Below are 72,089 nucleotides of genomic sequence, written 5' to 3'. Positions count from 1 at the left end.
CTGCTTTTCCCCACACCTCCCTTAGCAAATTTCAATGGATAATATTTATTACTCTATCACCCTATTATACCCCAACAGCCTGTTGTCTTCCCTGAGCTAGGCTACCTGCTTCTCTGCTGCTCAGTGAACAACTCACCTGAATCACTTTGCTGCTGGTTGGTAGGCAATAAATATGTAGGTTAATGAGTTTTAAATGATTTGAAAGGTCCAGCCAGCCCTGATCCTCTTCCAAATAAATGAGAATTTAAACTGACTGTGAAAAGCTACATTGTGTGGCAGCTCTTATTATTTTCTTAGATATTTCCTGTAGCTTCGTACTGCACCAGCATCCCAAAGGTTCTCCTACCAATCTCTTTTCTAACCAGGATGGAAAGCACTCTGTTGGTAGCCACCAAGCTATTGAAAAAATAGTCTGCAGTCCTCAAATGCTGACAAGGCATTATGGGAGAACTAATTTACATTTCAATGGTTCCTTTCTCTGTAAAGCAATGAGGCCTCAAAAAAAAAAATAAGAACTATGATGCACATAGGTATATTTCACCACATGATGTCAGAATTTACTTGCAGTATTCAGCACAGTAAATAATTCTTCTGGGCACCCTCACTGCCAGCTTTAAACTAGCTTTCAGTTTAAACTATTTAAACTGAATGCTTCAAATGACACCAACTTTAAATGGACAATTTGGGTTCTAGCCTTTCAGTTCTCCTAGTAAAACTTACAATAATTTTTTGTTGAGACCAAAACCAAGCTTTATACCTTTAATGAGATAGGCTCTGTTGTTGGGCAGGTTGATTGGGCAGCAAGGCACACAAGCATCTACTCTCAAACTATTATCTTGCTGATTGTGCTGGTTGTAATACCAGGACCAAGACAGAAAGAACGACCAAGTTCAGGTGTTACCAGTGACAGCTGATTACATTCACTCTTGCAGGACTGTCCTGTGAAAAAAGGGATCCTACAAAACAAGAGATTGAAATACCTTGGTTCTAGTGGGAAATGTGAGGCATGATTGCAACCAAGGTACTTCTGCTTTTGTGTCTGTGGAAAAGATCTTTTTACAAAATTGTATCCCACTCTATGGGCAGGATAGGGAATATCAGTTCTCAGCTGCCAGATCTATTAACTCCCAAACAGATATTTTCATAGCATCTCTTTTATTCTCCAATAACAGAACATCTGAAATTGTTGTAAAAGATGTACAGTGCCATCAGTGCTATATCCATCACATTTCTTTTTGATTTTGATCACAGCTTACAGAGCTCCTATAGAAACCAAACCAAGAGGCCCATAAATTCTGAGGACCCACAGTCCAGCATAACCCTTTCATATAAGAACATATAAGAATCCCAAGTATGGGACTGTGTCCAGAGCCTGCTTCCAGGAATGGCTGAGTGAACTGGAAAAGGCCCATGAGGAATCACCCACCACCTGGAACATGCCTGAGATACTTTCCAAGTTCATTTCCATGTATGATGCCTTCCCTGGAGAAGGGCCCATGCGACCTCCAGGAACTTGGCCCACAGTAAGGACTACTCTCAAAGCCTCTTGAACAAAATGTTCCTTGAGTGGTAGGGGTGGTATAAAAGAAGTTGGTGGATTTAAAATCTGACCTTTTAAATTTTTCAATTCCTACTGCGTACATAGATTTGCAACCTTTAGGTATTTATGGTGTAAATCAATTCACATAAGCTTGTATAATATCTGCACAAATTAATATACAGCCCTTAGCTCACATTCAAATAAATAAACACTGGCTTAATATAAATTGTTCTCTCACAATTTTAGAATACTGGGTAATTAAATCATCTCACTGGTAGTGTGTACAGATGGCTTAATTTTCTGTAATACCGACTAAAGCTCAATTGACTTAAAGGGGACTACTAATCTATTTAAAGTTAAATCCAGAATGGATAAATTTGTAGCATGAAAGTTCAGAAAGGATTTGTGCCTTTAGTAGACCACTACTTCCATATGACTGGTTTGATGAGAAGAAAAAAAAGTTCAAGTCTCAAAAAAGCTCCTCATTTCTCAAGGAAAAAAAAATTGTGGTCATTAACAAAAGCATAAGGCTATTTGTCTATCTCCCTATCTATAACCTTTCTCTGTGCAGAATTTCCATCAGTTTGGAACTCAGCAATGAGAGTGAGAGGAAAGGCTTAGCCTTCTTTCAGATACTGCTGCGTGTTTCTACACTTCCATGTCACAGTAGAAGAAAAAAAAAAAGGAAAAATAAGATGTTTTAAACATTATAACTGACTGAAGTGAATTACTAGCCAACACCTTCCATGAAGGTTTACAGCTTTTTCCTGAAGTGAAATTTAACAACTCCAGAACCTGTGCACTGAGTTCATTTTCTATTTTTATTGTGTTGCAGCTTTAAAAAATTGCCAATTAAGTCAAATTAAGCTGTTGTGCAGTCGGCTTTTATAATTACTCGCAATAGTTTATGGTAGGTTCAAGCAAATAGAGGGTGTTTGGGTTTGTGTGTGTGAGTGTGTGTGGGTTTTTTTTTTTTTTTTTTTTGCCAGAGTAGTAGTTTCTTTTTGTAGAAACAATTATCATGGTTGTGCTTCCCAGCAAAGAAAAGCATAGCCTGCAGCCATCCTATATTTCATTTTCAGTCCAGCAGTTTTAGAGAGGCTTTCTGCTTTTCTAGCGTATGTACAATAAGAAGAAAACAATCGAAGGTGACAAATAAAATGTGGGGCACCATAAAGCAGCAGAGAGGCAAGCAAGGCAGACAGGAAAGGAAGCCGTGCTATTCTGGACATATACATTTCTTTCATGTGCAGACTTGCAGCAGTGATAACTATTATTTCCAGGTTCTAACACCAGCAGCAGAATGTCATTAATTCTAATATACCCTCCACCAGAGTAACAATGTTATTTTCACACCTGAAATAATTGCACTGCAAACCCATGGTCAAAGTCCTGCAGAGCACAAACCAAAAGTATCAGTACACTACTTTATAAATACAAAATGTGCTGCTCCCTTGCATATTGTTTGCAGTCCATGCCCCCTCCATTGCTGAAACAGTATAGTGGAACTGGAAAGGTAGATGAAAAAGTGGCAAATATGGTCAAGAATAGGACATAATTTTTATGTGACGTAGTGTTGTAAGGAAAATGACTAAATAGATTAGGTCTCTTCCACCTTGACATAACATTAGTGCAGGTATCTGAAGAAATCATTAGAACCATGAGTTACAGAATTACAGAATGTTTGAGGCTGAAAGGAAGCCCTAGAGATCATCTCATGCACCCTCCCTGCTCCAGCAGGAAATGGACAGCTCTGAGATACAGAGACTGACCACCTGCACCCTATTTATTCAGTCGGGAATACTGAATAAAATTAGCAATGGCAGGTTCAAAGTTAACAGAAATAGGTTTTCACACAAAACTGAGCGTTGACCCTTGTGCCACAAAATTATGCAGTTCCTGCAAGTCTGTGTGAGGTCCAAAAAGGACTGGAAGAATTTAGGGAGAAAAAGAAAACAGTCAGACCCAGTCATCTGTACTACTTAGATGTAGATGAAAAGGTGGAATGGCTGCTCCAGCTTTCTCTCTACAGTCCTGGCATTGCTATTTATGTCCAGCCTCCCACATAAGCCAGCCCTTGTCAAGCCTACCTTGTCAAGGTGAAATAGTTTCTACACAGCACAGAAAACGCAACAAGCCTCCACACTTGCTCATCAACGCAGAGAAGAGTATAAAGCAAAGCAGCAATTAACGTACGACGCAAGTCAAATGTAAACACTCAGGAAGCAAGGCGTTAGTAACGTGTAACACCTCGCCCATCACAAGCTTGCCGTGCTTTACAAACATTCACAGAGTCTCCCAACACCTTCCGTGTTTGCATTAAGGTATCACACAGGCAGGTGCCAGGGAAAACTCTGACATACCTGAGCAGGGAGATTAGCTTGCTTTCCATGAAGGTGAAAGCAAAATACACAGATGTTAAGTATCTAGCCCAAAGTGCTCTGTCACTAGAGGGGAGGCTAGACCTGATCTGCTCTCCTGCAGGTGCCTCTCTGCAGATCTCCACACCCGCGGCCTACTGGTGCCTGAGAAGTGGCGTATCTATCACCCCCAAGTAGATGCTGAGAGGAAACGCAAGGCCAGAGTCATCAGCTGCCTGGATGCTTGCTCCAAGCAGTCCATCCATCACCACCTTACAGGTTTTCTCCACTATGAGCAATGAATAATTCGTTAAAGGACTGAACACAAAAACCAGTGCCAGACCAGCCTGTGCCAATTCAGGGGATTTTGAATGAATAGAAATAATCCGAGTGTTCCTCAGCATGCAGGGTGCTCTGAGGAGCTGCAGAACAACTCCTTCCTGTGTTTTCTTGGGAGGTGAGCTAAGGGAAATAGCTTCTGCCCAACAGTCCCACTGCTGGCCAGGGGATGCTTTGGCTTGCACCTCTACACAACATCTGCCAGAATTTGGCTTTTATGCATTAAGAGATTTACTGAATGATCAGCAGGGGGTTTTCCTTGCCCCCAGGATTGTTTTTTGAAATATCCTAAGAAATGCATAACTCTAGATTAATTGCAAGGGAAAGGGAGAGGAACAACAAAAAGTCCATTTTATTCTCCTCGAATTAGAAACATGAATTTTCTTCCCCTCCCACTGATTCACCGCTCAGCTAAGATGATCACCGAAAAAGGAAAAGCAAATGAGCAGTGCTGTTTCTTAGGGTATGAAATACTTTACAATTAAATAAGGTGCTGTGGAGTATTGCACTGATCACCAGTGATTGGTGGCTCTCTGCTAAGCTGCAAATGAATTCAGCGCAGGACAGCATTCCAAATTGCTCTTACAAGCTTTCCTTTATTATTTTTATTTGGTTATGCTCTGACTCTCATCCAGAATTGTACTTAATGCCCTCGTCTGAAGTTGTTGAAATGGCACCCCATGGCATAGTGTGACAGTGAAAGGATATTGCCTTTGGAAGCTGCTAATGGTCCATGAAAAGAAAACAGCAGAAAACAGGAGAGCAGTTGTTCCAAAATAATAAGAACAAAAATCTTTACATTTTTAGCTCATCGTCTTCCCATTGTCAGAGCACTGGGAATGGGCAGAACACAGTTTGCAGCTAGTGAAGAGTTTCAGATCCAGATGGGCTGCAAGTCAAAACTATAACTAATGAAAAAAAATATTGCAGGACACATGGTAAAATGATTTAAGATTTTTTACCTGCCACTTGATACTCAAAATCAATATTTGTTATGTATTTTATCCAAAAGGTATTGTTAATCCCTGAGTTAAAAGAAATGAGTCTGTAAAGAATCATTATATTGATCCTTAGAAATGATCAATAAAAGTCACGAAGGTCAGGCTGATGAGAAGCTTCCATCCAGGTAACTGAGTCTTAGATACACTTCAGTAGTGCTTAAGCACAACGTCTCACTGAAGCCAAAAAGAGCTTTCTTCCTCAAAGTTACTAAAGTAAAGAGTATGAAACACAATTATGAAGGTCTAATATATTTTTTTCAGATTTATATGCACATTCCTCCACTGCAAATATTTTAGACCAGCAGTTCTGCAGACACAAAGCAAATAGCATTAATCAGCCGAGCAAAACAATGCCACCAGGCAAGCATGTTTGTCCTCATTTCCCCCCAATAATACATTTCTCCTGCAGCTCAACACATTTGTATGGGTAAAAACAGAGACTAGAATAAAGGTAATAAAGGTGATAGTTCATCCCTCTAAAAACATCTCCAGATTAAGAAACCCACACTCCTTTATATCAATACTCATAAGGACTTCCCTTCCATTCTTGACCATAGGGATAGACACAATCTCTTTAGCACAAACTTTGGCACCTACCTCTTCGTCTCAAATCTCTAAAACCACAGGAGAACTAAGGCAGACCCTTCTATGGCCCCTACTAGTCCACAATTTACTCTGTTCCCGTAGGAAGAACAAGTAGATACTGATCTCTCTGCGCATGCACAGTAACACCAAAGTGAAGAATATGAATTCAGAGTTGTTAGTTCTCTAGCTTGCAATATATTTCACCCTAAAGTAAAGCAGTGTGTTGTTTTCAATATAACTGTTACTTAACTTATTCACAACCATAAACTTTACTGTTTTTTCTTCCCCTCTCTAAACAACAATATGATAAAATAATAATAATAATAATTAGAAGGGAAAAATATTGCCCTAAGAGACAGTTATGTTTACTGTGTAGTGATTTCCCAACAGAAATTAATTCAAAACAAATTTACATTCTACATTTAAAGAAGATATAAATAATTCATGTTCTCATATCATGAGCGCTTTGCATGTCATACACCGGGGTACCTGCAATTTTTCAGTTTATCTATTTAAAATTTTCATTCAGGAACTCATTATCATGTTTTTTGTGCTTCTATTCCACTGTGGTAATTTAATAGTCTTCAATAGAATTATGTTCAATTAAAATGTATTCAGTTTTACCATTCCAAATCTTTTTAGCTTTTAATTTAATTGCTGTAGGCTTCAATTTTACTTATGTACTATTAACTCACCTTGTTCACTGATTCTGCTGTCAAAAGTATGAAAAAAATCTGACTGGTAAAGGCTGAAAACCAGGGTTTCATTCCTCCTGTGGCAGTTCTGCATGAATGTCACTCCAGTTACATCAGGCAACTGACTCCTATAATGGTGTGAGAAAAGAGGCAGGCCCCATAGCTTTATTTTTAGCAGCATCCCTCTTCCATGTAAAGATGGTAAAGTCAGAGGACTTATAAAGCTTGGAAGTCTCCTACAAGCAGCCTTGACCTACCTAGGAGACTGCCTTTCTTTTAGGCCTGATCCACAATGATGGAAAAACATAAAAATTCCCATTGATATGAGTGGGTTTGGACTAGACACTGCATCAGCATTCCCAAGCCCTTTCTCCATGTCCTTCTTTCCCTGTGACCTATCCCACTCCTTGCTCCTCAATCCTGACACTGGGATATATATCACCAGACTGCATCTTGTGTATCCCCATACTTACCCACTTACCCAAAAAACATTCCAGGTGGAAGGTGTCATTGTATCTGCTCATCAAGAGCAATGAAGAGCTGTACTGCTCCCATCCTTGGAAGCTTATGGAGACATTTGTCTGTCTCCATTCTTTAGCAGACTTGGGATAAGGAATCCTATGACCTGGAAAACCTACCTTGGGATGCCACAGATTATTTCTAGGCTTTAGAAACAATCAATGTAAAAATCAATGCCTAACTGATTTCATCCCATTGGGTCTACAGTGCCCACATGTGGTTGGAAGGCTTTCTGTCTCCCAGAACATGGTGTTGCTGGGAAGAGAGCTAAGCATCATATTAGGAGCTGGATTTATCCTGATAAATTTGGCACTACTTCAAGGAGCTCCTCTTCTAAGCTCCTGCCTCCAGGTAGCTATGAAGAAGACAACTCTTTGTAAACTTCCCTTGCCTCCTAGTGCACTTTGTTGTCCTCTGAAGGGCCACTCCCAGGCCAAAACAAGCTTCTCCTTGCCTGGCTCGTGCCAGGCATGTGACCATTATGCATGTGAATTCCAGGGAGCGCCTATCAACAGCTGATGGGCTTCAAGTGGAGCATGCAGTCACATACTTAGTGACATGACATGGAAATGGATCTCTTTCTAATCACTGAAGATTTAATACCCCAAAACAGAAAGAGAAAAGCAATATGCGATCCAGGGAAAGGCAGAAAACTATAATTCAACTATAGATTACAACTGTGTATTGAGTATATATATTGAATATACAACTATACATATATATATTCAGTATATAACTGACACTACAATTGCGGGAATGATTGGTCCAAGAAAATCTACATCATTTTCTGGGATTCTGATTACAGAAGCAGATTTCCTAGACTGTTGTGACATATAATTACTGGACTATGAGAAATGTATTAGAAATACAAGACTTGTCTGAAAGGAGAAAATTAGCCCTGAATCATCTGTGCTGTCTTCAGTGAGGCCATGCTGTAGGTGACAACACACTTCTAATCTTTACAGTAGTGTAATCACACTTATAATGTTTTAGATCTACAACTGATTGATATAGTTTTATAGTTCAACTTTTATAGATGCTAATATTTTGTCTATTTTTGAATTATTTTTATAGACTGACTGATTCTTACAGACATATCTTCAGTGATATTTTGAAGTTTTCCTGAGCTTCTTTGGCTATTTCTCCCTTCAAGTATGCATGAACTTTCATAATCCACATTTAGTTTCTTATATCATTGTGCTGGGTCCTACAGTGTCCTTCTGAATTTGCTTACTTGTCATGAATCTTGACTGGATTAAATGATGGCAAATAAACTCTGAGGTAGAAGTATTTCCCCTTTCTCAAATGTCAGTTGGTGCTTCTCCAACTGCAAAAGCCTTTAATGTTCATTTTCTTTCATATGGAAAGAATTCTTTCCTTATTTCTATGAAAACAAACCTTTTATCATAGACATCTCATAGATACAGATATTTTTGTCTAATACATGCTGTGTTTTTCAGTTTTTATGTGCAAAAGATATTTCAAAGGGGGACTATACACAAACAAAACAAAAAAAAAGGAGAAAAATGTCATCAGAAAACACTTCCCAGTGATCTATAATTATTACATTTCTGTCAAAGATCTAGGAAAAAATGTTACAAAAATGGCTTGAAATAAATTAGTACCACAAGCAACTAGAAATGTTAGGCATAAATGTATAGTCCAACCCTAAAATCCTTTTGCACAGATCATTGTTGGTCCCGGGCATGAAAGACATGCCAAATTCAATTGCTTTGTATCCTCAAATTGCAGTGGCTTTGACTCTCTCTTCCTGTATACACATGTATATTGTTCAGCAAAATAACATAAAAAAAAAAATTATCCAAATCTAAGTGGCTCATCAGATTATTGCTACTTATCCCTTCAGTCAGTGGCATGGAAATACGCATTGTGGTCAGTAATATATTTGGCCTGCTCCAAGTCAATGTGAATCTCATGTATACATAACTATGCTTTATGGATAACTATGGATTAACTAGTGGTTAACGTTTAGCACAGTGTCTGAATTCCCACCCTTGGCACCATATCAAGATACTTCAGTCATCAAATTCACTCTGACGGTGGGAAGACAGTTCTACTTTGGATCAAACCAAGTATCTGTTTAACTCAGGCTCCTGCCTCAACAAGAGTCAGCCACAGTGGCTGTGCCACAGCTCCTCCACAAATGATGAGATATTTCCATATAAGCAGAGAAACAGGCAAAAACTGCCAGAAAAAAAAAATCTTCATGCACAGTGATATATGTATGTCTATCCAGGTTTTACTTGGCCTGTTATACAGTTTTTTACTTCAGTCAGCAGTAACAAATTCTCAGTAACAATTAATGCCTGGAACACTTCATTTTTAATTGTAGAAAGACACTGAGCTCTTCAATCACTCCTCAAAAAAGACATAAGGAACTACAGGTGCAGTGTCCCAAAGCAACTTGTGCATGGGAAAGCAAAGTTTTGTGGTTTAAGTTTCAAGCAGCACTGAAGTTTAGCTGAGATTTTGTGTGCCAAGTTTCAGCTTAAAGGGAATATTTTTGGCTACGGCATAAGCCCTGGAGAATAGGAAACATTCTAGAGGAAGCATCAAATCACACTTAACTACTGTATGGCAGAGCAAGTGGCTGTGTTACAACACAATCACTCAATAAGATAATTTCTTATGTTAGCATTTTAATTAAAATAAAGAACACTTGCCTCCATCTTACACTCTACAATTCTCTTCAAATTACACAGACAGACAAAATGTAAAAACCAAACAGAAAATAGGATCACAAATCCTAGCAGACTTGAAGGCATGGCTCAAAATCTTTGCAAGAAATACGGCCAATAAAACCAGAGTTAATGATTCCATAAACATTTATTTCTAGGATATATTAACAACGGTCCCTAAAATGTTTCGGGGCAATAAAGGATAAATAACACCTATTATTAATGTAATGGTAAAAAATGTCATCTACCACACATTTGCTGTACACTAGTTAAATACATTATTAAACGGCATCCCAGTATGGATTAACACTGAACAGAAGCTCCAGATGTAGGGATGTTTCCCTGTGGTTTTATCAGCACCAACATGGTTTTTGCTAGCCCAGTCCTGATTCCAGTGTAGACAGGGCCTTTGGCTTGCAGTGTTTGGTTTTTGGATGAATAACAACACTTGTGCAGACTTTGCGCTGGGCTCGGTGCTTTGATCAAAGCACTTTCCAGTGGGCACAAAATCTGCCTCTAATGTTTGCACCCAAGCTTTTATTTTAAAGTAAATTGCTGAGGTAAGACCTTGTCAATCCAGCCTTGAATACCACTCTCCTTAGCCAAACCATTGCACAGATTGTCCCCTACAGGGTCTGCCACTCACACAGGAAGAAATCTTCTCCTGCCCATGCCAGGGGGTGGTTCCGTAGCCTTCCCAGCACCTTTCTTCCTCATTGTCTTTCCTCGAGGATCCTATTTATCCAGCCCAGAGAGAGTAGCAGAGAAATCAATGGTTATTGGGCACCATGCCAGCAGAAGTGACTGATATATAACATATTATTCATACCATTAGCATATACCAATATATTTTGACATTATAAAAGCTAATAGAGAATGGCACGTCTTTCTGTGATGTCCTTCCCCTTGCCTCCACCATCCGCTCAGCCTATTTTTCTAGGTTTAGAAACAATGTCTACCATTATCTTTAGAGAGACAAGCAATGCTGCACAGAGCAGCAATGGCTGAAGATGCAGTAAAAGCCTTTTCCACTCATGTTAGCTAAGGTGGTATCACCAGGATTAGTGCCAATTTGTTTTACAGAAAGGCATAGCCTATTCTATCCTTAAGGACAAGGCTGGTCCATGAAGGCTTCTTTCACTCTCTGCACACCCTGACCACAAGATGTTCAGCAAATGAACAGCCTTCTACCTGGGTAAAAACACCCAGCTTGGGTGGCACCTGCCTTCCCTCCAAGGGGATTTTTATTGCCCAACTTTGTGCAGAGGGAGACTTGCTCTAGGTTATATGAGATCATGTCTCCCTCTAGTGACTAAATGTCTCTATGTTTGAAAGTCATGACCTCCAACTTTAGGGGAATCACTTTTTGAGACTATAAAGCACGCACCTGCCTATGTATCTGTATATGAAATACTCCTTTCTTTGAATCTTGAGTGTGTGCCAAGGTATGAATTGATTTTCGCTTAATACTGCCCAATTATTAACCATAGTACCTCTCATCAGGCACTGTGCCTGCATTATATTGGCCATTATAAGAAAAAAAACAGTGTCTGACCAGAAGGAATGATAAAACTTGATTAAACATTCATGCTATTTACTGTGCACTGGTAGCTAATCTTTGTCCAAACATTTTAATCCAGACAGTGATATTTAACTTCAATAAAACTATCACTTTACTACAGATAGGATGATTCCTCTTCCTTATTTGACAGCTAGAAGCTTTCTATGTGTATTTACCAAGGAAACTGTAGCCAAAATTGTTTTTGGAAGAGGTAGAAAACTAAGGAAAATAACATGCAAAATATCATCAACTAGCAACAAGAGCTAAGAGAGGATGAGCAGAAAAGAGACTGTACCCTTAGAGTTTCACAAAGACCTGGCATATTTTTTTTTCTCTGGTTTATCCCAAACGGAATAATTCACCTGCCACCAATAATAAAGACAAGCATGAAAGACAAGCAACACACAAAGAATCAGACAGAGAGGATATCCTAAGGTTTATAATAATAAAGTGTTTTTACAGCTGGTAACATGAAACGTAGTATGAAGCACAGAATACACATACCAGCAAATGAAAATGAGCAAAAGAGCATCAAAAAACAGTGTTCTGAGACATACCAAGGAGGAGCGCTAGGAAGTAAGGGAAGGCAGCACCAGATGCCACAGGAAGGTGCATCACATCACCTATACAGGAACAGGAGGAAATGATAAAGAATGACATTATACCTAAGCGAGGATTCAGAGAGGTAAGCTAGAAGAAAACCATTGCAAATCAACTTTTAAAGTACTGCTGGAAGCTGCTAAAATTTAAAGCAATTTAAAACCAAGCCATCTTCAGATTTATGCTGCCCATTTTTAAGTGATTATTATTATAAATTGTAGTGAAAGGGACATGAGATGAATTTTTTTTTTATTAAAAGTCTTTTCCCTCAACCCTCCAAAATATCATTTTACTGTTACATATGGCAGCACTTTCTTTCTCATCTTGGCAGCACCAAGCTTATGTAACTCCACATGTAACCTATAGGAATGCTGAAAGCTCAACATTTTCATTATTTTTCCTGACTTGGAAACCAGGACCTGGTTCTGCAGCTGCCAATATGTATGGCCTCAAAACAAACGAGGAACATCTCTATCAAGTCTCTTTAGGATCCGAGTTGGATGTTAGCCCCTTGATCACCCTAGTTCTTTCAGTTAAAAGCACAGCAAAGAGCATAAGAAAATGTCTGTTAAAAAAACACAGAAAACGACCAACTTTGAAAGTGAGTCTATCAAGTCTATGAAGTTCCTGAAACTGTCCCTACCTAGGTGCAAAAGACAGATACATGTTTCAACACTTTCTGTAGTCTAAAATTTTTTTTAATAATATAATTATATAATAATAATAATAATATATATATATAATTATATATAATTAATAATAATAAAAACAATCCTAAGAGGGCAACAAAGCTAGAAAAGACCTTTTGATAATTTCCTTTAAAATTCACCATGCATCCACTCAATGTGTTTTCAGGAATGGCTTTGTTTTGTCTTCTTTGTCAACTCTAGTCCATCTTGTCTTCCCTCCTCTACTCTGGTCCAGCTGCGAAGGACTAATTAAACCCAACCACATGTTCCTTCTCTCAGGATGTTTCTAGCTTCCTTCAGCAGCAGGGTAAAAACATGAAATAGTATTTTTTTTCCCTAAAGGAAAGCATTTGCTGCAATATTTTCAGCTCCATCATCTTCATTCCCTAGCAACTTCCACAAATTCAAGTCACCAGCAGTATGTTCAAACCAGCAAAGCCTGGAAGGGTTAAGAGATGTAAGCCTTTATGAATCTTGCAGCTATTAAAGCAGCCGGTCCTACCACCCAAACATCGAGGCTCTTCCACTGCTCTTCATAAGCAGAAATCAGCTCCACCAGTCACTTTTTCTTTTGCCTATAGGTGGCACTAGTTAAGCTTGTAACATCTCATCCTAGGCTTTGCTTTATTTCTGGGTATCTTGACTTTCGTTTTTTTGGCCGATTTCTCTCTTGCTGCAGGTAGAGGTGTTAATCACAGGTTTAACATACACTCAGAATCAGCTAATCCAAACATGACTTTGCAAAGCAGAAACCCGTTCTGCCCACAGCTCCCTGTTTCCACATCGTTTTTCCCCCAAGCATGCATCGGTGCTCTCTGTACATCCTCAAACATTAGGGAGATATGGTGGCAAATGTTAACCTGCATCGCATTTCTCAGAAATAATAAATAAATAAAGCTAGAGGTTATTTTATGCTGCTCACAGACCTGCTTCCAGTGAGGAGAACAGTGAAACCATCAGGCTGCCGTGGGAAGCAGCAAGAACCAAGAGTTCACCTGAGCTTGGACAAAATGTAACAGTGCAACAAGGAGGATTATTTGACCTCAAAATCGTTTTAGATTTCCAACAGAAAGCTAAGCAGTGAATATTTTTCCTGGCACATGAGAAATTTCAGGATTTTGGGGGAAAAAAAAAAGAAAAGTCTCAAAAATAGTACTGTTAAAAAACAAAAAAAAACAGAAATCCTTAAGATTAAGTCATTGAAAAGCTTCATATAAATAATTTCCATATCATTCTTGACCTGTGATAATTTTTAATTTGGACTAATTAACTAAAGGGCAATTTTACCAAATGTAAAATGTAAACTATAAGGAAAGAGGTACTTTTAATTATAAACTAACATACTCTTCTCAAAAATATCCAAAAGGGACATTTCAAGACAACCTGTTCTCCCTGCTGCCCCCCAATTTTTTTTCAGATTAGGTCAGAATAATGAAAAACAATCCTTTCCTACAGGGAGATCTAATTTTTAACAAACAAACAATTTCCAAAAACAGAAAACAAAGCAATCCAATGAAAAAATATTCAGCCAACCTGATTGCGACTTCTATTTTCATTTTAGTCTGTTAATTTAAAATTTTCTGTGGCTTTTCCTTTTGTATTTTAGTTTTTTAATTATTATTATTTTGCTTTGATCTTGATCAAAGAGAGTAGCTGATCAATAGATTTTTTTTTGCTCAGACTATGGCATTTGACCCTGGCCTTTAGAAACAGATGGTACCCTTACACTCTCCTCCATCTAGAGAGAACTAAAAGGAAGATCTTCATCCAGAGAGACAAGAAGCTTCTCCAAGCAGCCCAGGAAATGTCTTGGCATGTCCAGCATATGATAGAAAGCAAAGAAAAGAGAGATTGGTCCTTTAAACTATCCTGATGGAAGGACTCGTTTCACCCGACCTTAACCATCTAAAATAGAGATGTCCAGCTGAACCCATCCATTTAGGGTCTGTCGCTGAAGAATATTGATTCACCTCAGCCTAAAGTAATTTTCCAAATGGGATGAGCTGCTCTCCCCAAATGTCTCTAAAGAGACTACCAAGAGGAGCCTGCAGGACCAGCTTTAATTAGATACCTGACTTTAGCTGCCAGAGTTAACCCACAGAAAAAGATCCTGTGCAGGTACCCTGCCTGCAAGAGCTGATTTTGGGAGGAGACCACACAGAGGTGATCACATCTCTCCTTCCCTTCTTCTGCACAGTTACCATCTGCGTCACTGCATTTTTAAACCTCAAGCTGTTTTACTATCATTGTTTTGGTGGTTTGCTAGGTGCTGCCCTATCCTACCCTTTGCTTTTTCCCGTAGCCCCCAAAGTGAAAATAAATATTATATACTTCAATTACTAGTTTGTTCGTTATACAAAAACAGACCAAGAAATGTTCTGTATATGAAACACTACTAAGCCTAACACAAACACAGAGGTTAAAGAATTACAATTCGTTCCTGATGTACATTATTGTAATCCACTTTCCACTTGTTTTATTTAATAATCAGCTATTGCACAAGTTTTTCAAAAAAAAAAAAGTCAAAATTAACACATTTTGGCTCTGTTAAACTACATTTTTACACATGAATTAGTGTGAATTTTATTGCTGTATTTTCCCAAATTATTGAAAGGGCTGTACTTTTACAAATAAAACTGCAGAATGGATTTATTATTTACAGTCCTAGTCATAGCCTTCATATCTACTTAATATGTGTAAAGTGTTTAGTTTTCCAATGTAGTCCAGCTGCATCACTGGAATCAAACTTGTAATTGCCTCTTTGGGATTTAAAACCATTATAGTTGTGCTTTTATGTTCTCTTTTGTTTTGCTTGAATCACTTTTTCAGGTCTATGAAGTACAGCTGGCACAATAAAAGTTTGATCAATGCATAACCAATGCAGTGTATATTTCTTCCAGATATATAAAACCCAGGTGAAAAATGTTAATCTATGAAAATTATCTTTGTCAGCTACTTATTCTTGGAATTTAAATCGGTTTCAATCTTGAGTTATATGGTTTGGCCTGGGGTTTTCCAGTCTAGGTTTTTCAACAGTTTCTTGTAATGTGCACATTTGACTTACTAAAATGAATGATTGCCTGATGTAAAGTTTCAATTACCAGGGCAGACTTCTTTCTCATACTGTGATACTTGAATAAAATGATCGTGGGTGCACAGAAGTGGTATTGGAAAAAAGCCTCTAAGAGCAGCCTTTATTTTCTTACCCGTTTCGGATCCCCTTGCACATCACTGGCATTGAGGTTGTTGGATTGTCTAAGCCAGTCCTTCGGCCTTAAAGTCATGCTTTGGGCATATGGGAAATAACAAAATTCCTGCCAAATAACAAACAAACAAACCCCTAAATAACTGGCAACACAAATTGGTCTTTAAATTCTGGAATACATGTTAACCTAGCAGACAATTACGTTGAAATTCTCATTCCCTGACGCAGGCTTAGCAATCTTCTCTGTCTGAAGCCTGACTTATGGAATTAGTGATGGAGCAAGGTACTCCTTAGTTTCAGTCAGGATTTCAGACTCTAGCTTTTGGATAACTCTTTTAAAGTCAAATGTAAAATGAAGTAGAATACAGGGAAAATCCAGGAGATACCTTTTTGGTGGGAGGCCATCTAGGTAACGATGTATAAAAATATTGTAGGCGTACTGACATAAAACTGTCGACCCACCTTAAGGATCGTGTTGCCAGAGCTCGCAGATTCAGCAAGTTTCACAATATTTGATGTTTGTCTCAGTTTCAGGTTTTAAATGATTACACGAGGCTCAGAAGCAAGACCACAAATAAAACGGACCAGAATTTGTAAATAACTTGTAAAGCCAACTTCAGAGTAAGAACACAGTTGACAGCTCAGACCCCGGGCTCCTCTGCTAGGGTTCATGTCTGTGAGAAACGGCAATACATAACAAGGTTCGTGTCAAGGAGCAATGGCAACGCATAACAAAGGCGTGTGTGGTTTCTGAACACGACAGACCCTGTCAGCAGGCAGGATCAAGCACATAAGCTATCCATACGCCCAAGCAGAAAGCCTCTCACAGCCACGCTGATGTTATTAAGAAATAAGCCCAACCTATGAAGGCCTCACAGCTTGAGCGGTGAGTAAATCTGGGCTTTGCACGCTGCCCATGCCATAGGTCTGGGCTATGTGCACATGCAGTCCAGGCTGAAGCAGCTACAAGAAGGCTCCATTAGGTGTTCTTCAGATAGCTATTTCAAGCACATCTGTGGGAAACAAAAAATCAAAACACTATTGTGGTCTCACTCGAAGTCTACTTCTGCAGTAGATGCAGCTAGAGCCTAGTTACAAGCAAGACTCTCACACCAGCCAAAACAATAACTATTTTCTAGACAAGATTCACATTTCTTTTTTTTTTTTCTCTCTCTTTTCTGTCTAAATAAAATTCATTCCACGAATCGGATTGGTGTGTTATAAATTCAAGACTCACTTTCTGTGAATGTGTTGAAATATATACCTAAAGGACCCAGGAATGTTAGGTTTAACTCAGGTAACTTTTGCCGTACAATATTTTACAGAGTAGTATTTAAAATAAAGTTATTCAGGCCATTGTAGGGTAGCAGCCCAGAAATATGGGCTGCTTTTTTCCACTCTCAATTCCCATATCATATCCCAGCATGGGAAGGTGAGAGATGAAAATGCTGTTGTCACTCTGACATATCTCAACCTCTTTGTGAAAATATCCTTACTACAGATAGCTCCTGCTATAATACAGAGACTTGGTTTGTCAAGTTGTAGGTCAAATCAAGCATTTGTAAAGCAGTTCCCTATTTTTGGCTGTAGAAATTACGATGTGAAAGACAAACTTCTGCATCAGAACTGCAGGCAGACCTGCTGTCACGAATTGGATGGCATGAGGTGTCTGCCAAGCTCAGTTCATCATCCTAACACAGCATCCACGTACGGTGGTTGCACTAAACTGTGCTATTTAAAAGTAAAGTAAATTATTTTTCTTTCACAGCACGATAATTGTTCACTGTGAATATTTGCAGCCACAACAGGGATATGCTTAGGAGGTAGAGTAACTGAAGACTTGTTAATTTATTTTGCCAGTGGGTTATAATGGCTCCTCAGCACCTTTCTTTTTTTCTCCTAGAAGAAAGGGGCATGAGAAAAGGGTGCACTGTACATCTTTCAAACTTTCATCTTCTGTCATCTGAAATGAGGTGTTTATATAAGGACCTACAAGCTCATTTGTCATGCTGAGGTATCTAGAAATGCTATGCATTCATGTGTAATATGGGGGAAAACATGTACCAGCCATGTCCAAAGAAACACATGGTCAGGTATACTTGTTCTCATATCTCTAGATGTTCACAAAAAAAAACCCCGACAACAATAAACCAACAAACTAAAAAAACCAGAATGGCAGGCTCTGGAAAATGAACATCAAATGCTTAACCATCAAAAATGTTGCATAGAGGTTCATATTCCATATACTCTCCCACCTAAACCACCATAAGGCTTTTCCCTCCCACAATCATCATGAAAAAAGAAGACAGTTCAATTCAGATCTAAACATCTCTGTTGAATCAACTACAAAGGATGACCTTTAAAGCCAGTGGTAACAATAATTATTTTGTTATTTGGTCAGATTTTCCACTAACAAGGAACTCAGTTCCCACAGGATGCCAAACAACCAACAGATGGTTCTCTCAGATCCTTTTTGCCAGGCTCGCAATACGGTTTGGATGAAATTGGGAACTTGTGTTAGAAAGCCTCTTTATCCCATTACCAATATTCCAGGACTCCTCAAGCTTTTTATTCCCAACACTTCTATCCACATATGTGGTTCTGACATGTTGAGCCACCCTCTGACATTCATGGCAGGCACACGGAATCACGTGTTGGAGAGACCCAGAGCGAAGGCGTCCTTCCAGCATGCATTCCTGTAACTTACTCCCCCACATCCACATTTTGTCTGTCTTCCACACAAAAAAACTTCAAATACCAGGTATGTCTGGTGGGTAGATGATAGATCAGGAGGGAAAACATAATGCTGTACTGCATATGCATGAGAAAGAGACATAATTATGGGCGAATATGAGGTGGAAGTCAGCTGAGTGAGACTTGCACTAAGCACAAGGCTTGTCTATGCTGTATTTCCTCGCATTCTTCACTGTGAGTCTGTCTTTGCATTCAGATATTCCTTCTCTTGTGAACCATTGTTTGGTGCTGTGGTTGAAAGGAAATTTTGGGGGGTTTCCCCTCCCCTGGAAGTCCCCTGGTTAAGGCTGTTGTAGCTGCAGAACTCTATACAGCATTTCCTCTGGTTAAGAGCTAAACACCATAATCTTTAATTAGCTTTCCTGTGACCTCTCCATAAAGCTGGCCACTTGAGGGCTTCTCCCTGGGGTGAGGAAGACATCTCTGAGATGCAGAGGCGGTTGCTGCCAGGGTCTGCACAGCAACTTCTCATCAAATGGGTTTTCTGCATAACACTGCAGAACAGCCACCATTTAAAGTCATCTTTACCTTTTGACTTGGTGACCTTTCCTGAATTCAGAAGCCAACCATGAAGATTTTATGCAGGACAGAAGAAAACAAACAGGTCTGATTTAATACAGCTTTTCACAAGCAGGTACCCTACTCTCAGCAACCCAACTGAGCACCCACAGGCAACTAGCAAGGAGACCACAGCTCTGTTAAAGGCACATGAGCTCTCTTGCTGGGCTTAAAAATCAAGAAAAAGAAAAAAATCAATTTCTCCATCAAGAAATTAAGGAGATTTGAAGAGACTGTTACTTCAGTTCAAGTTTTGGTAGTATTTATGGCATATGAGAGAAATTTTATTCATTGAGCTGGCAACTCTTTCAGTGCCTGCAGCAAGTATTTCTCCCTGAATATGAAGATACAGTAAGTAGAGTAAAAGCAACACCTACCTTGAGGTAGTTTCCTGATAGAGCTAGGCAGCCGGGCTCCCTTGGTGCATGGTCAGTAAGGGTAAGCAGGCATCTCTAGAGGAAGCTACAATCCAGGACTCCTGTTCACTGACTAGAGACAGCATCTTACAGAATGAGGTTGCAGTTTGCTAGGTACATAAGGCTGAGTGGCTGAATACACACAGTAGTGTCATCAAACAATTACACTTATGGGGATACAACGTGTTCTCTCTTTCCTCTGCTTGGTGGGCTTGCTGTAACTGCACATAACTACATCACTCATTGTTTCAGATTGCAGCCCAGTTTTTCATGATCTGAAGCAGTTGTCCTTACACTGAGCTATTCCCAGGCACCAGCAGCTTCACCTGAAACATTGCATTTTCTAACTCATGCTTTGCATCTAACCTGGGTTATTACTACATCAGCCTAACATTGCCCAATAGAATTTTCTGGTGTTATAGTATATGTATTTCTTTTCATTACTGTCTTCAGTCATCGGATAATTTCTTCCTCCTTCTTCTAACCAGGAAGTTCTATTCATTTGTTGTGTTTCCCAGAGCTGAGCTCTAGAAAGGGCAACTCTTACATAGATGGAGTCCTGCTCACCTGTGAGGTGACACCTGTGAGTTGAAAACCTCATCAGGTATATTCCAGTCACTCCATAGGCCGAGGAAATAGGCTAGGTCCTCTTTGGTAGCCTTGGCTAGCTGTCTGTAACTCTTGGTATGAGTGTGGCACTACATAGCATGCAAACAACTAGGTCTTTGAGCATCAGTCCCCTCATCTGCTGAAATCTTAAAACTATTTCATGCAAAATTTCTTTTCTGCTTTCTGGGATTGCTTTGCTGGAAATACTCTCTCTAATCTTGCTTTTATTTAAGTGACCTTGAAAAAAAGTCTGTCATCTACATTGCCGTCAGACAGTTGTTCCCTCCATGTCAGACTAGATGAGCTGCTGCCTCACTTTGTACGTCCAGCACACATGCTCAGAGGCTCCTTGCAGTAGCAGCCCTGCAACGTGGAGCAAACACAGGTTAGTGCATTAGCATGGGACTATTGGTGCAATAACGTTCAACAGGGAGAATGTATTTCCACAACAAGTTTTGCATAGTGCTATACAAAGGTGTCTCATGGAAATTTTTTCTGGCTCTGGCCACAGCTTCATCGGACTCAACTTTCTACACTTGCTACAATTAGCTGCACTTTCTCTCCAGAGCAGAGGCAGCCCGTTCCTGTACAAACCGCCTTGACGTGATCGCTTCTTTTGAAAGACTGATTGCATCGTCACTTTCTGTTTCTTTCCTGGTAGGTGCTTCAGCAGCACACCCGTCTGCTTCTCTAAGTCTTCCTCCCCTCTTTCAGCATGCCATTCAACACAACCACAGTCAAGGAAAAACTCCTAAAGGAATTGTTCTTTCAAGCTGCACCTTCCTAGCTCAAAATCCTGTGCTGAAGTCCCGGCTACACAGATGCCACAGGTTTGTCAGGAATGTCTTCTACACTCTGGTTTCAGTGGTAACAGCACAGCTATGTATGTGCTGATTAAGCTCCTGATATCCAGAGACACAGCAATAACTCTTTTTCTTTTTTAATCTGAACATCATTTTGTTGCATTGACATCTGTGCCATCAATCCTTGCACTGTGATGCTTCTTGCACTAGTGCTGTTCCAGCTGCTGCTTGTTAATCATTTCCTTGCAGCGAGACTTGCCTGCTTTTCACAAAAGTACTTTTTTTTCTCTTCAAAGGCACCGATATCCTTCAGACTGTGAAGAGTTTCATCCAGATCGCTGCCATTTCATGGCTGTTTTGGAGGCCCGGTAACTTCTCGTCTTCGTACTTAATATCAATGGGTAAGTCGCCATCCACTGTGTAGTTTCCCATTCTTTAGGGGAGCTTGTTTTATGGCATTGGCTTCATTCATGATGCTTCTTGACTGAAATCATTGATTTGTTATGTAGTGAGCTACATGCTGCTGTAATCCAGGTCTAGTTCATGCTTCCCAGATTTTGGCTGAGTGGAGGTATTCCTTCTTGTCTGGATCACTCACCCCTAAGTTACTATGTCTGTTTTCACCTCCTGTCGGTGTTTGTGTGTCATGCATCCCTTTTCCCAAGGAATCTCATATGCTAATAACAGGCCAGCAGGTATTTCCAACTAAATGTTGTAGCTGCTCGTCTCTCTGCCCATTCTCACCTACCTCACCCAGAACTGAGCAAATTATGATTAGAATATGCTGTAGAGTCCTGGTAAATATTGTTATATAAGAAAGGGAGGTATTGCCTCCCTGCAGGGTTGAGTTGCCATTTCTCAGCAATCAGTACATATCTAGACTGCGTTTTTCTGTCCTGTTGTGCCATCTTAGAGGCTCAGCTACTCTTAAATCACACTCTCGTGTCAGACATTGGAGCTGCTTCACCACTTCGTGCCTCACTGTGGGAGGCAGCTGCTGAAAAACTGAAATATCAGTACCAAAGCTTTGGGAGGTGACTTGGTTTTTGCAGTTTCCAGGATACAGCCCATGCCTGCAGGAAAGAAATTCTTAGCTGTTAGAAAAACCTTATTTTACTTGCCTCCGTTGTGATTTTTTTTTTACATTGCACTGACATCAAGACTTTATCAAGTGAAACTGTTTTTTCTCTCTCAGTACTGATTTGCCAGCACATCTACCACATAGAAATAGAGATCCTGACCTCTTCCTCCAAACCTATGCATCTCAAAACACTGGGGGTGGAAGGCCTCCCTACATATTTTGCTATTCTTACCGATTGAGCCAACGTTAGAGTCCAACAGGAAGCTGGCTTTTGCCCATGTTCTGCCTCATGAACAGAGATTACTTTTCCCCCAGGATCAGTTTTGAATGTCGCAGGTTCTCCTTTGGCCCCATGAAGCTAATTAGACTCGGATGCGAGTCACACCGTGGTCCTTGTCTTGCTCCTGCACCGCAGCCAAGCCGAGAGCTGTGTCGCTGCTGCCGCTCCGCGCTCTTTAGGGGTGCGCTCCAACTGCAGGCTCCGAATGCCCTGTACTTTTCTGTTTGCTGATGCGTCATGCTTCTGCAAAATCGTTTGCTTTGTGGTTGGAATCAAAATGTTTCAGCCTTATCAAAATGCAAGCCTTCAATAAAGCTGAAATGGAACATTTGGACCTCCCGAAAACAGAATGTTTTGGTATTTTGCACAGTGGGGTTTAAGAGAAAAAAAAAAAAAAGGTGAATAGCTTCCTGGTTTAGGTGAGGTGAAGGTTGTTCCCAAATAAGCAGAACATTTTACATTTGTTTTTTTATAGCACAGTTTTAACGGTCAAACTGGAGATAACCTCAGAACACAAAGCCACAAACAAGAGAAAAAGATATTTCAGTCTGGATCAAAAAACAAATTCACAGCTATCCAAATTAAAACAAGGAACGGCTCTGTGAGCTGGGAGCTCACGGACAGGTACAGATAACAACCCTTTCTAGGGGGTCAGCACCTAAATAACACGCTGACACGGCTTACAGGCCAAAGCTGGCTTGTATGCATACATGGGTTCATTTTAGAGAGCTTCCAACTTGCTTACAAGGCTAAATTTTTAAAGAATTTAGGGGTCTGAGGATGCAAATTGAGAATTCATTGAGAGTAAGTTACTGAAAAAAGCAGTAGGAACTACTTCACAGCCATCAGTTCTAAATACTTTTGGAAAAGCAGTTTCATATCAAGTGCAAAAGTAACTTTCACCAAAACTAAAGCTGGTTACTAAGTCCAGAAGATAGTTGTTCATCTTTTGCTTGAGGACAAAAAAAAAAAAAATCCTCTGTGAATGTTAACACATATTTTCTCCTAATCACTTATAATTCAGTCAAATATGGTAGAACTTGTGAAATATATTCTTACAAAAGTGTACACTTTATACTTAAAAAAGTGTAAAGTTCTATTTCTTTGGTTAAAGATGTTCTTGTTAAGTGGCATTCCTCACCCATGTTACTTCTTTCTTCATCTACCGTTTATTCACAAATTCTTTACTACTATTATTGAAACATAAGATTTGGAACATAAGATTTGGAGAAATTAATTCAAAAATAATTTCATAAATATTAATAAAAATAGTTTATCATTTAATAATTCTTTTCAATGTAATTTATTCAATATAATTTATTATATAAATATAATTTATTCATAATTTTCTGTGGTAAATGCAGACTTAAAATTTTAATGACTTGTAGTAAAAAAAAAGTATTTGTTCTTGTAATCTCCACATACTTCAGGACAATAAATTATACATGAGCATAGATGTATAAACAAAGTGTAGGGATTGCCTTATTTCATAGGGGCGATTACATTTTAAATTATCCTGCATATTTTTGATCTGTCAAGAGCATCCTGGGAACTAATCAGCACCTGAAAAATCTCACAAAAATGAATGGGTCCAAGTTTATAAGGCAGCTACTCTCGACCAAGGCCCAGTTTACACTTAGATTTTACAAACTAATGAAGGTGTATTGTCAGGCTCCCAGAGGGGAGACTGTAAATATCAGAGACTGTAAATATCAAGAGTGCATTAGCTTAAACTCATTGCTTGAACCGAATAGGAACATACTTTATTGCAAGTATAACTGTATTTACACTGTGGCTCTAACTGCTGTAGCTAAATTTTTAAGCTTAATACCAAGAGAAAAATAGAAAGGAAAGAGAAGAAGAGGAGAAGTGAGTTGCCCAGAGCAGAGCGTGATTTAGCAGAGGAACTAAGGGAAGTTGTTACAAGTCCTGGACACCCCTGTGCTGTGAATGCACCAAAGCAGCGATGGGCAAAGCCCATTTAACCCTTCCATGATGTCCATATACATGTGCCACCAATTGCTATGATCTAAAGCATCTAGATGTATGGCCCAGACATGTCACCCGGACATGTGTCTCCTCCCTGATCTCCCCAAAACCTCACCCATATCCAGGTGCTCTCCTCTGCTAGCCCACACAGGCAGAGTATAGGGGTTGTGCAGCCGAGCTGTGCACAAAGAGGCACCCAGAGAGTACCTTAGGAGGGAAACACTAAAGCACCGCAACCTGCCAAGCCAACCGCTTCGCCTCCGCTTCTGTGAGCTCGGTGGGTTTGGCCTCCCAGCATCAGCAATCGGTCCGACGGGATAACCAGGACGAGGGGAACACCCCCATCCCATCTATCACACGGCAAGGCGAGTCCTTAGAGCTCCCTTTCAGCATCTAGATCAGCTACTCGCCCTTAAAGATTTTATTGTTCGGAAATGCAGCATCGCCGGGTTGTAGAGGGTCACCGCAGGAAGTAAGTTTAAGGGGAAAAATGTCTGAAAAGGTGATTAAAAAGGAGAAAAAAACAGCAATCTCTTGTATCGAAGACCACATATTTGCCCCCCGTTCTTCTAACAAAAGGCACGATGAGCTCGTGTGCACGCACACACACTCATGCTTATTCTATGCTTTTTCGCCTCATCTGGCAGCCGCTTTCCGGTCCAGCAGACACTAACATCTAATGAGTCAAACTTCCCATTTTCAGACTAATCAGTCGGCTGCACTAATTGCAAATGCAAATATGCAAATTTATATTAATTAATTACTCTGCTAATTAGTTCTGCGGTCTTTTTGGGGTAATAAATCATTGTGCAGTGGAAGGGAAACACGTCCTGTCCCATTTCACTCCACATAAAAATTTAATGTACTCATTGAAGAAAATATATAAAAAAAAGAATCTATTCTGATAGCATTGCTTCTCCTGATGAGTCCCCTACATAAAGGTATGGTTGTGAGAAGGCTCTCACATCTTCAGCAAATGCCATCACTAAGGTGCCTGTTAGCAATTTAATTATCACATTATGAGCTCCAGGAAAAGCCAGTTTGCTGTGCTGCAGGCTGTGACTCCAAGCTCTGCCGTTCACACATTTTGCAGCAAATGCTACTTGCACATACATGGAAGACCAGCTGGAGGAAAACGCTCAGGTTACTTTACCTGCGCAGCCTGATAGAGCTTGCGCTCAGATCCCTGGAAGCTGAAGCTGCGAAAACCATTCTGACACTATATGCTTTAGTCCTGGTATCTGGAGAGATCACATCCAAATGGATGGGCAGGAAAAACAAGAAGGGGCTAGAAAAGGGGCTGCTTGCAGAGCCCCTCTCCTTGGCCCCAAACCGTACTTGGAGTCTGGTGCGTTTCAGCAAGGGTCTTGGGTTCTTCATGCCAGACCACGTCTCATGAGCAGATGAAGAAGGAATGAGGAAAACATCCTTCTAACACAACTAACAACCTGACACCACCTGAGTGGGAGAAAAAAATCACTGTGCCCTGCCATCAGGTGGAGTTAAACCAATGAAGCTGATGGAGCTACACCAATTCCCAGCAACGCCACAGCACACAGTTTATCATATGTCTATTAGGAATCGATTCTTTTTTGCAAAAAAGGGCTTAGAAAAGTATCTTGCAAGATACATCATCTTATCTCTGGCAAGGTAACTATCTATAGAAAGAGTGCTGCTGCTCCCACAGCTCTCAGCTCACTTGTTTTTCACTGCTGTATACTAGCATTTCAGTAAACATAAAAGGTTAACACAGCTTTTTCTTGAGAGTTTGGACATGATCAAGTGCAATATTCCATTTAACAGAGGGAGGCTGAAAAACAGACAAAGAAGTTATGAAAGTCAACAGGGCTGCTCTTCTTGTGTTTGCCATGTAAAAATTCGTCCAAAAGGGGGAAAAGAAGGGGGGGGGGGGGAAGACATCAGCCAACATTTTACTTTATGCTCTAAATTATTGTGTTTAAATTGAAACAATAAATGAAGTTTACAGGTAATTAAATTCCCAGAGCTTTTATTATGCACAGCTAAATCAGAACTTGAGCTGCACATTTTTCTCACAATTTGGAATCCTACAGTAGCTTCTTTTTTGCTCATTTGCTTTCCCTATCCAAATGCTGGAATAAAATGCTCTTAAACTGATAATCTCAGGTCCTGTGATTAAGGTTCTGGGGAAAAGAGGGAAAAAAAGCTAGAAAAAGTAAAGTTAACTGGACAATTTATGGAAGAGACAAAAAAAAAATTCGTCTTAAATTCTATGCTATCTTTGCTTAAAATACTAATGTGCACCAAAGGCTTTGCCATTTAACATCATGCAAATTAAACATATTTTTAGAAGCAAACTGCCTTTGTGCTCTTTCTAGATTTGCAGGATCTCAGAGGCACATGGGATCTAATTTGTTTATTGTGCAGTACAATCTGCCCCACCTGCCGTGAGTTTTCCCTGATACTAAGAAAACAGCTTTATTTAAAACCCTACAAGTTTTCAGAGATTAATATGTAAAGATTTTCACAAAACTCTGCAGGTAACTCTTTAATAATGAATAGGTAGGAGATGGAATTGGGGCTTTGTACTGATTTTCTGTACCCTTCTTTCAGGAGTTATATTCAAATCATAATTGCATTGGAACAGGAGATATAACTTAAGACATTTGACAAAGTCTCCAGAACCTTTGATGGGTTAGCTTCAATTAGGAACCTTCAACAACACAAGCGTCCTTTGCAAATTGCAGTAAACTCCTTCATGGCAGGCACTGTGAATGAAATTATCTTTTTTTCCCCCCCCCCCCCTTTTTTTTTTTTTTGATCTTGTTCATAAAGTAGCTAAAAAAGTTATACTGATACTTATTTCTGAAGAAAATTATTTTGAATCAGAACGCTCACATATAGTCAGAAAAAAAAAAAAAAGTGATACTAATAAAAATTCCATCATGATGGTCTTTGTTTATTCCCTTTCAATTACTTCTGGCTGATATTTACTCTCCTGTCAGGGCTGTGAAATTAAGACTTTTCTTAACATATAGGACAGCAAGACCCATTTGGCGTCCAAGATGAAACCCAGATGAGCGTTAAGATTGACAGTGTTTTCACCCTTATAATTAGCTATTCACACAAATGGGGTTTTAGTTTGCACTTATGCTTGGAACATGGCACTTCTTCATACAAAGCGCAGCATTCACATGCTAACATTTTCACTTTTGCTTTTTGTTGGCAAGTAATCCAGGGTATTTGCTATTGACTTCTGTTAGTATTCTGCTATATGCAACTCACTATTTATTAGTGCTCTTTTTGAAAGGCATTTAATATCAGCAAAGCCCATTTCTGTGCCCTGTTCTGGTGGATGGGTGCTATATGCTGCAGGAGTCACGTTGCAGCTTTCAGGTCAATGCAACCCAAACGTATAGCACCAGGTCATTGCTTTCCAGGGTCCTTTTGGGGGTGTTAAATTCCCCCCTCTATTCCCCAGAGGACTGGTGCCTCAAAGACAGAAGGGCATGTAAAACACCAATTTAATTGGTAGACTTGTCTTCAACTGTGTCCTGACTCAGAGATGTCTGGAAGAAGGGTGCAGAAGTAGGAAACCTTATGGCAGCACAGTAGCCATTGCCAGAAACTCATCAAGGATACTGACGGAGTCTGAACAAGGTCCTGCTCATTCTAATTCAAGGAATAAAAGGCTCAGTGATACAAAGGAAGGAAAAAGGATGGCTAAAATGTGGCCGTTTTACAGATCCAAGATGTGATGCATTTGCTCATATATATAAGGAAATTTATAAAGAAAAACAGAATAAAGCATCCCAAATGGACTGCGCTCCATGGGTACTCAGGCAGGAGAACTCCCTGGTACAAGCAGCAGCATCCAGAAATGTGTGTTTGCAGAAAGGAATTGATATTCATATCAGAGTTACCATAATTAATTACAATAACGTTTTTGGGTCATGCTTCAGGGCTCACAGAACTCGGTGACTGCTAGAGAACGGGCTGAGGCTGAACAAGGGGAATCTCTTCTTAACCTTCACGTGAGCTCATTAGGGGTCTCTCTCTTTGGCAGCAGCTATTGCTGGACACCAGATATCAGCTGAGATGGATCTTAGGTCTAAACAAATAGGGTAATTCCTCTGCTCTTGGCAGTGGACTCTATCTATACGTGGTCCTTCTTTTCATGTGGATGGATGGCTTTTGGCAGTTGATTTATTTTCTTTCCTGTTTTTCTCTTTTTTGTTGTTATAAGACCGGAATAGAAAGCGGGAAAAAAAGATAATGAAAACCTGAACACTTGAGCAAAGAAGGTACCATAATGCACAAGGTCTTTTGTACCAATGTAAAATTAATTAATATTGTTAATCTCTTTAGAAACGATTGCTTCTACAATGGACAAGAGGACAGCTAACAGGCTAGATTAAAATGAAGATTACATATAAAATCACTGGGGGAAAAAAGAGAGAGAGAGAGTGAGAACAGACTAATGGTGGAGAAAAGACGCAGAGAAGCCCTAAAGGCAAACAGAATGAATAAGTATGGTAACTGCAAACCACCTAAGCAAAAAATAAAAATAACGATTGGGGAAATAGCAGTAAAATGGCAAAATCATTTGTCTACGCTGAAGCTCCCTGACCGTAGCTCTTTGCCTCCAGGCACTCCCAGAGAGGGATGCCTTCTCACCCAAGTGGTGAAATAGCCGGGGAAGCAAGCCAAGGCTGCTCTTTGTCTGCCTTAAAAGAGCCCTTAAAAAGGACGGATTCCTCCCTCTTTTCCCACATCGCTGCAGCAAGGAGTTGTGTGCGGGATGGGGCATGATGGGGGTAGGGGGGATTTTCCTGGGGCCCTGTGGTGATGGGGGCTAGGGAAGCCCAGGATGGAGCAGCAGCATGTGCAGATGATGGTGCGTGGTGGCAGTGGGGACATGAAGGAGCTGCATGCACCACGTGAGTATAGGACATGCCATTGCACTCACTTTTGGCTCCCAACAGCTATATAAGGCTTCAGCATCAGGGACTTCCAACAGGGCAGGCACATAGCTCTGGTGATAAAAATATTTGCAATGTTTGACTGCATTTAGAAATGCTTCACCTACCTTTGTTGGTGGATACTCACTGTATTACAGTGCAGAAAGAATGAGGTTGTTATGTGATAAATTAAAAAAGTAGCCACGGGACTTGAAGGGCACCTGGAACTAGTGAAAGCTAAGCCAAAATCAGAATGTCCTCCCAGTTAGTTATTCCAAAATTTTAGTGTTTGTCTTCAGTCCCAACTGTGATGAAATGTTGCAATATTCCAGTTAATATATTCCCTTAGGGTATTTTCAACTGAAAAGATACATTTAAATCTCAGAAACTGAAGTTTTTCAGCTTGGATATATGAAGTGGAAAACAACAGCTCATTGCCAGGCACTTAAGACATGAAATTGAGTATTTACACAATGATACTTTGCCTCACGGAAGTTTTGCTCAGGCGCAAGTTATTCCTGGAAAGGCAAAGCTTCCTAGGGTACAAACCTGGATGTGCAGGGATGCTCACTCGGAGACAAGGATTCACTGCACCATGGGAGATGTGGTATGGCCAGAGAATAAGGCCCATAAAAAAATGGGGCCCAGACACAGGTCCCCTGAGCCAGTGCATCTTCATAGGACAAGACACATTAACTGACTAGAAAGTGTTCATTCCAGCTCAAAAAAAAGTATTCCAGTTGGGATTTATTGACCTCATAAACAGCTGGTTTGGATGTTCTGAGCAGAGAATTGTTAAGTTTCATTAACACCAAAATGTTCCCATGAAAATTTTTGATTTGGGCAAGTTGCTTTATCATGAGAAAATCATGCTGGCAAAGTATTTCTGGGAATCTCGAGTGCTGAACCCGCAATGATTTACAGCAGAGTCCTCCTGACAAGGACCAAGCCTCGCTGCTACCCATAGCATCACTGTATTTGCAAGCATATACCTGAACAAAATCAAAATATTAGCAAGTTGAAGGTCTCTAAGTGCCAAAGACCTTAAGCTATGGCATCACATATGTAGCTGGGGACGTAGGTTGCAGCAGCCTGAGACAACAGGAATCTGTCTTTGGTCCCTAATGAGAAAACCCTTAGAAAATGAAGCCTAATGGATTTGGTGTAAACTTTTGGTGAGATCTTAAACACCACAATGATTTTAAGATGGCTTGACCACACTGTCTATGATGTGTAGATAGCTCCAAAGAAAAGCCTTGAAATAAATCTATTACTTAAAGAAAAAGAAAAGAAACCCCACAGATAACAACAAGCTCTAAAAAAATCAGCTAGGTTTCTGGGGATTTTCTTGCATGCTTAAAAATATTTGCTTTGGGGAAAATTTCAACTTTTGTACATTAATTACTAATTTTAATTTTTTTAATTTCTCATTTAAATTACAGCTCTAGCATAAGGAGCTGAGGGAAAAGGATGCTATATGCAATTTCTTCATTCCTAGTTCACTGACCAGCAGCTAACTTAAGAGTTTTGTTTGCAGTTAACTCATTTTCCCCAGTACTTTTATTCTACCATATTTTAACTATATTTCTTTCTTTAGAATTTTCTTACTTAGTATGAAATTTTAGCTTTGCGCAGTAACACGATAGGAACTATGTAGGCTAAGTTTGTAGCTGAATGTTGACTCCTTTGTCTTATATAAAGTATGTAAATTCACACCCTTTTTTTCTGCAATACCCAAGACACATAGATGTGTCATTTTCTGTGATAGCTTTATATAAACAGAGATTAAATAAAGCATTAACGTGCAAGATGCCATTTGAACAAGGCAAAGGTTCTTTGACTATACCCTTATAAGCTCCAATTTAAACATCTGACTGCTTGCAGGCTGAACTATAGGTTTCTGTGCAATAGAAGAGGCTGCACATTCAAATCTGCAGGGATTTTGGAAGACTGCATTAACGGTGCTGCAAATAGAGAAACACTGAAGCTAGAACAGGCTAGGCAGTAACACAGCACATATTTAAGGTAGAGATACCTTAATCCCTCTACCAAATCTCTACCAAATTTAAGGTAGAGATACACACACTCCATAGTCCTCTGCCTTTCCTTTCTTCTCCCACCCCTCCCCAGTCTACCCTCTTTTAGTTCGCACCACCATTGCCCCAGATAAATAAGAATCAGTAACATCACTCTTGCCTCAGTCTATCACCGGTAAGAGATTTCAGGAGGTAATTTGGCCCAGCTGGAGAAAACATCAAAGTGGAAAATGCACTTGTACATAGGAGACGTTATGTTTGCGCCTGGAATTTGCACACATCAGGCTATTGCAGGCTTCTCCAGCCACCTGTGCACTCTTCCTTTCTCCTAATTGCTTGTGCATATAAATTGGGCTCTGCTTGCGCGGAGATGGTGCCCAGGCAATTCACGGAATTCCTCACCGCATCCACCTTTGGGAAGTTGTCCCTTATGGTTTCAGTCAGGAGCAGATGTTTTTAAACGCGCAGTTCAAAGAGAAGTTTCTTATTTTCCTTTGAGGCTGAAAAGTGAAACTGTTTTGTTCCACGGCCTCCTCATCACCTACAAATTAGGGTTACACAGATGGGAAGGGTGCATGTCCTGGTGGGTTAGATGGGGAGACCAAAACTTGCTGAGTTCTCAGTTGTATCTCTGATTCACTGTGTGAACCTGAGCGATAAAATCACTGGTAGGAGCCAAGTGAGCAAGCGGGCTCCGAGCCTTCGTAGCTCTCTGTGCAGTGCCGCGAGATCTTCCTTTGCCGTGTGCTGTAAGAAACACAAACTAACCTTAACAGCAGCAAAAGCGGAGTGGATTTCAATTTGCACGTTGCTGATAAAGATTCCCAAGTGCTTTAAGGAAAGTGTCGCCTTCTTCTCAAGCCATTAATCAGATTTTGCCTTTTTTTCTTTTTTTTGGGGGAAAAATGCTACAATTGTGCATAAACAGTTGTTAACTTTGCATCACCGTCTCCACGGATTAAACACTCCCTAAGTACACATTGACAGCACAGATCGTTATGGTTATGGACCCTTAACATTTAAAATGGGAGGGGCGGGAGGTGGCATGTGTGTGTATTCATCTCTCTGCTCCCTCTCTACCACAAACTATAAGGTTTAATAGCGATTAACACTAGACCACAGCACTTCTAAATTAACGATAGCCCTGCCAATTCTAATTGGTATTCTAATTAGTCTGACAATTCTACTAATTAAGAACATTAAACTTTTTAACAAAGGCTATCTTTTTGTGTTGTGTTTGGCATAATGGAATCGAGGGTACGGGGGAGTCTGAACTGCTACTTTGGAGAATTGCTGATGATTAAAGAAAGAAAAAATGGGGGGGAGCACGTAGGAACATTTATGTCCAGGAGCTAAATAACAACAGACTATCTGAATTTTATGATATATTAAATGATAGGGAAACTGATTAATAAAGTGAAAACTGCAAACCCTGAATACACAGCTGAAAGAGCTTTGTCTGCTGGAAACACCGATTTAGCCCAGGTGCTATACAGATTCGAGTACAGTAGACTGAAGCTCTGACTTCCCTTTGTTTGGGAAAAGCTTATGTTTCTAAAATGGTTTTCTTCAGATATGAAACAAAATCAGAAAAAGAAAAAAAAGAAAGAGATCCACAGTACAAAACTTTCAGTAAATATTTGTTCATTGTCAATTGAAATATCTCATTTTGGGAAAAAGAAAAAAAAAAGTGGTTCTGATTTTATATATGTGCTTTTGAAAAGAAGTATTCTTTCGAGTGCTTTTGAAACAAAATCAGGACCTTACTTGGGAACTAAGTCTCTCTCTTTTTCTCAAAATGAAATTTCATTAGACTTCACCTAAAAAGTTTTATGCTGAAAAGAATATCCAATTTGCTGAAAGAAAACACCTATCATTTCGCTTCAGGTTTCAAGGTCAAACAGTAAATATCTCACTGCTAATCAAGATTTCTGCTTCTGTGGGAGTCGGAGTATTCACACAGAGCCCTTGCAGAAAGCTCGTTGATGTTAGTTGGTGCCGCAAGAAACAAATGAGTAACATATTAAAGCGAAAGCAATGGTTAGCATTGCTTCACTATTTATTGCAAGGACCTCACCAACCTGGATCCCAGGGATTTCTGAAGTGCAGGAACTCTGAGCCTCGCAGGATTGGGCCCCTGAGCTACAAAGACCAGAGTGTAATACATGTAATACATGGTTTATCTCACTGATTACTCCACCAATTTGCTATTGCCGTGCCTGTATTTACACTGTTCGAGGGCTTAGAGATACAGAGAGACAGCTATTCCCGTCACCATCTGTTGGTGACAGTAAATGTTCTCCACATGGCAGTCTTCAAAATTCATAGCAAAATACCCTTTTGAGATAAATTTTACCTAGACAGCTTTACATAGCACGATGCTTTACAAACCCAAAAGTAGAATGCAGAATATTGGTTGCCTCTCTAGACAGGAAGCACACAGCAAATTGCAGCCCAAGACACGCATAAAAGTCTCAAACATAAGAAGGAGGCCCAAGCATATTAGAGTACATTATTCAGAAATCATCTCCTTGAATACATTGCAAAGCATCTATTTTTCCCTCCTAGTCACATTGCTGTAAAGGCAAATCAAACTGAAATACGTACTTCTCCACACACAGCAATTTAATTAAAGACAATGGCAAAGAAACCAAAATAATGCCTGATACATCCCAGCTGATATTAACAATACCATAGCATAAAAAAAGAAGAGAAGAGAAGAGAAGAGAAGAGAAGAGAAGAGAAGAGAAGAGAAGAGAAGAGAAGAGAAGAGAAGAGAAGAGAAGAGAAGAGAAGAGAAGNAGAGAAGAGAAGAGAAGAGAAGAGAAGAGAAGAGAAGAGAAGAGAAGAGAAGAGAAGAGAAGAGAAGAGAAGAGAAGAGAAGAGAAGAGAAGAGAGAGAGAAAAGGAAAAAACTACCCTAATTTGCACAGATGCATACCTATCCACTACTGCTTCTGCTGGCCACTGATAGTGTTAACAATTAATTTGCAGCTACGTCCTGTATGACCTTTCCCCAGTACTTTTAAAGCCAAGCCCCCACTAAGACCATGCAGAACAGGTAGAAAGTCACCTTCTATGGCAATCAGCACACCAGAGAGGGGAGGAAAAGCAGGCTTGGGGCTCAGCAGGCTAAGCTCCCTTCTTGGAAAAGGGAATGTGGCCAAAAAGAAGGGCTTTTTGCCAAACTTCTGGGTGCATTCTGGCATGCTTGCTGTAAACTACTCAGGGATTCAAGCCAGTCTTCAGCCAGCCCAAGGACCGAAATGAAAACTGCCAAAAGATCCCACCTGATCCGCTTTGCACGTGGTGCAGGGTGAGGCCCCGTGGCCGGGCAGTTACCCTGGCACGGCGTGCTCAGGTCTCGGGCAGGAAGCACCAATTTGCATGAATGAAGGATGAAGGAACTTGAAAAACAGAGGGGTTGCAAAACTTATTAGAGCTTACACAGACACAGCCTAAAAAGATGCAGTTTTCTAAGCCCAACATTTTCTTCAGCCTGTTTTATTTTAATGAAATTAACCTCATCTCTCTTTATAGCAGCATGCAACTGCATGTTGATTTTGGCTAATTTTATCGACTGTTGTTCAACAATGCCATTTCCTACAGAAAGACCACAGATCTTACCCCAAATCATGTATACATGCCAAATAAAAACCTTGTCTGGAAATCTGGTGAAAAAAAGTCATTTAAAGGGATTTTTACAAGGGTGAGAAGCATTAGGTATTTAGAGATAGATCTGTAGCTATAACAAAGAGCTCATTCATCACTGGAAAAAATGTTCTTTAAACATCAGGTAGGCAACTCTTTTTTTGAGAAAATTTACTAACTCCCTGTACAAATTCAACACCATTTCACAGATGAGCTGGAGTTGGCTGTAACTTTCTCTTTCTCAGAAGTGGAACAAATCTCTAGAAAACAGCTCTTTTTTTTGCCTTTTTTTTTTTTTTTTTAAGCCATTCTACTTTTTGTCACATTTTGTCACTTGATCTCCCCTCAGTGACCGGGGAAAATTGATCATCTGGCCCAAATAGCTTCCACTTTCTGTTGTGATGGACACAGAGATTTCATATTTTGGGGCAAAATGCAATGGTCAAGATCCTCCATAGCATCCATCCCCCATTGCCTTCAAATCAATGAAGATTTGTAGAGTTTCCTGCAATAGCAAGGAACAGCCAGGCTAGAGGATTCAGTGACTGCACACTTCATCTGATCTTTTCCTCAAAAATAAATTTTGGAGTGTTTAATCAAATAGACATCTGGTTCTTGAATACTCCTAATGCCTGTACTGGGCATTTAAATCAGTGGGAATGAGTTGCTTAGGTACACTTAAGGATCTGCGTTGTAATATCCTCGTACCTCTCTCTTCTCTCCATAAAGTAATATTTTGTGGCTCCATAGGAATGTTATAAAGATAAAAATTTATTTCTGACACTGGCTTGTAGAGGGATGGTTGGTGGGAAGGATTTTTTTTTTTTTAAGTGAGAGTTATCTTTCTTTCTGGTAAGGAAATCTCTCTAGTAAAGAGATCTTTAAATACATGTCATATTGTATGCTTTATTTGTTGTCTGGCAAATGCTAGAAGCAGTCAAAAGCATCCTGCAGATTTGGGAAACATGAGAGAGGCTATAGTTCATAAGCAGGTTTGGGTACCATATCCAACAGGCTTTTTTGCCTTTTCAATGAAAACTTTACTTACCTCCATCTGAAGAATATCTCAGGAAGAGCCTTGGACAAGGAGGCCACTAATTCAGGTAATGAAAGGCAAACCAAAAGTAGCACAGATTCTTTTATAGTAAGTAAACCTGAGCCTTTGAAACCCTAGTTAAAATTATTTTGTAAAAACAAGCCCCTCAATCTAACCTCTACAGTTAAAAAATGACCTGTGTGTGTATGTGTGTATATATATATATATACACATATATGAATACACACACACACACACATATATATATAAATATATATACACATAAGAGAATATATATACACATAAGAGAAAAAATTGAGGTTTCATAGGGAATAGTAGATCTGGCTTTTCCTACTCACAGACACTCAACTTCTCAACTTTAATAATGTGCTTTTAAAATTGGTTTAAAGTAATGGTTATTTGTGAGGTCTTTTTTTCTCTAAGGTGTTCAGGTATCATTTCAGCATGCTGCTAAAATTTGCCTGAAGAGTGCATGAAAGAGAGAGGAAATGATGATCCTTAAGAGCTTACAGCTCGCCTGAACCTGGGTAAAATTTCATGGGGGTAAAGGAAAGTCATTGCTCTAGCCTGAGGGCTTTCTCCCTGCTGAGTTTCAAAAGTCTGCTGCAAATTATGGAAATGTCAGAGTTTCTCCAAAAACTTTGCAAGGATCTTTTACGAAGTTCTCTTACAAAACCTCCTGTAATTTCCTAGGAGGAAAGTGTCCACCAGAAGCTTTTATTATTTTTAGATGTTGCGTTGCGCTCCTGTCAAGCAAGTGTTAATTTAACTTCTCTCTCCCCTCGTGTCTTGCATTTAATTTGGAGCCTGCTGCGCAGTCCTAGACAAACTGCTCGTCTCAGCATGGGCTTTCCGTGAAGCCGCCTCGCTCCCCGCGCACAACTCCCACGGCTTCCAAGAGGGGCTCCAGCCCCGGCACAGCTCGGGATTTAGAGTTTAGAGGGTAATCTAAACTCCAGGGAGCAGGGAATGGGATCCAGGAAAGGAGAAAAAGCATAGGGAAACTCCCCACTGAGGGTCTGGGAAGAATTTCCCATTAGATGCCACTTGGAAGGAGAGAATTGTGTAAGGGAGAAGAAGAAAACAGCCTGTTTTGCAAGGTTTCTGAAGGAAACCATTTCAAAATGGAAACATAGAAGAAACATGACTGGGAATCCCCATGGGCACTGGGTGAGCAAAAAGAGACAAAAAGCAGCAGAGCTAACTAGCTGTTTGACAGGGATGGCTGCTGAAGAGCAGGCCGTGCTCAGCACCATCCGGATATGTCCCACAGCCATGTGTCCATGCTGGTCTCCTCACCAGGCTGCAGGACTAACTGGTTTCAGAGAATCGTCAAGGTGCAGTAACAGACAGTGAGACAATCCCAGGCACTGAGTGTGAATGAAAAAAAAAAAACCCCACATTTCTCAGATACACCATAGGGTTGCTTTACATCCCAAAGCGACAGGAATGCTCTTAACCTCCTGCAGTTGCAAGAATTAACACAACTGCTCTGACTGGAACCGTTTTCCCAAGGGAAAACAGGTACCTTAAATCTCATGTTGTTGCAAGGTATGTAATACCTACTAATCTGACATCAAAACTTCCAGTCTGTGCTCTCCATCACTTCTCTAGGTTTATTGCAATCAGATTGATGCAAGTTTGGCTCAATACTTTTTAAAGTGCATCTTTCTTTAAATTATTTGGTCCTACTCTCCGTTCATATTAGCGTAAGCAGGAGTCGCTCAAAATTAAGAGGATTATGCCAAATGTATGTCATATCTAAATCAAAGCCATTTTATTCGTGTGCTTCAGTAATCTTAGAGCAATTTCTGGTCACAAACACATTTTTGGTTAGCAATATTCAATTAGTCTTAGAGTCCATTTTCAGATTCTAAATTCATGTTTTACTCAAGTGACTCCCATTAAAATGGAGTAACTAACCCCTCTGCAGCTCTTTCATATTTGTCCCTAACAGCCTATTCAAAACATAAAACTAAGGATGTCTGATTAGAGCAAAAAGTACGTCCTCATTACAGGGGGCTTAGAGAGTGTAAAGCACATTTATAATATCTCCTAGCATTAGCAGCTGGGTTAAAATCACATTTTCAGACTGAACCAAATCCTCTTGAACTAATGTAGGTTAGTTTTCCAATTCCAGGGATACCTATTAGCATCTTCTTTAATCTCCCTTGGGAGAAGGATGCATATCCCTGAACATCTCCACAGCAGGGTTGGGAGAAGGGCTAAGTCCATTTTGCAGGAAGAGCTGCTGCAGCTCAGAAAGAGGTCCAGAGACTATGCCAGCATGCCGGGGACACGGAGAGGAAGGAAAGGCTGGTGATTCCCTGGAAGGGGGAAGGGCTCATGGCCCTTCCTGCAGCCCTACCAGGCACGAAAGGCATGTGGGACAGCACAGCAATCCCACACTGTCTCCTTGGCCACCCCTGATCCTCCCCTGCAGGATCAGGTCCTGAGAACAGGTAGCCCTGGTTCTCAAAAGAATGGATCTCACTGCGGACGGTGGTCTCCCAGCCCAAGATACTATGGATCAGGTTCAAGCTGCCTTATTTTTGCAAGAACAAAGCAGAAAAATCCCCTCCGAGTTCTCTCCCCGCACTTCTGAACCATGTCTTGCCATGCACAATATCTCGCTACTACCTACACACGACCCAGACAACAACACAACAAACCACATGAGTATTGGTATCAGATACTGGTCCTGGCAAGCATCACCGAGACACCCTCTAGTACTGAGGTGATTCTCCTGTTACACTGCGATTGGGAATTATGGACCAGGGAAGGTGGGACAGCACCATGCAGCAGAGAGAAAATAAAAATAAAAAAGAAGGAATAGAAGATTTCCCTGAAGATCTGATTAAAGTGTATTAAAGTTGTTGGAAGGACTCCCTTCCGATTTCCGTGTGGTTTGGGTCGGTCCCCTGGATGCCCTGTGGATGTTCAGCAGTCCTTTGAGCTCCGTATTATTTCAGTGAATCTATTAATGCTTAGCTGTGCTTAATGTACTATAATAATATTGCACTTGAAACACAGGCACTGCTGTAATTTGAAACTACGCAATTTGGACGTGGGAATGTAGGATGCATTTGGTAGTACTTTTTGTTGCATGGAGCCATTCTATAGAATGCATTTAATTCTGTGTTTTGTGTATTATTCTTAACATGCATTCACAGTAGACAGCAAAGCAGCAGTTATGAGGTATGCTGTGAATGCATATTAACAGCAGTACATATTTGCATATCATGGATCCATAATACAAAATGCGTAGTAAAAATCCTTATGAAAAATTATTATGCATGCACAGTAGAGGCTTTTTAAACCTTGATATCTCAGCTATTTTGTTTCTCCACTATTTATTTGAAAATACTAAGAAGGTCAAATGATGGATTAAGAATCTGCAAAAATGTAATGTTACTACTACAGAGGGAGTCCTTCAACACAAAATAATTCATTTATTTTATTTTTACTGGCAGTATAAGAGCCATCCAAAAATGCATTTTACAATAATATTTGAGGAATTAAAAAAAATACTCCAGCAATTAAAAAAAAAGCCAGGGTTGAGGGGGGGATATTTTTATGAAAGTGTATTTTGGAGGGTCGAGAAACTGTAGCTGGAAATTTTACAGTCCTTCCCTTTACACAGAGCAACTATAATGTCAACATTTCCTTCAATTTCTTATAATATTTTTAGTATGCATTGACACAGAGTTTGGTTCCCCAGGACTTTGCATATTTAGATTATTGTGCATTGTATAATACTCTGAATATGCAAAATCCTTGAAAAGGTTGACAACCCTTAGGACCTTTCACAATATAAATCTTAATACATAAATTCCTATTGAGAATAATGGGATTCTACCCTCTCCTCTGTTATACCGATTGTAATATTTGGAATAAAATGAAATGAATGTTATGAATAGTATAGTGCTTGCTCCTCTTGAGCAGTTGCTTCTTAAGTTTTAACATCTTTGTCACTTCAAATATATTTGTTTTAAAAAAGAACGAGGCCTGAGCTCTGTAAGGAATGAATGACCTGGCACTTTCATAAAAAATGCAAAGTTTGGAGAGGACTTCTTTTCTTTTCTTCTTTTTTTCTTCTTCTTTTCTTTTCTTTTCCTTTCCTTTCCTTTCTTTTCCTTTCTTTTCCTTTCTTTTCCTTTCTTTTCCTTTCTTTTCCTTTCTTTTCTTTTCTTTTCTTTCCCCTTTCCTTTCCTTTCCCCTTTCCTTTCCTTTTTCTCTTCCTCTTTTCTTGCAAAGGCCCCTAAAATTCTTAAGCACATACACATACATAATGCAGCCTCCACACACATGTTTTACTGCCGCCTCTTTTTGTAATCAAAAGAAATGCCCAAACAGATTTAAATGAAACTTTGTGAAAACAAAATAATTGGATCGGGGCTGAGGACATTAATGCCAAGCTTGGGCCCAATGTGAATTAAAGCAGATGAGTTATAAACCCTTCAAAAACAGGATTTACAATGGAAACGCTGACACAGACCCGTAACAACAGCAGCTCTGCCAGGGATTATTTTAATACTAAGAGCGCACTCAGTCTCTCACTTTTTAAAATAGAGATTACTTAGCCCCTAAAAAGCAGTGATATGTGATAATAATAAAAGCAAACTTTAACAAAAAAAAAAAAAATTTTAAAGGGTGGGGGGAAATGCTTCTAAAATGACACATTCTGCCCGCACCTCTCTTGCTGGTGCTTAGACGTGACACAACCACTCCTAAAAACCCAAGGTGGAGTTTGCCATAAGCTCCATGGCAGGGCTTAGCCGAGAGGCTTTGTCAGATCCATTTAACAGTTTCTTGCCTGTTTGGGGGAGAGAGAAACAAAAGGGTTAAGGGAGAAAGAGGCGAGAGCCCCGCAGAGGCAGCTGAGGCAAGCAGGGCTGCCTGCGCTGCAAAGGGCACCAAGAAGGGAATGGGAAAAGGGGCAAGTGGCAAAGGGGGATTTTGCAGGAGGAAGGATGCATCCCCAAAGACTCCAGTGTTCAGATGAGATTTAAGGGCAATGTTCACAAAAAAAAAAAAAAAAAAAAAAAAAAGGCATGTAGAGAAAAGGTTAAGGATTGGGGGGGGTGGGGTTTTTTTTTCAAATTTTGTTTTTTTTTTTGAATCTCCTGAGTTATGGCTGCAAAAGCATTTGTGCAAAGGCAGGTGTGAGCGCTCACCAGGGGCTGCGCAGCTCTCCTCTCCTTCCCCATGAAGGGTAATGCCTGGAAAATCATTTCACTGCACTTGCAGGTTTCCCTCAAACTCCTTTTTTAGGGAGAAGAATGTCAAAAAAAAAAAAAAAAAAAAAAAAAAAGCCAAAGGGCTTTCTTGGAGCCCAAGGGAAATTTGCTCCTGTTAATGTGTGCACTGGGGCAACATACTGCACTTAAAAGAATAAATAAATAAATAAAATGCCCCAAAATCGCTCACGAAAGGCACGGAGCAAGAACTACTTTGGCGACCGAGCTGCGTGTGACAGCACCAACAGTACCAGCCTCACTTCCCCACTGCTGCTTTCCCTTCCTTGCTTTTTTTTAATTTATTTTTCTTTCTCTTTTTTTTTTCCTGGGCACCAGGTGCACAGCAGGGACCCCGAGCCAGGCATGGCAGCAAGGCAGCACCTTCCCTACAAAGCAAACCACACCACCAACTCCAGGGCACTCGTACCTGTAGGCAGGGAGAGCACCCGGCACTGGCATGCCCGTGCGTGCAGCCGGGCTGCTAAAAAGCAGCAGCTCCAGTAGAAATGCACCTCCCGTATGTGAAATGCTGGTGCAGATTTTTTCTTTCTTTCTTTCTTTTTTTCCTTCCCCCCCTTCTTTCTTTCTTTCTTTTTTTTTTTTTTTTTTCCTCTCCATGTCTAACCTTCTGTGTTGATACATGAATGCTGGTACCCACTTAGAGGGATGCCAGATGATCAGTGCAGAATGAAGGTCCCAGGAGAAAGGCTCACGTGGTCTTCTCTGCCCCGTGACGTCACTAGCAGATGGCATGGGTACCAGCTCTGGCAGTTGGCATCAATGTCACTTTTTAGAGATCAATGAGATAGTGCAGATACACACAGATCTAGGCTCCAGGAGACGATGCGACATTCAGACTGAAAAGATTTGGAAGGCAAAAAATGAAAACTGATTGTTGAATGAAATAAAAAGCTAAGGTAATACAAATAAAGATATATTTCAGTTGGTGCTGGGTGTGCATGCAAGTGTTTAAAGATACAGTATCATTGTCTTGTATTTTATGTATGCTATTTACTGTCTACTAACTCCTCCTAACATTTTATTCTTCTGATGCAATTGCATACTTTCATTGATATTATGTAATATTGCAAGTGTGTAGACAATACTGAGAGAGTTAGTCTTTTATGGGGTTTTGTTTAGTTTTGTTTTGTTAAAAAGTCCCTGCATTCGTTTTTTGCTTGTCTCTTTGAGGACAGTGGATCGAGGGATCTGCTGCTCCCAAACCGAAAACAAAAGCAAAATAATTTGGAAAGGAAATTATTTTCCCATTTCATTCTGGATTCGGAACACACGTGCACTATTGCAAGCAGAATCGACAGACCCTTCCTGTCAGATATTAGCTGGAGGGAGACGTCTGAACCTTACAGAACATAAACACTGCTATAGTGTGCAGGGAATTTTCCCCCCAGATTCACGGGGGAGAAAAAATGGTAGAGGAAAAAAAAAAGGGGGGTTGTAAAAGAAAATAAGTTAATTCTAACGAAAATGTATTATATGATTTGAAATTCTGCTGTGGGGGGAAAAAAGAAAAGAGGTGGAGAGATTTAATTTTCTAATTCTAATTAGAATATATTTAGGATTAGACTAGCCCTGCTTTTTGTTATAATATGTGATAAATGTGATATATATTTTCACACCAATTATTAGTAAAAAAAAATCTTACTGAATTTTTAATTATGTTGTTAAATAAGTATTTGGGGGGGGGTCATTAATTTTTTTTCTCGCCCACTAACTTACTGGAGTTTAAAATCTTGATTCATGACAGGGTAAATGGGGAAGGGGAAAAAACTTCAAAATATAAGTCAAAAAGTGATTTTAAAATTATCAGTGAATAGAGATACGGCACTTTTCAATTTGAGGACTGCTCCTGCTCTTCTCATTTTTTCACCCAGGGGAATTTGGATTAATGAAATTTCTGTATTGCTTTATCATGTTTTGTATTTCCTGAATTCTCAGGTGCTAAGGGTTTGAAGGTCTTGTTTAAATTATTGTAAATGGACAAGAAGTTAATTGTATATTTTAAACGTTAATTTACTTATCTGTAAGAAATGTGGCTTTTTTTTAGTTAAAAAATTATGATTTTTTCAAGTGATTTCAAAATTCTGAGCAGCTTTGTTTTTTTTTTTTAATAAGCAAGCATGTAAAAAGGCAATTGCGATTGACAATTTGGGGAGAGAAATGTAGACTGTGCGTTTTTATACCCACGTATAGAGCGTGCACACAGATGAATGAAAGGTGCGTGATGTGGTGTGGTTGACTGTGTAAACTTTATAAATGAAAATATTTAAATATTCTGCTGGCATTCTTTCAGGTAACTTAAGATTGTAGAACCATGTTAACACTACCCTTTGATGAGTCTGTTGTAATGCCAGAGTCCCAGATGTGCAGAAAGTTTTCCAGAGAAAGTGATGACCAAAAGCAAATGAAGAACCCAGAAAGCTTTTCAAAGCAGATCGTGCTCCGGGGCAAGAATATTAAGAGGTCTCCTGGAGAAGACACGGAGAAGGAGGAGGAAGAGGAAGAGAGGGAAGAGGAGGATGAGAACGGTTTGCCGAGGAGAAGGGGCCTTCGGAAAAAAAAGACGAGCAAGATAAGAATGGAAAGGATCAAATTCAGGCGACAAGAAGCCAATGCCAGGGAGAGGAACCGGATGCACGGCCTTAACGACGCGCTGGACAATTTAAGGAAAGTGGTCCCTTGCTACTCTAAAACACAAAAACTGTCCAAAATAGAAACTTTAAGACTGGCCAAAAACTACATTTGGGCTCTTTCCGAGATCCTGCGAATCGGCAAGAGACCCGACCTGCTCACGTTCGTGCAAAACTTGTGCAAGGGTCTGTCGCAGCCGACTACAAACTTGGTGGCGGGATGCCTGCAGCTCAACGCCCGCAGCTTCCTCATGGGCCAGGCCGGCGACGGCGCCCACCACGCCAGGTCGCCCTACTCCACCTTCTACCCACCCTACCACAGCCCCGAGCTCGGCACGCCGCCGGGGCACGGGACTCTCGACAACGCCAAGTCCATGAAGCCCTACAACTACTGCAGCGCTTACGAGTCCTTCTACGAGAGCACGTCCCCCGAGTGCGCCAGCCCACAGTTTGAAGGTCCCTTAAGTCCTCCCCCAATTAACTATAATGGGATATTTTCCCTGAAGCAAGAAGAGAGCTTGGACTATGGCAAAAATTACAATTACGGCATGCATTACTGTGCAGTGCCACCCAGGGGTCCCCTTGGGCAGAGCTCCATGTTCAGGTTGCCCACAGAGAGCCACTTCCCGTACGACCTGCATCTGCGCAGCCAGTCTCTCACCATGCAAGATGAATTAAATGCAGTTTTTCATAATTAATGAGGAAAATGAAAATAAACAGTGGTCATTCACCTCCCCATCTAATTAAGAGCAAGCAGATGCTTGGGCACCGCATAATTGGCACAACTCTATTTAACGTGTTTACTAGTTTCTAAAGTGTGTTTCAACTATTGTGGGGATTTCCTATGTATTATTAAATCCTTTTTCTGATAAGTATTTTTCCTTTCTTTTTTTTTGTCTGTAAACACTGTGAGATTTTGTTTCCTTTTTTTTTTTTCTCCTCCTTTTTTTCCTTTTTATTTTCCCATTTGCTTGATTTGTTCAGCAGTGTGTCTGAACAATATCATGGAAATAAAAGCATACACACTGTGTAAAGTCAATGTCTATTTTGATTGTACAGTAATTATACAAATGCATGTTACTGAAATCAGATTAATAAAAATGATGTATTTATAATTGGTAGAAACTATATATTATGTATTTGAGGAGAACTGAATTAAAAAAGATATTCAGAACTTTAAAGAAATTATCTCAGAACTGAGATGGGGCTTGCGATATGCAGAGGTGAGAGTGCAGCAATATTGAAAGCTATGCAAAAAAAAAAAAAAAAGAAAAAAATGAACAGTTTTTTTGGTTGTTTGTTTTGGGTAAGCTACAGAAATCCAGTGATCGACACTGAGATTATTTAACTCGACCTTTAGAGTGTTGCTGGCAGGGGCCACATATTTTAGGAGATGTTGTCAGCGTTTTGCCTCAGTTATTCTGACCATATATAATCAGCACTTTTTTTCTTTGGTATTATTCTGACTTCAGATGTAAAGGTTTGTTATAACAATGTATAACTGTGGTTTCTCACTACGTATTTTAAATGCAATTAAACATAGATGTTTCCACTTTTAAAATACATCTATTAGCTGTGATACTGTATTTTGCCTGCTACTTCTTATTTCACAGTATACAGCTGCCTTTGCTCTTGCCTACACAGCAGTCTTCCCGCAGCTCCCATAGCACTTTCATTTGAGGGTGGAAATCATGAATTACCAGGGTGAACCTTGCACCATTTTCAGAAGCAGCTGTATGCTTGTTATGTGCTAAATGAAATACTGATTAGAGGAAGTAGGTAGCTTTACACTCAACAAAATGCAAATGCTGAATTTCGTAAGGGAAGGGCTCTGACTGAACACATGGGTCATTAATTGACTTGAAACTCTGGTGTGCTGCAGGAGTTAGGCAAGTGCATCAGCTCCAAAGAGTAAGACTTACTAGTCGCTGCTTAGTGCTTGCTAATAAACACCAGTACTAGTGAATTACAGATGTGCTTTTAAGCCACCTAAGTTAAACACATGCATGGACACTCACACTTTAACGGAGCAGAACTCAGAGGAGCTTCACCTATTGCCACATGACCACACGAGAGACAAGAGGAATCAACAATTGGGTTGAAAAATCAGGAGAACTTTAAAGCTGCTGGCATGCAAGACCTCTTATTTTGGAGGGATGAATGACAGCACGGAAATGCTACGATGTGAATGAGCTAGAAATCATTTTTAAAAAAATTACATTTAAAAAATGCCAGAGCTGCAGGTTGAATCACTGTCTGGGTCGCAGTTTGTTAAAGACACCTGAATCTCGGGCCCTCTCAGTTATGCAGTTTGACATTGGTCAGTGTGACCTCAAGAACAGGCTAATTTTTCCTCATAATTTGTCTTTTATCTAACTTCACAGGTAGGACTTCTTGTAAACAATTGGCACTATCAGGTGCTGCTGCGCATGCAGGATGGACCAGTCCGAAGTTCATCCCTTCTGAGTTAAATAGTGATATCCCCAAAACTGGAAAGAGACCCAAAACATGAAATCTGAATCAAGGCCTAAGGGCACCCAAATTTGCAAGGTGTGAGTATTGGGCTTGGCATTTTGCTTGAGTAACGAATAACACTCTCTCCAGACACAAACACTGGGTCCAAAAGAGGGATTTTGGAGTCCTGATCCATGGTTCAGAGGGTTGGTTTTAGATTATTTCACCTTTCATCAGTGGCAGGAACTGTGCAAGGTGCAGGTAGGACTCGTCTGCAATGGATGAGATCATGACAAAGATGATGGTGCTGACTGTCAGGTCTAAAGCATCCCCAGCTATTCTGCACTGAATATGACAGAGATTTGGAAAAGAGAATGGGAGAGCAGAATAAATGACTTTTACTAAATATCAGGTAATTTGGAAAGCAGCAAAACACGGGCAGGCGAAAGACAAACATAGAAGGGAAACAAGTTGGTCAAGGAGAAGAGAATCCGCGGTCCTTGGCGCAGAGTTGCAGAGAAGAAACGACAAAAAAGCTGCCAATATCTGGAGCTCAGGAGCAAGCGATGCACTGGGGCTTAGGGGCTTCTCCCACTGAGCATGAGCAGAAAACTTATCCTGCAAGAAGTCCACGAGGCTGGAGCTCAGAGCAGGCAGCCCACAACGGTGGCGATGCCGGACAGGAGAAGGGTCTATACGTCCTAAGGAAGCTGCAAGGCAGCTGTAAAGTTCTGCACCGAGGGAACTAAATGCCTGTCACAATATATTTAGCAGGCACCCAAGGGGGTGTTAGCACTTCAGGCTCTGCAATCTGGGGGTCTCCAGCTCTGTGGCCCTATATTAACTGAATAACTCATGGGCCAGTTCCAGTTGCCCATTCTGGCAGTAGAACCAAGAGGAAGGGAGTTTAAAAAAAAAAAAAAAAAAAAAAAAAATATCACTGCCAGTTCAGATCTTTCTCTCTCGCTCTATGACAGATGGGGAGGCAATTCACAGCCAGATTCCCCCTCTGGTAGCTCAAGGCGGACACCACACTTGCTCAGGGCACTGCAAATTGGAAAGTCAGGCCAGAATAAATAATAGAGCAAGTCACAGAAAAATATTGAGACAGCATTAAAAGAAAAAAAAAAAAGAGGAAAAAAAAGATTAAGTAATATTCCCTGTCTGTAAGGGAATGGAATATTTAGAGATATTGAGATGGGGAATTCCCTTGCACAGGGGCTATCTTCCACACCTTCTCTTGCACACACTTACCACATTTCCTTGCTGGCCAGTCACAGAATATGATGGCTCTGAGTTCCTAAGTGATTTATAAAAGCCTTTGAGTTTGCAGTATTTTAGAGAACAAATAGAGGCAGCAAGAAGGTTCTGATGCTTTAATCCCACCAGCACAAATGCCAGCGGGTTACTTGAGCCAGTCTCCTTGCCTTAAAAGGATCTTCTCCCTGATCAAGGGAGAAGATCTCAAAACAAAGATGCTCATTTCTGTCCATCCTGCTCTCCCCTTGACTGCCTGAGCTTCCCTGAGGATATATAAAAATACATAAAATAGCAACTGCTCCAGAAAAATTAGGTGAGAAGTTCTTCCCTGTCTTCTAGCACAAAAGTCTTCTTCTGTCAAAGGCTTCTGTCAAATTGAGAGGTGGGAACCCCAAAGTCAAAAAAAAAAAAAAAAAAAAAAAGCTATTTCATTTTGGGCTAGGGAGAGAGAATTTTCTTCTTATACAATAGAATTATTTGCCATGTATTATTTCTCAGACTAATACTTTAGTAAAATTCTAAAAGGGTTTGGTGATTTATGCTATCAAATGTAAACTAATTCTGTAAGAACATAAGAATGGCTGTACTGGCTCACATTAAGTGTCCATCTAACCTAATACCCTATTTTTAATGAGGGGACATAAAAAGATGTCAGAGGAAGTCACACTAGGGTAAGCAAAAGAATATTTTTGTTTTGCTAATGAAAACACAGGAGAAAAAAAAAAGTCACAAAAAAACACATCATGTTCCAGGACTTCAGCCAGCCCTGCTGAAGACAGGGATGTGCTTGACAGAAAAATGGGTGGGAGGCATGACAGCACCCTGCTGGTGTGAAGTCTTTCTAACCAGCTAACCAGCAACCACAGACTAGCATGGACTGGCTAATGCCAGGGTGCACCTCTGAAATCCTTCCCAAAATACATCCCGAGTAAAATTCAAAGCAGTGCCCCACAAATCCCAGGGCGATTCCGAAGACGGAGGGAGGGGTAACCACTGTTTTGCCAGACCTCGGATGAGCTCTGTGAGCTCCTCTGAGTTACAGCAAGAACACACTCATTTGAGGACACATCCCGGCTGCACTTCCTTTGGGATCGCCTGTGTTCTTTCATTTCATAGCTTTCTGCACAAAGATTTTTTTAAATGTATGGAGACTGCAAAGACACAAATATGATGGCAGCTTCCCTATTTTTTTTTCCTCTCCTCATACTAGCAATACTCTTTCGCATTTTTACCCCTGCTTTCCTCTACTCTTCTCCCCTTTGCCTTTAGGGCTCTCAAATGGCAGCAAATTAAGTGAAATGCCATCAATAAAGATGAATGAAATCCCAGTGAAACACATGGCAGAATCTTTCCTTGCAAAAGCAAATAATACTTGCCTAAATTAAAGGGTAGCTGTACGGATTTTCGTTCGTTTTTTCAGATTGTGAACCTGGCTTAACTCAAGCCTATGGTTATATGCTACAGTCCATACTCAAGGTCAAGGCAAGTTTAATCTGAGGATCCCCAAATCCTACAGCATTTCATTTACAAAAAGGTGGTGCTTTGGGCTAATGGAAAGGAAAGCAACTCTCCTCATACAATCTCGACAAGTTCCACATCCAACCCACCCCCCCGATAGCCTGGCTTGGGTCTGACCCAGAGCTGAACCACGGCAGCAGGTTGCGATTTTGCTCTGGAGAGAAACACATCAGCGTGGCGAGCAGCTGGCACGGTGCCACCGCTCCATCTCAAGGGCAGACCTGTCGTGTCTCTCCGATACAAACCCAACCACCGTACCAGGGGCTGGGATGCGGAATTGCACTCGCAAGCCCTCTCCACAGTAAGACCCGAGCAAGCTGCCTCGCAAAAATTCTTGCATGTTACTCTAAGAGGATGGCCTATTTTCCTACAGAGCACCCCCCTCCACTGAGGATGTGCAAGAAAAAAAATAGCAAAATGGAAAGAAAAGCTAAGTTCACTGGCAAAGGCACTCTGGATTTTTTTATTTTTTTTTTTTTTTAATAAAATGCCAGCAATGTGGAATAAGGAATACCCTTGGAATAAGGAACATCCTCACAACTTGTAACTACCCTTGAATTGGGCATCCCCCACAAAGGCTGTTACAGAATTTGAAAGGGATTTCCTTCCCCTCGTCTCCTCCCCAAAAAACAGTGATTTCTCTTGACTGTTTTTGTTCACTAGCTCCTTAGGCTCCCCATCTAGCTCTGTCACTGCACTACTTGCACTATTTAATTCCAGCACACTGTGAATGAAGAGCATACCACAGAGAAACATGTCATATTCTCATTTTTGCTTAAATTCTGGACTAGTAGATTTAAAAAAAAGTCTTTGAAACAAACAAAAAAAAAGCAGTCTTTATGATATATCTTTTATTCAGGATATTCAGTCTCTCTTCTGAGCACCCAAAGCCTAATCAGCATCCCTCCTTCTGATACTCTGAGCTGTTCAGTATATCTGGAAAGCATTACTAAACAGACTTTTTTTTTTTTTTTTTTTTGGATTGGAGCTGATTAATATGTTAAGTAGGATTTTTCAAAAGATGAAATTTCCTGGCCTATATGTATATCCAAATATAAAAGGCTATAAATTCTGGAGTGCTTGCTTGAACATTATGTTTGCAAATGGAAAGAATAATAATCAGTGAATTAAAAGTCCTAGCACTGGTACAGAATCCAGGTTAAATCAAAGATTATAACATAAATTTTGTACTCTAGAAAACAGGAAAATGAGGACTTAGTCTGCTCTTGTTCCAGGGGAGTTTAGCAGATACCAGATTGGATTCTAAATCACATGGGAAGCTAAACGTAGCCTTATCCACTATGTTATTTATTTACAGCCACATGAGCAGCTGCATAATGCTTAGATGCAACCGAAATGACATTTCTGTTGGGCAGACAGCTTGCAAACAAAGAATCTATGAGAGGATCTTCCTCAGAATCCATCGAGAAGCCTGTGTGAATACTGGTATTTACCCCATACCAGAAGCGCATGCAGGAAAGAAAAGTGCTGTCCAGACACTACAGTAACTGCAAAAGCAGGACCCTCGCCAATTTTAATAATCAAGAAATCAACATTCTGCCCCTAAATTCTGAGGGAGAGCCCATGTCAGTCAACATGGTAAAGTCCTTTCCCTCTGGGTTTACAAAGAGAATTGTTTCTGCATTTGGTGTCCTAGTCTTGATAACAGTCATTACTTTAGAAAAGTAAATACATTGAAATCCTTCCCACAATAGATATAATAATCATTGTGGTTTACTTCATCCCCATCAGTACACACACCACGCCCACACAAGCAAGCATGTATTTTTTGGGAAGCAGATTTTATACAGAGAAAAACATTTGACAGAATGCACAGAGATATACTGATTTTTGATGGCAAAATTTATGAATGCGATAGTGAATTAAACAGCCATCCTGTCTGCCCAGTCACCACTTCCCAGATACGGCCTTTTTGTCCCTGGGTTCCAACTAGACATAGCTATGATGGTCCCTCCATTCCTAAATTTCACCTCTAGGCCAATTCACCCAATTATTCCTCTAATAAAATAAGACAACTTAGCTAAGAAACTAACTCGTCCCCATGCCTGTGTCAGGTTCCTCCTTCAGGAGAACCTTATGACAGATAAAAACAGAAACCAGGAGGGCAAACATTCAGCCACAGAAACACAGCTCTGACACAGCGAGTGGTGGAAGATGTGAACGGATGCCACCAGCACCATGACCAGCCATTTCCTAGAGGAGACAGTAACCTGGTGCTAGACACACAGCAGCGCCCTGTGGAAATACAGGCATGAAGCACTCGGGCTCTGGGGAGAAAGAGCAGCTCTGGTGACGTGTTCACGGGATTACCTCCACGTGGACAAGCGGGTTAAACGTGAGCGAGAAGTCACGAGGCTCTGCCTGGACAGTGAGCGTGTCCCAGCTACCACTCTCTTCATCTCTCCTTTGAGCCACGCAGTTGTTCCGCACAGCAGGTTATCTACCCCGTGACGGTTACTTCCGCCTTCATGCTGGATTAACAGGCACTTCACAACAGCTGAGCCTCCAAAAGATGCCCTAGAGGAGACGTGTCGCCGTACAATGGATCCACATCTTACTCAATCATGGATTCCCCGTACCCTCAGGTACTCGCACAGATGTCTGCACGTTCTGGAGGATGGTGAATCCGCCATGAATAATGGCCTCCACCACAGGCACAGCCTTATGGAACAGCTCTTCAGTGGTTCAATTAAGCTGTGCCTAGTGGCCTCCCTGAGAGACTAACAACACAATCTGCCTAAGCACCATATCTCACTTATACTGTGGTCATATTCCCCATACTCCTTTTTTCCCCCCCTGCTTGTATTGAGATTTACCCTTCCTTCAAATTGAGCACTCCTCTGGGCAAAAATGACACTACCAAAATCTGATACTAATATGTTAAATACATTATTAAGAGACTTAGATGTAAGGGAAGCTATTTAACACTGTCCACACATTTCTAGCAAGTCTGGACTGAAAGTGTACACCTGCTATCATCCCCTGTATTGTTAAAGTCATGTAAACAATGCCTGGGAAGCTAAGTCTCCTCTAAAGAGGACAAATTATTGGCATGGAGAGAGAATTGCATGTGCACACCTTAGATCAGTATTACACATGCCTGTTCTCTCCTGCAGGCCGATATGTGTGAAGACAGCAGTACACAATGAGCCCACCACCTTTTCTTCACTTATTTTATCCAATTTGTGTGCAAGTTACCCTAGTCACAACATCACATACAGGTAATCTGGACACCAGGTCACTCAATTGCTATATGATATTTTACTCCAAAATGTCTGCAGAATTATTAAATAAACCCAGTCTCAGATGATAATCTAACTTTTTTTAAAAAGAAAAAAAATCCTCAAATTTGCTCCTAAATGTATTTAAATCTTAGCAGTGAACATGATGCTGGTTATTAAAAAGTAATTCTGGAGAAATTAGCTTGCAGCTACAAAATTAATATAATTCATTTATTACTTGCAGCCACAAATCAAAATGCTGTTAACACTGCTGCATGCAATTTAATATGCACAGTAAGTTTCCATATGGCTTCAATTTTAGGATCCCTGGTCACTACAGAGACTCATTTGCAGAATGGTCTGTAGGCATGTGAAGTCAGCTAGTGCTTATTGACAGAAAAGCTGTTCTAGATGGTGTCTACATAGGTACAATAGTCCAAATAGAGGAATTGTTTCAAAAACAGGCACTCATGGTCAGATTGGTATTGCCAGTTTAGCATGCTGACCACAAAAGCAGATTTTTCAAAAGCACTGAGCATCCAATACCTCTTTAGGAAGCCAATGCAACCTGAATGCTCAGCATAAAATTTAAAAATAGTTTTGAAGCCTGAATTTTGGCATGCTACGTAGCTTGGCCTTTTGTGTACACTATGGAAAATCCTGACAGTACTCCATCAAGTTGTATATACACTGAGATTATCATGACCACATTAACTGGAGTCAGGCAGCATACTGCATGCCCATTTTGTGTTTAACTGGATTGTTTGAGAGCCTAATTGTGTCCAGGCGAGCAACAGCACATGTTAAGTAGTTGTCTCCTTACTCAAGCATTAAGACCACACCAGATTCCCCCAGCACCAGGTTATCACTGCCTAGCAGCCTGCTGAGAAGTGTTTATCGTGGATAAATCCACTTACGTCTGTGGACTATCTGATTCAGAGCAGTAGTAACAAACGGCTTATTCCAGTAAGAGCAGAGTTATGACGCTGGCATCCCATGAATGGCAGCCCAAATCACCAGGCTGCAAGGTCACACAGGTCACAGCAATACTCATTCTCTCTTACTCCTCCCCTCTTCCCCTCCTCCTGAAAAAACACCTGATTAGTCTTAATAAGACCAAAGTAAGATATTTCAAAAATTTTTTTTTTTTTTACTCCACCTAAAGTACTCTAACCAGCTTTACTAACAGTGCTGCAGGAGATTCCCAGTGCGCTTTCTCTATGGCTTCAAAAAGGCAAACAGGATCTGCTGTGACACAGCAGTGCACATCAGGTCAACAACAAATAAGGTCAAAATCATGGGCACAGAATCACCTTTTTCCCCCTCCTCCCCCCTTGCCATTAACAGTATTTGCAACTGAACTCTTGCCACTTGTTCAATAAGTCAACAGCTGGTTTGGTTCAGAGCAGTTCAGCTGTGCCCGAGTTTCTCTTAGGCTGGAAGCCACATCAAGAGCAGCCCCATCAATAACTAACTCAGAACAAGAGGGTACACAGCTGGAGTGAAAAGGAAGATGCTTTCACGTCGTGAAGCCACAACACATCAAGGCAGTGAATTAACAGGCTCTTGTTACTTAAGGCCCCTAAAAGAGTCATGAACACCATCCTAGGAGGCGTAAGTAGGAGGACAAGTCTGTCAAATATTCACTGGGCTATCCATAAAGAATAAGGAGGAGGATGTCAACAACCATCATTTATAGAAAGAGGGCTTCAAGGTGCCGTTAGCTGTTGCGTGTTCACAGAAGGCTGATGTTAACACAGCCCTTCTCCCAGAAAACAGCTATGCCAGGTCTCTCATGGTCCACGGCAGCATCAGCAAACCAGCACAGCCAGGTCACCACAGATGGGGAAAAACCGAGACCAAAGCGTTAACAAAGCTGATGCCCTGGTTGTGAAGGAGATCCACAGAACAAGGCTCTGTTCTTACCTCATCTAGCATTTCAGGTTATTCTGACTATTTTCTAATTGATGCTTTTGGGACAATCCGGGGCTAAATTACTGTGAAAGAAGGGAGGCAGATGGAGGAAAGAACAATAGAAGCAGGCAGCCTATTGTAGGTTAAGTCCTATTCCTTCTAGCACTTTTGCCATTAGTGAAGGTGTTTCCACGAGAAGAGTGTCACAAAGGAAAGCAGGCGCACAGAAACATTGCACCGAGTTTACACAGTGATTTCCCCGAGATCTGAGGGAAGAAACTGCTTTCTCTATTTTACCACTGTCAACTGTTAGTACAGAGAGCCTCTCTGGTGTGTTACGTTCTCATGAGCTAGCAGACCTGTTGGGAATATAATGAGGTCTGTGCATGCACCTCCTGGTGTGATGTTTAAAAACTTCATTTCTAACAACTTATTCCTCAGATGCTCTCCCGATTTTCTTGAGGCATAAGGACCAGTTGACTATGCAAATGAAAGAAGGGAATGTAGGAAATGAGTTAGACACAAAGGGAGTTGCTGGCAAATGCCATTGCTTCCTCGGGGCATAATGGTAAGAGACAGCTGCTACTGCCAGCCCAGAAGCAGTAGCTGAGGGGGTTAGCACAGCTCTGTTCAAAATCTTTAGTCTGATGAATAACCAGGCACAGACTGCTTGTGCTTCTAAGGCAGGACCCCCAGAACAAGATCTTTGATTCCTGTTCCACATTATCATCTATGGTAAGTGCACACAGGGGTGATATCAGATGATTTTCATAGTATTTTTTTTTCCCTAGAAGTCTCTTGGTAATAGGACAGGCAAAAATAGGAAATCAATTGAAAGTATGCAAGAACTACTGTCCTCTGCAACTTCTTAGAATACTGTTGTAACAATATGATTATTATTTTTGCAGCAAAGCACATGCATTTAATTTTCTGCATCAAATATTTTGACATCTGAACCACCTTCGTGACTGTAGCATAAATCTTTCCACAAATATTTAATTACAGTACAGGATACTAGCACAGTTTTATTTTTTATTATGGAGTGATTCACTAAGCACTTATCATGGCAATCATAACTCTGATACATGTATTTTGTCATTCTGCTGCCCAATAAATGGTAGCAGAGTACTGTAACTGATGTGCATACATAAATATTTTAGGACTTTGCGCTTCTTAAATTGTTTGGAAATACTTATGGTAGCCAGTAAATACTGATACTTTTCTTTCGCCTCCAAAAGAATCTGTCACTTGAAAAACTGGCACGATGCTTAGAGTACCACTTTATGGAAAAAATAACACAAATGTTTATTGGTAATACTAAAAGAAATGCTTGGTGTTTTTCAGCTCTGAGCAGAATAGCTGTCTGGAGTGCCACATGTTATGATCACCACACAAAGATAAAATAAAACCCATTCCACAGGGGAGCACCTTCAAACAGAGGAGAAACCAAACCCCTCTGTATTAAATGATTAAAACACAAACCATTAAAAAATGGACAATTCTTTACTTTCCCCAGGAAGAGAGCAATGCAGGATTTTTTCCAGAATGCCTGAAGAGAAAGCAAGAAGTATGAGCTGGAGAGAGAGAGAATTTCCCAATTCTTCTGCTCTACCCTCAGTACTTATCAAATATTTTTTTATAAATCTCAGCTGAGGTTGTGCACGCTCACCAACAGAAGGCTAGATCCCTATGGCAAAATCTTGTCCTCATTTATACAAGCAAAACTCCTTTAAACTCAGCAGATTTACTCAGGTATTAATAAGGACAAGAACTTGACATTTAAGACAAAGTTCAGAATATTCTATGCTTTTACACAGCAACAAACAGCAGCATCCTACTCCTACAGCAATCCTTTGATTTTTCAAGGAACTTCATGACTGCAAACTATCACAGTTACTACTGTTGGATGCCTGAGAAAACCAAGATGAAATGACTGCCCAAAGAAGCTGCAACCTGAGCAGAAGCCTGCAAACCTACCCCCTGAACTGAGTGGGACTGAGATGCCTTAAACCAGATTTCAGATGTGTGTCTGAGTTACCTTGGCTTAATGGCTGCCATGCATCAGCTAAGCCTCCGTGAGGAGAGTTTAAATTAGCCTGTGCTACCCTGTGTGTACCACAGCTCAGCTGCTCTGCTGTAACTCATTAAGCTATGGTAACTTGCTCAAGAGTCTGTGATCTCAATCTGATGCCAGTGGCCCACATATCTGCCCAAATTGTGTTCTCCACCTCCACGCCTTGTGGCCTGGCTCAGGGCCACCCCAAACCAATAAACATCCTTCACCAAAAACAAGCCCATCTTTCACAACATAAGAAGGCGCCCAAGAAAAATAAGCTCAGTACAGTTTTCCAGATAGACACTTCAGAGAGAGGTTTGTTTAGTCAAGGAGAGGGCCCTTAGAGATGCTTTTACTTCCTCTCTCCCTGACCTAGATGTGGACAGAGCTGTCTGCAATTTCTATACAGTACATAGACAAGAGTAAGATATTTCTTGACTTCATCCTCTGTAAGCCTCATATTTTTTTTTAACCCACCAGCAATTATGTTATTCATTCTTCTTACCTTAGCTATTTCAGTTTCTTCTCCTCATGATCTCCTCAAGATCCAGAATGCCTTCAGCAACCACTTTTTTTTCCCCTGAAAAAAGGGCAGGGAGGGCTGAGCAGAAACAGTTTAATTTTCATTAAACTCTGGTTCCTCCTTCATTTAAAAACCCAGTTCAAAATTGTCTCTATCCTTCCCTTTTCCTCTCTAAACCATTTGTTCTTCTATTGTCTACCAGAAATGTAAGTGCAGGAAACTTTACTTAGCTGGTGCTATGCAAAGCCCTCATTCTGATCCTTCAGCCATACCCTTTCTTTTGGAAAAGGAACTCCAACACGCTCTGTCTTGCTCCCATAATATCTTTTTAGATAAAATATCATTTAACTATATTAAGCACTTCAGGATTCAGAATGCATTAAAATGTTGAGCAAAATTAAGACATATTTTAGTGTCTTGCATGGATTCCTTGCTATTTTACAACCTGTAATATTCATCAAGAGCAATATTTGTAAAGATAATTAAGTTATATTAAATGAAGAGCAAAAGTATCTGAACATCCTTATATAGTATAGCTCTACCTCTCTGGTTTTCCAGGCTAACGATTTAAAACTTGGAATGACTGTTATCTCATTGAATGTTATGTCTACACATAGACCAAATTGGATCAAACTGAGAAATTTTGGACATCTATAACATTACAATGATAAGATTTACAACAAAAGAGCAAGTCAGATTATATGACAAAAGTTTCCCTTTTTTACCCTTTTTTTCTCATTTTTTTTCTCTTTTTTAATGAGTAAAAAGGAAAGAAGCTGCTTTCCAATGCAACAAAGTCATCTAAACAGTGCCAGAAGAAACAGGCCAGCCTTCTTCAGTAAGGCAATGATACTATCATAGAAATTTCAGTTGGTAAAGATGATTAGGGAATTTCAAATTTGTACTGTAGTCTAAAGGCACTAATTACCTCTAGGTTACCTCTGAAAATACTATGAAGCTTTCCCAAAAATCCTCCTAAATCCAGAAGCAGCCAACATCAGGTTTATCTGTAGGAGTCCCTCCTGGGAGCAGCAGTCAGTCTGTACTGGAGCAAAGTCAGAGGCATAATCCAGTTATCAAGAAGAGGGATGAAGTAACAAGGCTTGCTGCAGCTGACTGCTATCAGCTGATCAGGCTGGAACCTTGCTCCTTGGTCAGCCCATCCTAATCTGCCATGAAATAAAGGAACCAGGGCTCCTAAAGGAACCACCATCATCCCTCCCTTGTGGTCTCAGCTCTCTGAGGGTCTGTCTCTTACTGCTTCTTATTGAAAGATGATGGCATGGAGGAAGGGTCAGCAGGCCCATTACAGCACAGTATAAAGCTTCCATTATTCTCCAGGAACACTAGAAACCAGCTGCCAAAGGTCTCAAGCTGGGCAGCAGTGGTCATGGAAAGGCTGCCCTCAGGCTCCCTCCATCTATCCTCCAAACAGACTTCCCTGGCAGCAACATGTTCAGCTCATTGGCAGGTTTTAACCATGTCCATTTGCTGGGAAAAGACAGTGAAAAATTTTGTCCTTTGGCCCCTCCATGAGGGAATCCATACTTTAGCTCAATCAGTGGCTACTACAGTAACAATAGGAAATGAGACGTAAATTCCCTTTCAGCAAGGGGGGAGATGGAAAAGACCACGTTTTATAAATAAAAGGCAGGTAAGAAGTGTTCTTCAAAATACAGTATGAATAAAATATGTCAGCACACTAAAAATTGCTGGAGACAAAACTGAATATATTCTACTACATTTTCCCAGAGCCAGAAAGAAAGTAACTAGTTCATAAATTCCATCAGGAGCTTGGGGATTTTTGATGTAATGAGTTTTACAGTTTCAGAGGAGGCTGCTTTGCTAATAATTATGTAACAGTAATTAAATCTGAAAAAGGCTGTACTCTAACTATGTTGATTTATTGCAGCTCCAACAAAGTACTCCTAGAGTGTGCTTTGGAGCGTGCACCTCCTCCCTCCAGTTTTCTTTAAATTCTCACAGAGCACTGGGTCACAGATGGTCTGAGATGCGATATTTTCCCTATTAAATTCCTAATAATCTTTTTCCGAGGCTGAGTCATGGAAGCCTGGGGATTTCTCATTTTAATTAGAAGGTTTAAGGAGCTAACTCTGTTTGAAATTTCCTCCTAGGAGATATGGGTGCAGGTGATCCCATTCAGAAGAATGACACAATATCAAGGCCAACATCTCATTTCCATATTAGATTACAGCTAGTTTGGCATAACTCCTGATCTGGATGCTGATGATCTGCTGCCTGGGCAGGAGGCACAAACTTTTACCATTCGAAAACAGGATTATTTTAGGATTATGTCTGAGGACATTTTGGGCTCTAGCTGGATGTTTCCCACACTATCACAATGCTCCATCACCCTCTGTAGAATCCATTTAGAAATGTGAATTATTTATCAGTCTAATTGAAGCAATAAGTCTATATTGTTTGGAAGACAGTGCTGTTAAGGTTGTTCATACAAAGAGATTTACCGCGTTGTCCAGAGAGCTGATCCTCACGGTATGTAAGATATCAGTGTTTCAGGTGGATTTTGTCTGCAAATATTATAAGCTATATAAACCGAGCATTCACCCAGCAAAATATTTTACGTATGGCTTTAGTATTTGCAGTACAGGAACAGCAACATCCCACCCCTGCCATCTAAAAGAGGTTATTCTTAGGCACTCGTAGCTGAGTTTGATCATTTGTAAGAATGCCTGTTGTTTAAGAGTTAGTCTGGTGCAGTGTTCACATGTCCCTTGATAGTCTGTTGTGAAAAAAAAAAGCTTCTTAGAAGACAGCTGTTGAAGTTTCATCAGCCTATACTGTACAGCCAATTCTCGTGCTTTAGGAAAATAATGAGCATCTCTTATTCTTTCAGCATGGCATGCAGTTGTCAAGAAGTCAGATGAGACATTATTCACCTTTTATAACACTAGGTAGCTTGCGGTTTCAAAAAACAGCAAGGATTACATTTGGGGGAAATTAAAATTTTCACCTGGTCTAAGCTGCACCACTTAAACATGCTAAAAATGGAATTTTAATGGAAATATTCTACAGCATATAGACTTATTTTAGAATAGAATAACTTGTCCACATTGAATTCTAGCACTCATGCTATCTCTATGAATGGATTTTGACGATCCTTCAATTTTAAGTTTTCTTATATATTCAGAAATATCCTGTGTGTAATTATTCAAAACCTTAAGTTGTCAAAAATTAACAGGTCTAGTTTCCATCTAGAATTATATCCATGTTTATATGCAACTTCTATGGTCTTTGTTATTGATATAATCTAAAGATTTTGTATTAAATGGCAGGTTTTACTTTTACAAGCCACAAAAACAAAAAGACTAAGGCATAGAATAATGCCTTATATTGTTCTCCCCACACCAAATCTAGCCTTACTTTAGTATTGTAGTCTACAAATGTCCCATAAATAGGATTAATCCAGCAAAGTCTTACACCATTTGAGAAACAAAGATCAGTGCTTGCATGGATATAGTCAGGAAGAACACTTTGGCCCTGCTCTGGATTGCACATAATATTTTGCATATGAAATATCAACATGTATATCATAAACATTTGCAATCTCCAAAAAAAATACACTCTTCTGAATGTCCATGGGCCCAGCTGATATTCCTGGAACTGGCTGGATTTGACCACATTGCTTCCTGAATCTTTTTGTTAAGCCCAAGAAGGAGGTGGCTAGAGGTATCTGCTTTGCCAAACTACTGGAGTGGAAGCAGGTTTGCTCCTGTGATGTATGTTTATAATACTGTTTCTCGTAATAAGAAGGGAAACTACCCCCAGAACTGTAATTGTGTGGAAAATCCAATTGTGTTTATTTCCAAAAAACTGATGTAAAGAAAGGAATGCTTTGCATGCCCCATTCACATAATGGTTGAGATGTAAAATGAATTCCACACTGGAGGGTCAGCAAAAGTGTGGAGAATGTCCTTGCGTGGGCAAAGATGAGTTTTTCCAGAAACGCTCAGCCTTCCAACCCTGCCCTTCTCACTGAAGGTCCAAATTAGGAAAGGAATATTCAAAACATTCTGCAAACAGAAGAGTTAAAGAGGCAGATTAAATCAGGTTCTGTAATGAGTTAAAGGGAAAATGTCTTCGAGTTCTGATTAATGACCAGGGACACCTAGAGCTGCTTTGCCTGTCTCAGCAGTACATGACTGGTACAGCAGGGTAATGTCTAATAACTAATCTTTGACACTAGAATTAAGTCATTTTGCGAGAAAGCAGGTCATTAGAAGCTAAATTGAATTATAAGTAATACTATCTCTATGGAGGATTGTAAATTAATTGGTTTTTAACAATAACATTTCTGTATTTTATTAAAGCAGTGTAAGAATTCAGCGAAGAAAAGAATGTAGCAGATAAACAGGGCAGGTGTTGATGATGCAAATGAAATAGATGACAGATGGTTAGTAGCACGATCACTCACTGTGTGTGTATAATGGATAGAGGTAATCAAATTCCTTTGTGAATTGGTGACTTTCTTTACATCAAGAACTTTAACTGTGGCGTGCTTATGTAGCTTCTCCTTAAAAATTAACTCCACTCCTTGCACCTCATTATCCGGAGGTGCAGGACACTCGCGCGTTTGCATGCTGCTGCAAACAAAAGCTGGGCTTGCAAATTAAACCACACCCAGGAAGCAGCCACGTTTCCAAAGTCCTTGGGGCACATGGAGAACCGAGGCAACCTTGACAGTGCAGCCCACCCCGAGATGAGCCCGGGTGACTCACGGCGCAGAGCTTTTCCTCTGGCCATGAGAATGGACCAACTATGCTGAATTTGACCCTGTGAGATCGGTCCTGCCCCCAAAACTGCCACGCACAGTTCTGTCTTAAAGGGGAAAAAAAAGTAAGTTAACACAGTAGCAGAATATTCTGAGTATTGTTTACTGAGGGATCCTGCGCTTGCCTCAGTCCATAGCCAATACACTGATTTTTGAGGGAGATTTATTTTGTGGCACTATACAGCTCTGCCTGATGATTTGACATAGACTGGAAGAGAAAATGACCAGGCTCTAGCCACAGAGACAGCGCATCATTACATACCCACTGCACACACATGCAAGCACACACAGGGAAAAAGCAGAGATTGCTTGAGCCAGCACTTACTTTACAGAAAGCTGTCCTTGTTCTGAGCCAAAAAAAATGAGCAAAAATAATTGCTCAAGGACTGCAGATACCATATCAGGAGCCAATCTATTAGCAGAGCTGTTTCCAGGACTAGTAGAGAAAGGGCTGCTGATGGAGTAGATGGGAAGACATTTTCTGAACAGCACTTTCTTAACACATTGTATTTCATGCCAAAGTCATGGAAATATTCTACACATATGGCCATTGGGAGAAACTCCACATGAAATTTCTAGGATGATTAGCAAGACCCAGGGCACATTATCTCAGTCTTCACTTACAATTATGAACCTTGCACCATGGCAGTCTTCAGCTCCTTACAGCTTGAGGCTCTTGCAGGAGTGGCCCAAAGGAGCCAAGGTTTTTAGCTTTTCTTGTCTAACATAGCACTCCTCAAGGTCTGCCGAGGTGGTTTGCTGAAGCACCTGCATCACGCACCCTTTCCGCATCCTTTAGGGCAAAGAGAAGTGGGGCAGGATCCTGCACGGCCACCCTTCACCAGGGCGAGCACCAGTAAAGAACAAAACCCTTCCAGGGTTTCAATATCAGCTACTTGCATTGATCCAGAAGCTCAAGCTTCTGATGAGGGGGAGGATACACTTCACTAATCAGGTTTATGAACAACTTCATAATATGATAATTTTCACCCAGCTGCTAAAATATTTTCGTGATGGATGCCCTACTGTACAGGCAACTATGTGCAGTTTGGGAAATTTGGACAGTATATTTGATGAATTGCTTAAATATGCAATATTCATATTACATCTTATTGAGAGATTTAACTTTTTCATATTTTGAATACTTGTTTTTGATTTCTAGAAATTAGTATTTACATTTTTGTAAGTGTCCACTCAGTTTTGAATGTGAAAATGCAAAACTAAAATTCACACAGCACTACGCAGAAAAAATCCTCTCCTTCACCTCTTCTAGCAAATGCCTACTAATTCAGTGTCTGTTTTACCAGTGATAGCCTCCATAAAGTCTAAAAAAAATAGCCCATGAAACTGTATTTGTTTATGAAGCAACATGAAAAAGAGATATATTCACCTCCCAAAAGGGGAACACATTTTCTCTTGGTTTTAAGAAAGCCATTGCAGCATCAAGAAAACAAAAACCAAACAGAAACTACAGTGCACAGTAGATACTCTGCTGGATGCTAAATATCAAGAACACTAGCAGGCTTTCTGGTGTATGCATGCTAAAGAAATCTTAATGCAGTTTATATTGGAGAATCAAAATACTTCTCTAGAGCAGCTGAGAAAAAACTAACGAAATATTCTTTATAATACACTAAGAACACGGTTCTTGAGAATATTTTGGACTAGAATATTTTTGTTTACCAACTACTGCTCCTCTCCATTAAAATCAGATTGCATCATGTTGCTTTATCATTAAAACACATAGAAGAAATGCATGCACAATCCAGAGATTACCATATGTAAAAGAGTGCAACTGCATTCAAGACCCCTTGATGTTTCAGTTTATTCATACTGTATTTCTGTTTTATGATTCTTTAATATTATACAACCATTATTTTGGTTTATTCATGTCTACACTTATGACTGACACCTGCAAACAATTTAACAAAGTTATTAGGGAATTTTATTATTTTTTCCTGTGGGAAAACTGCATATCTCACAAAGGAAGAAATATGTGATGATATTACTTATTTGGCGTAAAATAAAATACAGAACATTTGTGCTGTTAAAGAAGACATGCCTCGAACCCTTAAGATAGCAAGTATTTCAAAGAAAAAAAAACATTGTACAATACATTTTATCTCTGCTTTTTTATGATATTGGTTTAAGTATTAAATCTTTGTTGTTACTGTTGTCACTTCTGACTTCCCTCCGCACCCCCCTTCACCCCGCTAAGAATGATCTTGGTTGTGAGGGGGTGGTTTTTGTTTTTCTTTTTTTAGGAAGCAGCACTGACAAACTAAGTTTTAAGTATGTGGGTAGTAGGTTAAATCTAGCCTTAAATGCAAGGCTGTGGCAGTCAGACGGGGGAAAAATCTGGCCTGTTGCGTTTTCACAGCTGGTGAAGATACCAACCGAGGAAGAATATATTTGGACTCTTGGCTGAGTTTACAAGACAATTTCCTATGGAAAAAAATGTTTTAATATAAAGTACACTTGATACAGAAACTAGCAAAGAACTGCACACACAAAAAATCCACATGCTGTTTTTACGATCGTGTTTCTTAGCAGAAGAATATTTTGCAATGAACAAGCTTTGACTCCATACAGAGACATTTATTTAACTCTCTTGTACTTGTGTCATTCATAGGCAAATACAGAGGAGGCTACCAGAACAAATAAACACCATTTGCCACCAAGGGGTTCTATGTGGCAGTTAAAAAGGCAAATAGAAAGGGTAAAATAAGGCCCCTGTGACCAGACTGGGTCCATCTGTACACTCCAAGCAAGGGTCCTATCTCATCAGAAGCCAAGCCTATATACATATTTTAAAGAGACATTTTACCATTAGCTTTTTGACAAACAGCTGTGTGGTGATTTCACACAGTTAGGAGATCTTCAATTCATTTCCTCGGAAGACAATAGTCTTATTTTGTAGCATCTCTATCTGTCTTTATGCTAATCAGAAAATAAGTTACATAAAGAGCCTACACAGTTACCTTCGAGGCTCAAATTTCTACTTTGCATCTCTACTTTTAGCATCTAAAAGTCTCACTGAAAATGGTGGGAGATTAGATGCTAAATAAAAGTTAAGAACCTAAATACTTATTGATGCTAGATTTTTTTTCCTTCCTCTCCTACTGCCATTTTGACAGAGTTACAAATTCCTGAATGATGACCACCTGCATGACACTTCAGTCATCACCACTGATACGTTACACATATTTTTAGCAACCAGAGACTTTCGCACATTTCTGAGACCAGCACAGAAAGCTTGCACTGATACCTTGCCTCTCATCTACCACTCTTGACTGTGTGATATAGCTGGGAGGAAGTGTACCTCATAGAGTTAAACTTATATATATATATATATATATATACACACACACACTCTTTTATATATATATATATGTTATATAAGATACATGTGTATATATATTTTATTCAGGTGAATGACCCCCCATCAACCATCATCTAGTTTCTGGAAGTTATTCTTCAGAAGAAAAGCAGAGATGCCAGATAAAATTCAGCTTTCCACAGGCTTTGAACACCCAAACTGAAGGCATTTGCTGGTGGACCTGGGAAAGTTCCTGTAACAGAGTAATGCCGGGACACTGGGAGACAACAGACCGCTTTATATGCTGCTACAGACTCATGGAAGAAACAAAACATAAGTTTTTCCTGCAGACTCTTGGGGATCTTCTTAAACAGACATCAGATTTTTAGAAACAATTTTAAAACTATTTAGCTTTTTTAAACAAGATTTATCCCAAGGCAAGCAGGCTTTCCATTTTAGATTTTTCTACTAAGAGAGACAATTTCTGTTAAATTAACAACCATAATGTAACAGCCACAGAATTAGGTTATATAGTTAAATCTCTATGTTTGCCCTTATTTGATATATTGGAATAGAAATATACTCAGCTGTCTTCTAAGGCTCACATATTTCCTGTCTGCTATCATTAAATACATATGCGTGTCCAGTTGCCTTGGAACGGGAGATGGATTTAGGCATTTCAGACAGAAAGATGCATCCATTGCAGTCCATGGAGCTTCCCAGGATTTCAGTGGGCAAGGTCAGAAGAAGATGGCTGCCACCGCCTTAGGGGAGAGCAAATCACCACCAGGAGAAGTGTCATGGCAAGGGAGTCTTTCCCTCCCACTGAGGAGGAAAAAGCCTCATGATGCATGAAGCCCTAACAAGAAAACCTGAAGTTACTATATGAAATAATAGATTCAAAAGATTTGCAATGAGCTAAACTTGGAAGTTGTTTAGATCAGATGAGCAGTCAAAGTAGTCAGTGGAAAAGAGAACCTCTGTCTCCTAGTAACCAGGTGGCACCAAAGCGGAAGAAAGAATTGGGCAAATCATGGAGTCACGGAAGGGATCTGAGCTGCTTTACCAGGAACCTAAATGTTGTGGAGGTGGTAGCAGAAAAGAGAAACAACATAGCTCTTGACACAGGGGTCTGCATGGAAAACATTCTAGAGAGGATGCTGCAGGAAAGACCCAGACAGCAGTCAGGCAAGAGACACGTGATGAGCCCCAGCAGAAAGCAAGCATCCACACTGAAACATGCCTATAAACATTTCAGCATCTGCATTTGTTGATGATGAGTAAGGGGAAGTTGCCCGATACTTGCATTCTTCAGAAATGACTCAAGCCAAGCAGTTCATTACAAGCTGTGTCTGAGCTGTAGCCAGTCGGCACAGGGAAACATGAGCCTGCCACCACGTCCAACCCTCTCACAGCAGAGTCTCACAAGGGAGTATTTCCCACAGCCTTTTCCCCTTGTCAAACTCAAAAACAACACTGATTAATCAATACGAACATAATGCACAACTGCAGATTCTCTTTAACAGCCTACTAAATTAACCAGAAACATTAGTTGCAGTGTCATGTAGACCTCCGCATCCGGAGAAGACATCAGCATCACTCTTGGGAGGCAGCAATGGTCCATGCTCGATGCACCTTCCTGACCAGGGCTCCACTGTCGCAGGCAACTCTGCTTCTGCTAAGTCTATGGATGTCTTGACAAAAAACAGCTAATATGGTGCCCTCGCCACTTCAGTATTTTAAGGAACTGGCACTTGTTTTTGTCCAGGATACCCACAGTTTGTGGGAATTAAAGCTTTGTGCAGCTGGGGGTCTACCTTGTATGATATGCCCATAGCTTGCACCTATAGTTTCCCAATGCAATCACACACCCATACTCACACCACCATCCCGTGGAGAAGTGGCGATAGCCAGGTGGTCAGAGCACACCGAGCGTCTGTTTTTATCTGATCTTTATTCTCTCCGTATCTCTAATCGCCACTGAGCCTGACATCAGTGCCTACCCGTGCAGACGCTCTGCTTTGCAGCCGTCAGTTGAACAAAATGTCAGCAGGTGACAACTCATGCTTCGTTGGTGCTGTTCTATAATTTAGCAGCAGTATATACAAATTAGGTCTGCCTCTACTGCCTTTTTTTAAGAGAGGCAATATTATTTTGATGCTTCTTTTTTTTTTTCCTTAGCAGCCTTCTTGCTAACGGGAAGGGTAAGTAGCTGTTACTGGTCTAAACCTATAGTTGAAAGGAAGAAACTGCTCACTCTTGTGATAATTCTTTTGCAGAAGCTACCATGACAGATATAAAACATATACCAAATAGATTCAATATGATTAAACACTTTGCTATGGTGTCTCCTAGTAAGAAGATCTCAGGAGAGTGAGAACATCAGCCTAAGAGAAGCAGCCCAGATAAATTTATGACTAGTTTGTTCCATACAGATGTACCTCTGCTTTGCTGTTTTTTCCTGTCACTAGTTCCATCACTTTTATGTAAATTGGCCTATGCTGTTTGACCTGACAAACCACACTCAACGCTTTTTTTGTGAGGTCGGTACTGAGGTCAGTGGCTTCTCAATGGCAATTTTCAATTACTAAGTGAACTGCCATCATATTTCTTAAGAAACACAGGATTCGTCATCACAGTACCTGAAAACAAAACTCCATTTTGTATCAGGAATTCTTCTGGAACTAGTAAGTCAGCTAGAGAACACGCTCTTTTGCTCGCCTTGTTTTAACAGTCTGAATTGTTTTTTTCTGGGTCTCCTCCCAACACTGGAAATTGCAATTCTGGTAGCAAGTGAGAGCAAGCACAGCTTTACAGAGTATTTAAATATTACCCCTTGGGACTTTGCTTCATGGCATTCTAATACCATCTCAAGGAGATGGGGAAAGAAAATACCCACCTAGGGATGAGCGGGTTTTTTGAGTCAGTTTCAGTAAGTGTCACTCTCTCATAAAGGAGAAAATGGAATTTTTTGCACCTTGTTACTTAGGGGAGATCGGCATTTACTGAAACTGACTCAAGTTTTTACGTCCACCCACTAAGACCTAAACTTCTTCCCCTGCTTAAGCATATGCTAATCCATGTCGTCCGCCCCAAGGACGAGCTACAGATCCAACATTTGATCACATCACTGTACGGAAACAGTAACAATAGCCTTAGAAGAGATAATGAACAATTTAATCTCCAAAATATTTTGACAGTAAGTGTACACTTCTTCTGTTAACCACTTCATTCTCTCAAGAATTTAAGTCACTATTACTTATCATAAAATGTTTTAAATAACTCACTCAGGATTGTCAGATCAGGTACCTAAAGAAGGCAATTCCTCCACCATATTTGAAGTGTATTTCAGTTCTCTGTATTTCTTATTATTTGCATACCAGTTCACGTAAATTTGGAAAATGTTAATAAATGCACCTTTTTTAGGACTACTCTCCAGATACAAAAGACAGCATTTCTAAAAATAAGGAAAAAAAGCATAAAAATGAGAGAATCTTCTTCCTAAGGACTAAGAAAATCCCCCAATGTCTTTGGAAATGCCGCACTGTCTCTCTTTCAGCTTGTTACCAAAGAAGAGCAGATTTTGAATGATTAGCCCCAATGAGTGAATTGCCTGCTGGGGTTTATAACACTAAAACACGTTTCATTTATAAATGAAATGTTTTTTCAGCTTGCTGTCTCAAAGCAATCCCCATGCTCTGCTGTCTTATGAAATATCAAGCTTTAACATGTTGCTGATGTTTTATACATACTGACAGTCTTGTTTACTAAATACACGTATCGTCAATCGTGTTATCCCTAACCACATTATAATCTCTATTTACACCAATCTAATTGGTACTGCAGCTAAGCATTATTAGTATTAATAAGAGCAGCTAAGGCATGGAAAATACAGAAAATGCTCCCTCAGCTAAGGTGACCTTCTCCATTGACCTATACCCTTTAGGTCCCTGGATTTGGGGCAGAATCACAAGAGAAGTGCAAGACTGGAGTGAATTCACCTCTGATTTTGCACAGTGCGACTTTCCAGTTCTGCTCTGCCCCAGTCATGGGCAGCTTCACACACCCAGGAACTGTTTGCAACAACTCCGATAGAGACAAAAAAAAATAAATAAATAAAACTAAAAAATATCAGGTTTGATTCAAAACCCATTGATGTCAGAGGGAGTCTACTCTGACACTTGGTATCTGTTCCTTATAGTCCATAGCATGGTCATAAATATGAACTGGCAGCACCAGGTAAAGCTACCCAAGTAGAAAACCCCTAAAAATTCATGGGTAATAACAGGCTTTTTAATAAGAGGCTCACAGAGAAATAATATTCACCTCTATATTTTATAAAGTCTTTAAAGAAAAATACAGAAACGGTACCTTTTGTTGTTAAATGGTTTTTAAAAAGTCATTTCTAGGGGGGCTCATTTAATTTCTAAACAGTCCTACTAGGTTTCATCTCTTGAATTCCACAGGGAAAGAAAGGAAAGAAACAGCAATAAAAAAATCTGACAATGAGAGGGGGAAAACATCTTGCAAGCAGTGCGCTCTCCCCGGGAAAAAAAATATGAAGTAAAAGGGATGATTTAAACAAAAATTAAGGACAACTCACATTTGAATATTATATCTTTGGGCATACAGCCAAATGCAGATGCATCTAGCCATGTTTTGGACCGAGGCCAAATTCTCTCAGTCCCAGTTGTTCAATTTTTATAGCGAGTGAACAAAAGGGGGGGAGATATAATATGGTCGTTTGGTAACCAATGTTTGGGGGCTTGTTAAGGTGCAAGTGAGGGTGTTTATGTGAAAGGAGAGCATAAAATTAACACTGAGTTCTTCAAACCGGAGTATGATCTGTGCCATGCGGTACTATATTTTGTGTTTTATTTCCAATTGCGGCAGGGCAGCCCCACGCAATAATTTGCAAGCTAAGACATTATGTTGATCCAGTGGGTCTCACTTCACAATCACCTTGAGAAAAATCAAATTCAGACAGGATACACAGCGACATATTCGAATGTACCGTGACCATTGTGTTTCTACCTACAGACAAACAAACATCTGTAGTGGTGCCACTACCTTCATCTGCAGCATTGCTAAAACAAGGCAAACTAGCAGATCACAGTCATTTTAATAAAACCCATTGCATCTGGGAATATTAATGCTCTAATAGTGGCTTTCTCTTTCCAAATTGAAATGCATTCACTGGGCCCCATTGGCCCAACACACAGTGGCCCCTGATTTAGACAGAGCAGAGGAGGCAATGCCCAGGAACACAAGGGACACCCTTCCTTTCACCTCCAGCCACACAAGTGCCTTTTACAGTGTGGAGATCACCGAGCAGGGAAGCGACAGCTGCAGAGGCAGCAGCACCAGCCACTGCCACCCCGTGGGATATTACCAGGTACGATAAGGCTGATCTTGTCGAGGGTGATTTCCTGGCTGTCCTCTCTACAATGCGAGACTCTCTTTGAGATGGTTCTGGGGCAGCACAACAGAAGCTGTATATTCTGGCAGTATGGCAGCTACCAAGGTGGCTGGGACCAATTGAGGTGACAAAGGGTCTCTGTGCAGCTAGGCTGGATGGCCAGTGCTGTGGCAGATTGGGGTGGCTGCTCCTTCAGGGATAGAAGAGAAACCCTCCCGCACAGCACCTATTGGGAGGCTAGTGAGAAGCTCAGTTAAGTGAGTAATAGCTATGATTAATAGTCCTGGGGATTTGTTGCTGCAAAAGTTAGAAGTGCTGGCCAGAAGGAGAAAAAAAGAATCTGTGTGACTTTTGTAATATTTACACCAGTTGAAAAATCCTCCACGCTGGAAAGAGTCCCAAGGTCCACAGTTGCTCTCAGGTGAGCTTGATAAGTGAGATGACAGCATGGGGGTGAAGATGGGAAATGGAGCACGGTGGCAATCCTGATCACACTGAGTGTGCTCTGCTTCCAAATTATCCTCATGGAGGTGGGCAAGGGCAGAGGAGGCGAAGGGAAGGGCTCTGACAGCTCAGCAACATGTGTGATCCAACCCCACTCACAGGTGAAGATGGCAACAGGTCTTGGAGGACCATTCCGAGCCCTCTCCAGGCTGTTCTCAGGCACACTTCTCTGAGCCTAAATTCAGCTCGAGTGCAGGCGGCTGCCTCACAGTTGAAGTCAATGAAGTTGCACCCACCTACACCGGATCTGAATTGACTCTATGAATAGAAATGTACTAGGGTAGGATATTCAAATTCTGTGGTTGCCAAAACTAGACATCTGTGTCAAAGCTTTTGACAAGTGCACTGATATATGTCAGCAAATTGCCTGAGGTACTTGCTAAAAACTACAGTAACTTTCTCATCCTGAAATTCTTCATCTGCACAATGATTAGAAAATGGCTACAAAGGCAAAATGCTAATAAATGCTGCCTGAAATTCAACTGTGTGGTTGTTAGCTTCATGCAGAGAAATTGAGACCACAGCTTAAATACCTTCATGTTCTGCTCAGAAATAAATAAAAAAGCAAGTCAAGGCACAAATATGGGACCTTAAAGCTGCTCCACATGCCAAGGATCTTACGGGGATCTAATGGTAAATATTTCTGCAACGCACCAGGTCATCCTGTTACTGCTCCTGGAAACTCAGGACCACCACAGCCAGTTGCAGGGAGCAACCTCTCTGTGCAAAGGCAGTCTGATGGGTCAAATGCCCTACCCTGTTCCCTGGCTGGATAACAAAGTTGGTTACCAGATTGCTGCTCGAGGAATCCATATGCTGACATTCTGCCTCTCTCACTTAAGCCCAGACTGTGCTGCTAGTCCCTGGCATTTCTGGACACCACATTCAGGCGAGAAAAAGCCAAATTGAAAGGCAAAACCCATTTTGTCTCTCTTTTTTCTTTTGTTGTTTTTTTCCCCCTGATCAAGAGAGCTCAGAGCTCTTCAACAACTTGGAAAGAGCTATAAGCAAATACATTCAGAAAGAAATGCCTATGACAGACCAAGCTCACCTCTGTTTTTCAGGGGAAGAAGGGAATCAATCAGTTGCGATTTCAGGTGCACATGATATATTTTTCTCTTTGAAAAGAAGCTATCATTACCTGTAAGTATACATCAGTAAGTGCGGGCTGTAAGCAGGACACCAAAACAGCCCACATTTATTTTTGGTAATTGAG

The 72,089-nt window shown here is 40.4% G+C and overlaps 1 protein-coding gene and 1 long non-coding RNA gene across 3 annotated transcripts; one reads left to right on the top strand and one right to left on the bottom strand.

Annotated features, from left to right (window-relative positions):
• Nucleotides 1-40,687: 40,687 nt before the first annotated feature.
• LOC112958500 lies at nt 40,688-57,836 on the bottom strand. Its single transcript, XR_003251434.1, has 4 exons — nt 57,750-57,836; nt 56,804-56,878; nt 41,832-42,063; nt 40,688-40,782 (listed from the first exon to the last, which is right to left on the bottom strand). It is a non-coding gene; the product is annotated as an uncharacterized LOC112958500 (long non-coding RNA).
• Nucleotides 41,999-45,350, top strand: NEUROD6 (neuronal differentiation 6). 2 transcript variants are annotated; one of them, XM_026052341.1, is made up of 2 exons: nt 41,999-42,123; nt 43,518-45,350. In XM_026052341.1, the coding sequence occupies exon 2, from the start codon at nt 43,539-43,541 to the stop codon at nt 44,550-44,552; it is 1,014 nt and encodes a 337-aa protein (XP_025908126.1). In that variant the 5' UTR covers nt 41,999-42,123; nt 43,518-43,538; the 3' UTR covers nt 44,553-45,350. The 2 variants fall into 2 exon arrangements, with proteins under 2 accessions (XP_025908126.1, XP_025908127.1); XM_026052342.1 differs by lacking the exon at nt 41,999-42,123 and adding an exon at nt 43,253-43,441.
• Nucleotides 57,837-72,089: the final 14,253 nt, after the last annotated feature.

The sequence above is a fragment of the Nothoprocta perdicaria genome, unplaced genomic scaffold (genome assembly GCF_003342845.1).
Source record: "Nothoprocta perdicaria isolate Ctin4 unplaced genomic scaffold, notPer1 scaffold_87, whole genome shotgun sequence".
Taxonomy (NCBI): Eukaryota; Metazoa; Chordata; class Aves; order Tinamiformes; family Tinamidae; genus Nothoprocta; species Nothoprocta perdicaria.
This window is presented reverse-complemented; position numbering and strand designations above follow the sequence as displayed.

Excerpts from the sequence above, each read along its gene's own strand:
- NEUROD6 (XM_026052341.1), top strand. The coding sequence starts at position 43,539 with ATGTTAACACTACCCTTTGATGAGTCTGTTGTAATGCCAGAGTCCCAG.